Raw genomic sequence first — 72,089 nt, forward strand, 5'->3', positions numbered from 1 at the left:
TCTACTAGTCGATGCAAGGGTACATGTTAATACCACTGGCTAAGTCCAGCTTGCTAGGTAAGGCAACTGGTTAAGGCAAGGGTAGTAGTTATGGGTACTGATAAGGCCAGGGTACTAGTTAAGACTACTAGTTAATGCAAGGGTACTAGTTAAGGGTACTTGTTGAGGCAAGGGTAGCCATTAAGACTATTCCTTAAGGCAAGGCTCCTAGTTAAGGGTACTAGTTAGGACAAGGCTACCAGTTCAGGAGACTAGTTAGGGGCACTGTACTAGTTAAGAGTACTAGTAAAGGCACGTGTGCTAGTTAAGGCTGCTAGTTAAGGCAAGGTAGAAATAAAGGCCACTGCTTAAGGCAGGAGTACTAGTTAAGGCTACTAGTTGATGCAAGATTACAAGTGAATACTACTAGTTAGGGCCAGGGTACTAGTTAAGGCAACTGGTTACGGCAAGGGTAGTAGTTCTGGGTACTGATACGGCCAGGGTACTAGTTCAGACTAAATGCGAGGGTACTAGTTAAGGGTACTAGTTAAGGCTACCAGTGAAGGCCAGGGTCTTAGTTAAGGCTACTGGCGAAGGCCAGGGTACTAGTGAAGGCAAGGCTACTAGTTAAGGGTGCTAGTTTAGAGAAGGCTACTAGTTCAGGATACTAGTTAGGGGCACTGTACTAGTTAAGAGTACTAGCTAAGGCACGAGTACTAGTTCAGGCCACTACTTAAGGCAAGAGTACTAGTTAAGGCTACTAGTTGATGCAAAAATACAAGTGAATACTACTAGTTAAGGCCAGGGTACTAGTTAAGGAAACTGGTTACGGCAAGGGTAGTAGTTCTGGGTACTGATACGGCCAGGGTACTAGTTCAGACTACTAGTGAATGCGAGGGTACTAGTTAAGGGTACTATTTAAGGCTACCAGTGAAGGCCAGGGTCTTAGTTAAGGCTACTGGCGAAGGCCAGGGTACTAGTGAAGGCAAGGCTACTAGTTAAGGGTGCTAGTTTAGAGAAGGCTACTAGTTCAGGATACTAGTTAGAGGCACCGTACTAGTTAAGAGTACTAGCTAAGGCACGAGTACTAGTTCAGGCCACTACTTAAGGCAAGAGTACTAGTTAAGGCTACTATTGGATGCAAGTTTACAAGTTGATACTTCTAGTTAAGGCCGGGGTATTACTTAAGGCAACTGGTTAAGGCAAGGGTACTAGTTACGGCAAGGCTACTAGTTAGGGGTAGTAGTTAAGGCTTGGCTACTAGTTTAGGACACTAGGAAGGCAAGGGCAGACGTTAAGACGATTACTTAAAGCAAGGCTACTAGTTCAGGGTACTAATTCAGACAAGGCTACTAGTTCAGGCTGCTCGTTCTGGCCGCTGTACTAGTTAAGAGTACTAGTTAAGGCATAGGTACTAGTTAAGGATACTAGTTAAGGCAAGGTACAAGTGAAGGCTACTACTTAAGGCAAGGCGACTAGTTTAGGCTACCAGTGGATTCAAGGGTACAAGTGAATACTACTAGTTCAGACCAGGGTACCAGTTAAGGCAGCTGGTTAAGGCCAGGGTAGGACTTATGGGGACTGAGAAGGCCAGGTACTAGTTAAGACTACTAGTTAATGCGAGGGTACTAGTGAAGGGTACTAGTTGAGGCAAGGGTACGAGTGAAGGCCAGGGTACTAGTTAAGGCTACTGGTGAAGGCCAGGGTCCTAGTTAAGGCTGGGCTACTAGTTCAGGGTACTAGTAAGGTAAGGGTAGACATTAAGACTATTACTTAAGGCAAGGCTACTAGTTAAGGGGAGTAGTTCAGACAAGGCTCCTAGTTCAGGATACTAGTTAAGGCAAGGGGAGTAGTTCAGATTCAGAATTTAGGGGACTTGTCAGGGCAAGGGTACTCTTCAAGGCTAGTTGTCTAGCCTACTGATCTATACCACTAGTCTGGCTAGTCCAGCTGTCTTGTCTAGGCTACTACTCTAGACTTCTCTGGTCTACTCTACTCTAGTCTGCTTTCGTCTACCCTAGTCTACCCTATCCAAAACCACCCTACCCTAACCTTTTCGAATCTATTCAGTTGGATTCGATTCAAAGCATTTCAATGTGATGGGACGCGATGATGCTTGAATCGGCTCATTCGGCACCATCAGCTCGATTCAGCTCGATTTGGCTTGAATCGCTTCGATTCAGCTTGTTTCAACTCAATTCGACTTGGTTCAGCCTTATTCGGCTCGATTCGACTCTTTTCTACTCTAGTTTTCTCTATGCAACTCCATTCGACTCGATTCTACTCTATTCTGTTCTACCCTACCCTACTCTAATCTATTCTAATGGATTCGATTGGACGCTATTCGACGCGATTCACCACGTTTTGTTTCCATTGGGCTCGATTCGGCTAGAATTGGCTCTATTCAGCTCTATTCTGCACTATTCCACTCTATTCGACTCTACTCTTCTCTACTTTACTCTGCTCTACCGTACTGTGCTATCTTCTGTTCCTTCTATTATGTACTGTTCTATTCTATTCTGTTCTACCCTCCCAGCCGCTCCCCTCCCCTTCTCTAATCTTTGATTCTGTTCGAGTCATCGCATTTTCACGCCATTCGACCCGATTAGGCTTGAACCAGATCAATTCGCTTCGAGTCGGTCCGATTGGGCTCCATTTCGCTCCATTCAGCTCCAATGGCATCGATTCTGCTGGATTCTGCTCGATTAGGCCTTCTTTGGCCCTATTCGGCCCAACTATGCTCTATTCGACTCTTTTCTACTCTATTCGTCTCTAGTCGGCTCCGTTCTAATCCATTCCACACCATTCTGCACTATTCTCCTCTATTCTCGTCTACCCTTCCCTACCCTAATCTATTCCAATGGATTCGATTGGACCCGATTCGAAGCGATTCAACGCGATTCATCTTGTTTTGTCTCCATTCGCCTCAATTCGGCTATGTTCTGCACTATCTGACTCTTTTCTACTCTATTCTATTCTGCTGGATTCTTTCTCTTCTGTTCTGTTCTCTCCTATTCTGTTGGACTCTGTTCTATCCTACCCTACCCAAGCCTACTGCACCCCACCCAAACCCACCCTACTTGAATCGATTTGATTCAATTCGATTCACTTCGACGCCATTGGACAGGATTCGACGGGATTCGACAAGGTCCGAAGGCATTTGACGGGATTCAAAGAGATTAGACGAGATTCCATACGATTCGACGTGATTCAGCAGAATTCTGGGAGATTGGACGCAATTCGAAGTTATTTGACGTGATGGGACGTGATTCGTCGTGATTCGACGACATTCGATGCAATCCGATGCGATCCGAAGCGATTCGACCCGGTCCGACACAAAACGATGTGATTTGATGCGATTCGACGTGATTCGATGTGATTCGACGCTATTCAGTGACAGTCGGCGTGATTCTGCTTGATTCAGCTCGATTAGGTGCGAATCGGCTCTATATGGCTCCTTTACGTCTCTATTCGGCTCCATTCAGCTCTGTTTTCTCTATTCGTCTCTATTGGGCCTCTTCGTCTCTAATCGACTCTATTCGAGTCTATTCGACCCTACTCTTTTCTACTCTATTCTATTCCTTCTATTCTGTTCTAATCTCTTCTATTCTAGTCTACTCTATTCTATTCCACCCTCCTCTCCGCTTCTCTAATCTATACGTTTGGATTGGATTGGATGCATTGAACGGGACTCGACGTGATTAAGCTTGAATCAGCTCGATTCGATTCCATTTGGCTCTATTCGGTTCGTTTGGCTTGAATTGCTTCGATTCTGCTCAATTCCGCCTCTTTCGGCCCTATTCTGCTCTATTCGACTCTTCTCTACTCTTTTTGTCTCTATTTGACTCCATTCTACTCCATTCTATTTATTCCACACCATTCTACACTATTCTGCTCTACTCTATCCTACACCACTCTAATTTACTCGAATCGATTAGACGTGATTCCTCTCATTTCGACTCCATTCGGCTCTATTCAGCTGTATTCGCGTCTACCCTATTCTACACTAGCCTACTCTATCGTCCTCTAGTCTACTCTTCTCTATTTTCTTTATTCTTCCTATTCTGTTCTGTTCTATTCTACTCCATTCTACTCTATGCTACCCTACCCTATGCTACCCAACTCTAATCTATTCTAATCCAATTGATTGGATTGGATTCAACCCATTTGGACACGATTCGGCTCAGTTTGGCTCTATTTAGCTCTGTTCGAATCTATTCTACTCTACTCTGTTTCCCTCTACGCTACCCTAGCCTACTGTTTTCTGTATTCGTTCTGTATTGTTCTGTTCTCTTCTATTCTCTTCTGTTTTATTCTATGCTACTCTACTCTATTCCACCCTGCCATACCCGAACCTCCCCTACTCTAATCTGTTCAATTCGATTCCATGAATTTGGACACGATTCAGGTCGAATTGGTTCGATTCATGTCCATTCGGCTCCACTTGGCTCGAAGAGTGTCGATTCAGCTGGATTAGGCTCAATTCGGCTCGACTCGGCCCTCTTCGGCCCTCTTCAGCACTATTCGGCTCTTTTCTCCCCTTTTCGACTCCATTCGATTGTGTTGCACAGCATTCTACTCCACTCAACACTGTTTTACTCTACCCTACCCTAATTGACTGGAATTGGTTCGAGGGGATTCAACGCGATTTGCCTTGTTTCTTCTCCATTTGGCTCGATTCGACTCTATTCGACTCTGTTCTACTCTACACTATTCTGCTCTGCTCTAACCTTTTGGACTCGATTCTCTTGTATTCTTTTTATTCTCTTTTACTGTGTTCAATTCTCTTCTACTCTATTTTAACCAACCCTACTCTAATCTATTCCACTGGATTCGATTCCACGCATTTCGATGCGATTCGGCTCCAGTCGGCTCCGTTGTACTCCATTCATCCCTCTTGGGCTCCAATCGGTTCGATTCAGTTCTAATCGGCTCCATTTCGCCCTGGTCAGCTCTATTCAGCTTGAATAGGCTCTATTCAACTCTATATGGCTCTATGAGTCTACTCAACTCTATTATCTCTTTTCAACTCCATTCTACACCATTCTACTCCATCCGACTGTATTCTTCTCTAGTCTATTGTCTTGTACTCTACCCTTCTCTAGTCTATTCTAATCGATTCGATTGGATTGGACTTGAATGGATGGGATTCAATGCAATTCAACGGGATTTGACGAGATCCAGCATGATTCCGCGGGATTCGGCGCCATTCATCTTGATTTCTATCACGTTGGGTCTTTTGGGCTCTATTTTGCTCTAGTCGGCAATATTCAACTCTATTCTTCTAGACTGCACTACTCGACCCTATTCTATTCTTTCAGTTCTCTTCTATCCTGTTCTGTTCTACTGCATTTTGGTCTATCCTACCGTACTCTAACTTAGCCTACTGTAATCTCTTCTATTCTATTCAACAGACTTGAACGGGATTCGACCTGATTCAGGTCATATCGGCTCGAATCAGCTCCTTTTTGTGCGAATTCAACTCGATTCGGTTGGACTTGGCCCTTTTCCTCTCTATTCGGCTCTTTTCGGCAGGATTTGACTCGATTTGACTCTAGTCTACTCTTCTCTATTCTTTCTGGTCTATTCTAATCTATTCTTTTCTACCCTCCCCTCCCCTCATCTTACCTGCCCTACACTAAACTAGTTGATTGGATTCGACACTTTTCAACGCGATTCGACATGATTCTTCTCGATTCACCTCGAATTTGGTGGATTCGGCTGCATTCAGCTCTCTTTGGCTCTATTCAACTCTATTGGACTCTATTCTACTGTACTCGTCTCTACTTCATTCGATTCGATTCTTTCTCTTGTGTTCTGTTCTGTTCTAGTTTAACCCCTCCTACTCTACCCTCCTCTACTCTAATCTATTCCATTCGATTCAATGCCTTTCAAGGCGATTCCATGGGATTAGGCTTGAATTTGGCTTGATTTAGCTCTCTTTGGCTTGAATCGGGTCAATTTGGCTCGATTCTGCTCGATTCAGCATCATTAGGCTCGATCCAAACTTATCCGGCCCTGTTCAGCGCTATTCAACTCTTTTCTACTTTATTCGTCTCTATTTGGCTCCATTCGACTCCATTCCACACCATTCCACTCTGTTCGACTCCATTCTACACTATTCTATTCTCTTCTCCCCCACCCTACTCTAATCTATTCGATTCATTGAGATTTGTCTCATTTCCTCTCCATTCGACTCGATTCAGCTCGAATGGGATCTATTCATCTCTATTCTGCACTACTCGACTCTGACTAGTCTACTCTACTCCACTCTACTCCATTCTACTCTTTGTATTCTCTTCTACTCTACGCTTCTCTAGTCTATTCCTCTGTGCCCTACCCTATTGAATCCCAGCCTAACCTACACTACTCTAAGCTGTTCTATTGAATTCGATTGCATTCGATTCGACCCGATTGGACACAATTGGACGGGATTCGGTGAGATTTCATGAGATCCGATGGGTTTTGGTGGGATTGGATGGACTTCGACGAGATTCGATGCAATAGGATGCGATTAGGTGCGATTTGGCTCGATCTAGCTTGGTCTCTATTTGGCTCATTCCAGCTCCATTCGGCTCCATTCAGCTCGAATCTGGTCGATTGGACTTGATTGGGCTCGATTGGGCTCGATTGGGCTCGACTCAGCCCTAGATGTCCCTATTCGGTGCTATTCCGCTCTATTCAACTCTTTTCTAGTCTATTCATCTCGGTTTGACTGCATTTGACTCCATTCCACACCATTCTACGCTCTTCTATTCTACAGAACCCTATCCCGCCCGAGTCTTTCCTCATCTAGTCTCTTCTTTTCGATTCTGTTGTATTGGATTCTCGTTTTCTCTTTTCTCTATCCCATGCGATGCTACTCTACCATACCCTACACGAAACTAAGATATCCTGACTTATCCTCTTCTATTCTATTGGATTCTGTTTTCTCTGTTCTACCGTCTGCTACCCTACCTTATGACACCCTACTGTACCATACCCTACTCCATAGGGGTACTCAAGAAGGGTACTAGTTTGGAAAAGGGACTACCTCAGGCAAGGGGACTAGTTCAGGCTACTAGTTAGGGCCACTGTACTAGTTAAGAGTACTAGTTCATGGACGGGTACTAGTTAAGGCTACTAGGAAAGCAAGGTACAAGTGAAGGCTACGACTTCAGGCAAGTGTGTTAGTTTAGGCTACTAGTTGATGCAAGGGTACAAGTTCATACTACTAATTAAGGCCAGGGTACTAGTTAAGGCAACTGGTCAAGGCAAGGGTAGTAGTTATGGGTAGCGATAAGGCCAGGGTACTAGTTAAGACTACTAGTTAATGCCAGGGTACTAGTTGAGGCAAGGGTACGAGTGACGGCCAGGGTACTAGTTAAGGCTGGGCTACTAGTCCATGCAAGGCTACTCCTTCAGTGTACTAGTTAAGGTTTTGCTACTAGTTAAGAGGACTAGTAAGGCAAGGGTAGACGTTAAGACTGTTCCTTAAGGCAAGGCGACTAGTTAAGGGTACTAGTTACCACAAGGCTTCTAGTTCAGAATACTAGTTAGGGCCACTGTACTAGTTCAGAGTACTAGTTAAGGCTACTAGGAAGGCAAGGAACGTGTTAAGGCCACTACTTCAGGCAAGAGTCCTAGTTAAGTCTACTAGTCGATGCAAGGGTACATGTTAATACCACTGGCTAAGTCCAGCTTGCTAGGTAAGGCAACTGGTTAAGGCAAGGGTAGTAGTTATGGGTACTGATAAGGCCAGGGTACTAGTTAAGACTACTAGTTAATGCAAGGGTACTAGTTAAGGGTACTTGTTCAGGCAAGGGTAGCCATTAAGACTATTCCTTAAGGCAAGGCTCCTAGTTAAGGGTACTAGTTAGGACAAGGCTACCAGTTCAGGAGACTAGTTAGGGGCACTGTACTAGTTAAGAGTACTAGTAAAGGCACGTGTGCTAGTTAAGGCTGCTAGTTAAGGCAAGGTAGAAATAAAGGCCACTGCTTAAGGCAGGAGTACTAGTTAAGGCTACTAGTTGATGCAAATATACAAGTGAATACTACTAGTTAGGGCCAGGGTACTAGTTAAGGCAACTGGTTACGGCAAGGGTAGTAGTTCTGGGTACTGATACGGCCAGGGTACTAGTTCAGACTAAATGCGAGGGTACTAGTTAAGGGTACTAGTTGAGGCAAGGCTACTAGTGAAGGCCAGGGTCTTAGTTAAGGCTACTGGAGAAGGCCAGGGTACTAGTGAAGGTAAGGCAACTAGTTGAGGGTACTAGTTTAGAGAAGGCTACTAGTTCAGGATACTAGTTAGGGGCACTGTACTAGTTAAGAGTACTAGCTAAGGCACGAGTACTAGTTCAGGCCACTACTTAAGGCAAGAGTACTAGTTAAGGCTACTAGTTGATGCAAAAATACAAGTGAATACTACTAGTTAAGGCCAGGGTACTAGTTAAGGAAACTGGTTACGGCAAGGGTAGTAGTTCTGGGTACTGATACGGCCAGGGTACTAGTTCAGACTACTAGTGAATGCGAGGGTACTAGTTAAGGGTACTATTTAAGGCTACCAGTGAAGGCCAGGGTCTTAGTTAAGGCTACTGGCGAAGGCCAGGGTACTAGTGAAGGCAAGGCTACTAGTTAAGGGTGCTAGTTTAGAGAAGGCTACTAGTTCAGGATACTAGTTAGAGGCACCGTACTAGTTAAGAGTACTAGCTAAGGCACGAGTACTAGTTCAGGCCACTACTTAAGGCAAGAGTACTAGTTAAGGCTACTAGTTGATGCAAAAATACAAGTGAATACTACTAGTTAAGGCCAGGGTACTACTTAAGGAAACTGGTTACGGCAAGGGTAGTAGTTCTGGGTACTGATACGGCCAGGGTACTAGTTCAGACTAAATGCGAGGGTACTAGTTAAGGGTACTAGTTGAGGCAAGGCTACTAGTGAAGGCCAGGGTCTTAGTTAAGGCTACTGGAGAAGGCCAGGGTACTAGTGAAGGTAAGGCAACTAGTTGAGGGTGCTAGTTTAGAGAAGGCTACTAGTTCAGGATACTAGTTAGGGGCACTGTACTAGTTAAGAGTACTAGCTAAGGCACGAGTACTAGTTCAGGCCACTACTTAAGGCAAGGGTACTAGTTAAGGCTACTATTGGATGCAAGTTTACAAGTTGATACTTCTAGTTAAGGCCGGGGTATTACTTAAGGCAACTGGTTAAGGCAAGGGTACTAGTTACGGCAAGGCTACTAGTTAGGGGTAGTAGTTAAGGCTTGGCTACTAGTTTAGGACACTAGGAAGGCAAGGGCAGACGTTAAGACGATTACTTAAAGCAAGGCTACTAGTTCAGGGTACTAATTCAGACAAGGCTACTAGTTCAGGCTGCTCGTTCTGGCCGCTGTACTAGTTAAGAGTACTAGTTAAGGCATAGGTACTAGTTAAGGATACTAGTTAAGGCAAGGTACAAGTGAAGGCTACTACTTAAGGCAAGGCGACTAGTTTAGGCTACCAGTGGATTCAAGGGTACAAGTGAATACTACTAGTTCAGACCAGGGTACCAGTTAAGGCAGCTGGTTAAGGCCAGGGTAGGACTTATGGGGACTGAGAAGGCCAGGTACTAGTTAAGACTACTAGTTAATGCGAGGGTACTAGTGAAGGGTACTAGTTGAGGCAAGGCTACGAGTGAAGGCCAGGGTACTAGTTAAGGCTACTGGTGAAGGCCAGGGTCCTAGTTAAGGCTGGGCTACTAGTTCAGGGTACTAGTAAGGTAAGGGTAGACATTAAGACTATTACTTAAGGCAAGGCTACTAGTTAAGGGGAGTAGTTCAGACAAGGCTCCTAGTTCAGGATACTAGTTAAGGCAAGGGGAGTAGTTCAGATTCAGAATTTAGGGGACTTGTCAGGGCAAGGGTACTCTTCAAGGCTAGTTGTCTAGCCTACTGATCTATACCACTAGTCTGGCTAGTCCAGCTGTCTTGTCTAGGCTACTACTCTAGACTTCTCTGGTCTACTCTACTCTAGTCTGCTTTCGTCTACCCTAGTCTACCCTATCCAAAACCACCCTACCCTAACCTTTTCGAATCTATTCAGTTGGATTCGATTCAAAGCATTTCAATGTGATGGGACGCGATGATGCTTGAATCGGCTCATTCGGCACCATCAGCTCGATTCAGCTCGATTTGGCTTGAATCGCTTCGATTCAGCTTGTTTCAACTCAATTCGACTTGGTTCAGCCTTATTCGGCTCGATTCGACTCTTTTCTACTCTAGTTTTCTCTATGCAACTCCATTCGACTCGATTCTACTCTATTCTGTTCTACCCTACCCTACTCTAATCTATTCTAATGGATTCGATTGGACGCTATTCGACGCGATTCACCACGTTTTGTTTCCATTGGGCTCGATTCGGCTAGAATTGGCTCTATTCAGCTCTATTCTGCACTATTCCACTCTATTCGACTCTACTCTTCTCTACTTTACTCTGCTCTACCGTACTGTGCTATCTTCTGTTCCTTCTATTATGTACTGTTCTATTCTATTCTGTTCTACCCTCCCAGCCGCTCCCCTCCCCTTCTCTAATCTTTGATTCTGTTCGAGTCATCGCATTTTCACGCCATTCGACCCGATTAGGCTTGAATCAGATCAATTCGCTTCGAGTCGGTCCGATTGGGCTCCATTTCGCTCCATTCAGCTCCAATGGCATCGATTCTGCTGGATTCTGCTCGATTAGGCCTTCTTTGGCCCTATTCGGCCCAACTATGCTCTATTCGACTCTTTTCTACTCTATTCGTCTCTAGTCGGCTCCGTTCTAATCCATTCCACACCATTCTGCACTATTCTCCTCTATTCTCGTCTACCCTTCCCTACCCTAATCTATTCCAATGGATTCGATTGGACCCGATTCGAAGCGATTCAACGCGATTCATCTTGTTTTGTCTCCATTCGCCTCAATTCGGCTATGTTCTGCACTATCTGACTCTTTTCTACTCTATTCTATTCTGCTGGATTCTTTCTCTTCTGTTCTGTTCTCTCCTATTCTGTTGGACTCTGTTCTATCCTACCCTACCCAAGCCTACTGCACCCCACCCAAACCCACCCTACTTGAATCGATTTGATTCAATTCGATTCACTTCGACGCCATTGGACAGGATTCGACGGGATTCGACAAGGTCCGAAGGCATTTGACGGGATTCAAAGAGATTAGACGAGATTCCATACGATTCGACGTGATTCAGCAGAATTCTGGGAGATTGGACGCAATTCGAAGTTATTTGACGTGATGGGACGTGATTCGTCGTGATTCGACGACATTCGATGCAATCCGATGCGATCCGAAGCGATTCGACCCGGTCCGACACAAAACGATGTGATTTGATGCGATTCGACGTGATTCGATGTGATTCGACGCTATTCAGTGACAGTCGGCGTGATTCTGCTTGATTCAGCTCGATTAGGTGCGAATCGGCTCTATATGGCTCCTTTACGTCTCTATTCGGCTCCATTCAGCTCTGTTTTCTCTATTCGTCTCTATTGGGCCTCTTCGTCTCTAATCGACTCTATTCGAGTCTATTCGACCCTACTCTTTTCTACTCTATTCTATTCCTTCTATTCTGTTCTAATCTCTTCTATTCTAGTCTACTCTATTCTATTCCACCCTCCTCTCCGCTTCTCTAATCTATACGTTTGGATTGGATTGGATGCATTGAACGGGACTCGACGTGATTAAGCTTGAATCAGCTCGATTCGATTCCATTTGGCTCTATTCGGTTCGTTTGGCTTGAATTGCTTCGATTCTGCTCAATTCCGCCTCTTTCGGCCCTATTCTGCTCTATTCGACTCTTCTCTACTCTTTTTGTCTCTATTTGACTCCATTCTACTCCATTCTATTTATTCCACACCATTCTACACTATTCTGCTCTACTCTATCCTACACCACTCTAATTTACTCGAATCGATTAGACGTGATTCCTCTCATTTCGACTCCATTCGGCTCTATTCAGCTGTATTCGCGTCTACCCTATTCTACACTAGCCTACTCTATCGTCCTCTAGTCTACTCTTCTCTATTTTCTTTATTCTTCCTATTCTGTTCTGTTCTATTCTACTCCATTCTACTCTATGCTACCCTACCCTATGCTACCCAACTCTAATCTATTCTAATCCAATTGATTGGATTGGATTCAACCCATTTGGACACGATTCGGCTCAGTTTGGCTCTATTTAGCTCTGTTCGAATCTATTCTACTCTACTCTGTTTCCCTCTACGCTACCCTAGCCTACTGTTTTCTGTATTCGTTCTGTATTGTTCTGTTCTCTTCTATTCTCTTCTGTTTTATTCTATGCTACTCTACTCTATTCCACCCTGCCATACCCGAACCTCCCCTACTCTAATCTGTTCAATTCGATTCCATGAATTTGGACACGATTCAGGTCGAATTGGTTCGATTCATGTCCATTCGGCTCCACTTGGCTCGAAGAGTGTCGATTCAGCTGGATTAGGCTCAATTCGGCTCGACTCGGCCCTCTTCGGCCCTCTTCAGCACTATTCGGCTCTTTTCTCCCCTTTTCGACTCCATTCGATTGTGTTGCACAGCATTCTACTCCACTCAACACTGTTTTACTCTACCCTACCCTAATTGACTGGAATTGGTTCGAGGGGATTCAACGCGATTTGCCTTGTTTCTTCTCCATTTGGCTCGATTCGACTCTATTCGACTCTGTTCTACTCTACACTATTCTGCTCTGCTCTAACCTTTTGGACTCGATTCTCTTGTATTCTTTTTATTCTCTTTTACTGTGTTCAATTCTCTTCTACTCTATTTTAACCAACCCTACTCTAATCTATTCCACTGGATTCGATTCCACGCATTTCGATGCGATTCGGCTCCAGTCGGCTCCGTTGTACTCCATTCATCCCTCTTGGGCTCCAATCGGTTCGATTCAGTTCTAATCGGCTCCATTTCGCCCTGGTCAGCTCTATTCAGCTTGAATAGGCTCTATTCAACTCTATATGGCTCTATGAGTCTACTCAACTCTATTATCTCTTTTCAACTCCATTCTACACCATTCTACTCCATCCGACTGTATTCTTCTCTAGTCTATTGTCTTGTACTCTACCCTTCTCTAGTCTATTCTAATCGATTCGATTGGATTGGACTTGAATGGATGGGATTCAATGCAATTCAACGGGATTTGACGAGATCCAGCATGATTCCGTGGGATTCGGCGCCATTCATCTTGATTTCTATCACGTTGGGTCTTTTGGGCTCTATTTTGCTCTAGTCGGCAATATTCAACTCTATTCTTCTAGACTGCACTACTCGACCCTATTCTATTCTTTCAGTTCTCTTCTATCCTGTTCTGTTCTACTGCATTTTGGTCTATCCTACCCTACTCTAACTTAGCCTACTGTAATCTCTTCTATTCTATTCAACAGACTTGAACGGGATTCGACCTGATTCAGGTCATATCGGCTCGAATCAGCTCCTTTTTGTGCGAATTCAACTCGATTCGGTTGGACTTGGCCCTTTTCCTCTCTATTCGGCTCTTTTCGGCAGGATTTGACTCGATTTGACTCTAGTCTACTCTTCTCTATTCTTTCTGGTCTATTCTAATCTATTCTTTTCTACCCTCCCCTCCCCTCATCTTACCTGCCCTACACTAAACTAGTTGATTGGATTCGACACTTTTCAACGCGATTCGACATGATTCTTCTCGATTCACCTCGAATTTGGTGGATTCGGCTGCATTCAGCTCTCTTTGGCTCTATTCAACTCTATTGGACTCTATTCTACTGTACTCGTCTCTACTTCATTCGATTCGATTCTTTCTCTTGTGTTCTGTTCTGTTCTAGTTTAACCCCTCCTACTCTACCCTCCTCTACTCTAATCTATTCCATTCGATTCAATGCCTTTCAAGGCGATTCCATGGGATTAGGCTTGAATTTGGCTTGATTTAGCTCTCTTTGGCTTGAATCGGGTCAATTTGGCTCGATTCTGCTCGATTCAGCATCATTAGGCTCGATCCAAACTTATCCGGCCCTGTTCAGCGCTATTCAACTCTTTTCTACTTTATTCGTCTCTATTTGGCTCCATTCGACTCCATTCCACACCATTCCACTCTGTTCGACTCCATTCTACACTATTCTATTCTCTTCTCCCCCACCCTACTCTAATCTATTCGATTCATTGAGATTTGTCTCATTTCCTCTCCATTCGACTCGATTCAGCTCGAATGGGATCTATTCATCTCTATTCTGCACTACTCGACTCTGACTAGTCTACTCTACTCCACTCTACTCCATTCTACTCTTTGTATTCTCTTCTACTCTACGCTTCTCTAGTCTATTCCTCTGTGCCCTACCCTATTGAATCCCAGCCTAACCTACACTACTCTAAGCTGTTCTATTGAATTCGATTGCATTCGATTCGACCCGATTGGACACAATTGGACGGGATTCGGTGAGATTTCATGAGATCCGATGGGTTTTGGTGGGATTGGATGGACTTCGACGAGATTCGATGCAATAGGATGCGATTAGGTGCGATTTGGCTCGATCTAGCTTGGTCTCTATTTGGCTCATTCCAGCTCCATTCGGCTCCATTCAGCTCGAATCTGGTCGATTGGACTTGATTGGGCTCGATTGGGCTCGATTGGGCTCGACTCAGCCCTAGATGTCCCTATTCGGTGCTATTCCGCTCTATTCAACTCTTTTCTAGTCTATTCATCTCGGTTTGACTGCATTTGACTCCATTCCACACCATTCTACGCTCTTCTATTCTACAGAACCCTATCCCGCCCGAGTCTTTCCTCATCTAGTCTCTTCTTTTCGATTCTGTTGTATTGGATTCTCGTTTTCTCTTTTCTCTATCCCATGCGATGCTACTCTACCATACCCTACACGAAACTAAGATATCCTGACTTATCCTCTTCTATTCTATTGGATTCTGTTTTCTCTGTTCTACCGTCTGCTACCCTACCTTATGACACCCTACTGTACCATACCCTACTCCATAGGGGTACTCAAGAAGGGTACTAGTTTGGAAAAGGGACTACCTCAGGCAAGGGGACTAGTTCAGGCTACTAGTTAGGGCCACTGTACTAGTTAAGAGTACTAGTTCATGGACGGGTACTAGTTAAGGCTACTAGGAAAGCAAGGTACAAGTGAAGGCTACGACTTCAGGCAAGTGTGTTAGTTTAGGCTACTAGTTGATGCAAGGGTACAAGTTCATACTACTAATTAAGGCCAGGGTACTAGTTAAGGCAACTGGTCAAGGCAAGGGTAGTAGTTATGGGTAGCGATAAGGCCAGGGTACTAGTTAAGACTACTAGTTAATGCCAGGGTACTAGTTGAGGCAAGGGTACGAGTGACGGCCAGGGTACTAGTTAAGGCTGGGCTACTAGTCCATGCAAGGCTACTCCTTCAGTGTACTAGTTAAGGTTTTGCTACTAGTTAAGAGGACTAGTAAGGCAAGGGTAGACGTTAAGACTGTTCCTTAAGGCAAGGCGACTAGTTAAGGGTACTAGTTACCACAAGGCTTCTAGTTCAGAATACTAGTTAGGGCCACTGTACTAGTTCAGAGTACTAGTTAAGGCTACTAGGAAGGCAAGGAACGTGTTAAGGCCACTACTTCAGGCAAGAGTCCTAGTTAAGTCTACTAGTCGATGCAAGGGTACATGTTAATACTACTGGCTAAGCCCAGGTTGCTAGGTAAGGCAACTGGTTAAGGCAAGGGTAGTAGTTATGGGTACTGATAAGGCCAGGGTACTAGTTAAGACTACTAGTTAATGCAAGGGTACTAGTTAAGGGTACTTGTTGAGGCAAGGGTAGCCATTAAGACTATTCCTTAAGGCAAGGCTCCTAGTTAAGGGTACTAGTTAGGACAAGGCTACCAGTTCAGGAGACTAGTTAGGGGCACTGTACTAGTTAAGAGTACTAGTAAAGGCACGTGTGCTAGTTAAGGCTGCTAGTTAAGGCAAGGTAGAAATAAAGGCCACTGCTTAAGGCAGGAGTACTAGTTAAGGCTACTAGTTGATGCAAAAATACAAGTGAATACTACTAGTTAGGGCCAGGGTACTACTTAAGGCAACTGGTTACGGCAAGGGTAGTAGTTCTGGGTACTGATACGGCCAGGGTACTAGTTCAGACTAAATGCGAGGGTACTAGTTAAGGGTACTAGTTGAGGCAAGGCTACTAGTGAAGGCCAGGGTCTTAGTTAAGGCTACTGGAGAAGGCCAGGGTACTAGTGAAGGTAAGGCAACTAGTTGAGGGTGCTAGTTTAGAGAAGGCTACTAGTTCAGGATACTAGTTAGGGGCACTGTACTAGTTAAGAGTACTAGCTAAGGCACGAGTACTAGTTCAGGCCACTACTTAAGGCAAGGGTACTAGTTAAGGCTACTATTGGATGCAAGTTTACAAGTTGATACTTCTAGTTAAGGCCGGGGTATTACTTAAGGCAACTGGTTAAGGCAAGGGTACTAGTTACGGCAAGGCTACTAGTTAGGGGTAGTAGTTAAGGCTTGGCTACTAGTTTAGGACACTAGGAAGGCAAGGGCAGACGTTAAGACGATTACTTAAAGCAAGGCTACTAGTTCAGGGTACTAATTCAGACAAGGCTACTAGTTCAGGCTGCTCGTTCTGGCCGCTGTACTAGTTAAGAGTACTAGTTAAGGCATAGGTACTAGTTAAGGATACTAGTTAAGGCAAGGTACAAGTGAAGGCTACTACTTAAGGCAAGGCGACTAGTTTAGGCTACCAGTGGATTCAAGGGTACAAGTGAATACTACTAGTTCAGACCAGGGTACCAGTTAAGGCAGCTGGTTAAGGCCAGGGTAGGACTTATGGGGACTGAGAAGGCCAGGTACTAGTTAAGACTACTAGTTAATGCGAGGGTACTAGTGAAGGGTACTAGTTGAGGCAAGGCTACGAGTGAAGGCCAGGGTACTAGTTAAGGCTACTGGTGAAGGCCAGGGTCCTAGTTAAGGCTGGGCTACTAGTTCAGGGTACTAGTAAGGCAAGGGTAGACATTAAGACTATTACTTAAGGCAAGGCTACTAGTTAAGGGGAGTAGTTCAGACAAGGCTCCTAGTTCAGGATACTAGTTAAGGCAAGGGGAGTAGTTCAGATTCAGAATTTAGGGGACTTGTCAGGGCAAGGGTACTCTTCAAGGCTAGTTGTCTAGCCTACTGATCTATACCACTAGTCTGGCTAGTCCAGCTGTCTGGTCTAGGCTACTACTCTAGACTTCTCTGGTCTACTCTACTCTAGTCTGCTTTCGTCTACCCTAGTCTACCCTATCCAAAACCACCCTACCCTAACCTTTTCGAATCTATTCAGTTGGATTCGATTCAAAGCATTTCAATGGGATTGGACGCGATGATGCTTGAATCGGCTCATTCGGCACCATCAGCTCGATTCAGCTCGATTTGGCTTGAATCGCTTCGATTCAGCTTGTTTCAACTCAATTCGACTTGGTTCAGCCTTATTCGGCTCGATTCGACTCTTTTCTACTCTAGTTTTCTCTATGCAACTCCATTCGACTCGATTCTACTCTATTCTGTTCTACCCTACCCTACTCTAATCTATTCTAATGGATTCGATTGGACGCTATTCGACGCGATTCACCACGTTTTGTTTCCATTGGGCTCGATTCGGCTAGAATTGGCTCTATTCAGCTCTATTCTGCACTATTCCACTCTATTCGACTCTACTCTTCTCTACTTTACTCTGCTCTACTGTACTGTGCTATCTTCTGTTCCTTCTATTATGTACTGTTCTATTCTATTCTGTTCTACCCTCCCAGCCGCTCCCCTCCCCTTCTCTAATCTTTGATTCTGTTCGAGTCATCGCATTTTCACGCCATTCGACCCGATTAGGCTTGAATCAGATCAATTCGCTTCGAGTCGGTCCGATTGGGCTCCATTTCGCTCCATTCAGCTCCAATGGCATCGATTCTGCTGGATTCTGCTCGATTAGGCCTTCTTTGGCCCTATTCGGCCCAACTATGCTCTATTCGACTCTTTTCTACTCTATTCGTCTCTAGTCGGCTCCGTTCTAATCCATTCCACACCATTCTGCACTATTCTCCTCTATTCTCGTCTACCCTTCCCTACCCTAATCTATTCCAATGGATTCGATTGGACCCGATTCGAAGCGATTCAACGCGATTCATCTTGTTTTGTCTCCATTCGCCTCAATTCGGCTATGTTCTGCACTATCTGACTCTTTTCTACTCTATTCTATTCTGCTGGATTCTTTCTCTTCTGTTCTGTTCTCTCCTATTCTGTTGGACTCTGTTCTATCCTACCCTACCCAAGCCTACTGCACCCCACCCAAACCCACCCTACTTGAATCGATTTGATTCAATTCGATTCACTTCGACGCCATTGGACAGGATTCGACGGGATTCGACAAGGTCCGAAGGCATTTGACGGGATTCAAAGAGATTAGACGAGATTCCATACGATTCGACGTGATTCAGCAGAATTCTGGGAGATTGGACGCAATTCGAAGTTATTTGACGTGATGGGACGTGATTCGTCGTGATTCGACGACATTCGATGCAATCCGATGCGATCCGAAGCGATTCGACCCGGTCCGACACAAAACGATGTGATTTGATGCGATTCGACGTGATTCGATGTGATTCGACGCTATTCAGTGACAGTCGGCGTGATTCTGCTTGATTCAGCTCGATTAGGTGCGAATCGGCTCTATATGGCTCCTTTACGTCTCTATTCGGCTCCATTCAGCTCTGTTTTCTCTATTCGTCTCTATTGGGCCTCTTCGTCTCTAATCGACTCTATTCGAGTCTATTCGACCCTACTCTTTTCTACTCTATTCTATTCCTTCTATTCTGTTCTAATCTCTTCTATTCTAGTCTACTCTATTCTATTCCACCCTCCTCTCCGCTTCTCTAATCTATACGTTTGGATTGGATTGGATGCATTGAACGGGACTCGACGTGATTAAGCTTGAATCAGCTCGATTCGATTCCATTTGGCTCTATTCGGTTCGTTTGGCTTGAATTGCTTCGATTCTGCTCAATTCCGCCTCTTTCGGCCCTATTCTGCTCTATTCGACTCTTCTCTACTCTTTTTGTCTCTATTTGACTCCATTCTACTCCATTCTATTTATTCCACACCATTCTACACTATTCTGCTCTACTCTATCCTACACCACTCTAATTTACTCGAATCGATTAGACGTGATTCCTCTCATTTCGACTCCATTCGGCTCTATTCAGCTGTATTCGCGTCTACCCTATTCTACACTAGCCTACTCTATCGTCCTCTAGTCTACTCTTCTCTATTTTCTTTATTCTTCCTATTCTGTTCTGTTCTATTCTACTCCATTCTACTCTATGCTACCCTACCCTATGCTACCCAACTCTAATCTATTCTAATCCAATTGATTGGATTGGATTCAACCCATTTGGACACGATTCGGCTCAGTTTGGCTCTATTTAGCTCTGTTCGAATCTATTCTACTCTACTCTGTTTCCCTCTACGCTACCCTAGCCTACTGTTTTCTGTATTCGTTCTGTATTGTTCTGTTCTCTTCTATTCTCTTCTGTTTTATTCTATGCTACTCTACTCTATTCCACCCTGCCATACCCGAACCTCCCCTACTCTAATCTGTTCAATTCGATTCCATGAATTTGGACACGATTCAGGTCGAATTGGTTCGATTCATGTCCATTCGGCTCCACTTGGCTCGAAGAGTGTCGATTCAGCTGGATTAGGCTCAATTCGGCTCGACTCGGCCCTCTTCGGCCCTCTTCAGCACTATTCGGCTCTATTCGGCTCTTTTCTCCCCTTTTCGACTCCATTCGATTGTGTTGCACAGCATTCTACTCCACTCAACACTGTTTTACTCTACCCTACCCTAATTGACTGGAATTGGTTCGAGGGGATTCAACGCGATTTGCCTTGTTTCTTCTCCATTTGGCTCGATTCGACTCTATTCGACTCTGTTCTACTCTACACTATTCTGCTCTGCTCTAACCTTTTGGACTCGATTCTCTTGTATTCTTTTTATTCTCTTTTACTGTGTTCAATTCTCTTCTACTCTATTTTAACCAACCCTACTCTAATCTATTCCACTGGATTCGATTCCACGCATTTCGATGCGATTCGGCTCCAGTCGGCTCCGTTGTACTCCATTCATCCCTCTTGGGCTCCAATCGGTTCGATTCAGTTCTAATCGGCTCCATTTCGCCCTGGTCAGCTCTATTCAGCTTGAATAGGCTCTATTCAACTCTATATGGCTCTATGAGTCTACTCAACTCTATTATCTCTTTTCAACTCCATTCTACACCATTCTACTCCATCCGACTGTATTCTTCTCTAGTCTATTGTCTTGTACTCTACCCTTCTCTAGTCTATTCTAATCGATTCGATTGGATTGGACTTGAATGGATGGGATTCAATGCAATTCAACGGGATTCGACGAGATCCAGCATGATTCCGCGGGATTCGGCGCCATTCATCTTGATTTCTATCACGTTGGGTCTTTTGGGCTCTATTTTGCTCTAGTCGGCAATATTCAACTCTATTCTTCTAGACTGCACTACTCGACCCTATTCTATTCTTTCAGTTCTCTTCTATCCTGTTCTGTTCTACTGCATTTTGGTCTATCCTACCCTACTCTAACTTAGCCTACTGTAATCTCTTCTATTCTATTCAACAGACTTGAACGGGATTCGACCTGATTCAGGTCCTATCGGCTCGAATCAGCTCCTTTTTGTGCGAATTCAACTCGATTCGGTTGGACTTGGCCCTTTTCCTCTCTATTCGGCTCTTTTCGGCAGGATTTGACTCGATTTGACTCTAGTCTACTCTTCTCTATTCTTTCTGGTCTATTCTAATCTATTCTTTTCTACCCTCCCCTCCCCTCATCTTACCTGCCCTACACTAAACTAGTTGATTGGATTCGACACTTTTCAACGCGATTCGACATGATTCTTCTCGATTCACCTCGAATTTGGTGGATTCGGCTGCATTCAGCTCTCTTTGGCTCTATTCAACTCTATTGGACTCTATTCTACTGTACTCGTCTCTACTTCATTCGATTCGATTCTTTCTCTTGTGTTCTGTTCTGTTCTAGTTTAACCCCTCCTACTCTACCCTCCTCTACTCTAATCTATTCCATTCGATTCAATGCCTTTCAAGGCGATTCCATGGGATTAGGCTTGAATTTGGCTTGATTTAGCTCTCTTTGGCTTGAATCGGGTCAATTTGGCTCGATTCTGCTCGATTCAGCATCATTAGGCTCGATCCAAACTTATCCGGCCCTGTTCAGCGCTATTCAACTCTTTTCTACTTTATTCGTCTCTATTTGGCTCCATTCGACTCCATTCCACACCATTCCACTCTGTTCGACTCCATTCTACACTATTCTATTCTCTTCTCCCCCACCCTACTCTAATCTATTCGATTCATTGAGATTTGTCTCATTTCCTCTCCATTCGACTCGATTCAGCTCGAATGGGATCTATTCATCTCTATTCTGCACTACTCGACTCTGACTAGTCTACTCTACTCCACTCTACTCCATTCTACTCTTTGTATTCTCTTCTACTCTACGCTTCTCTAGTCTATTCCTCTGTGCCCTACCCTATTGAATCCCAGCCTAACCTACACTACTCTAAGCTGTTCTATTGAATTCGATTGCATTCGATTCGACCCGATTGGACACAATTGGACGGGATTCGGTGAGATTTCATGAGATCCGATGGGTTTTGGTGGGATTGGATGGACTTCGACGAGATTCGATGCAATAGGATGCGATTAGGTGCGATTTGGCTCGATCTAGCTTGGTCTCTATTTGGCTCATTCCAGCTCCATTCGGCTCCATTCAGCTCGAATCTGGTCGATTGGACTTGATTGGGCTCGATTGGGCTCGATTGGGCTCGACTCAGCCCTAGATGTCCCTATTCGGTGCTATTCCACTCTATTCAACTCTTTTCTAGTCTATTCATCTCGGTTTGACTGCATTTGACTCCATTCCACACCATTCTACGCTCTTCTATTCTACAGAACCCTATCCCGCCCGAGTCTTTCCTCATCTAGTCTCTTCTTTTCGATTCTGTTGTATTGGATTCTCGTTTTCTCTTTTCTCTATCCCATGCGATGCTACTCTACCATACCCTACACGAAACTAAGATATCCTGACTTATCCTCTTCTATTCTATTGGATTCTGTTTTCTCTGTTCTACCGTCTGCTACCCTACCTTATGACACCCTACTGTACCATACCCTACTCCATAGGGGTACTCAAGAAGGGTACTAGTTTGGAAAAGGGACTACCTCAGGCAAGGGGACTAGTTCAGGCTACTAGTTAGGGCCACTGTACTAGTTAAGAGTACTAGTTCATGGACGGGTACTAGTTAAGGCTACTAGGAAAGCAAGGTACAAGTGAAGGCTACGACTTCAGGCAAGTGTGTTAGTTTAGGCTACTAGTTGATGCAAGGGTACAAGTTCATACTACTAATTAAGGCCAGGGTACTAGTTAAGGCAACTGGTCAAGGCAAGGGTAGTAGTTATGGGTAGCGATAAGGCCAGGGTACTAGTTAAGACTACTAGTTAATGCCAGGGTACTAGTTGAGGCAAGGGTACGAGTGACGGCCAGGGTACTAGTTAAGGCTGGGCTACTAGTCCATGCAAGGCTACTCCTTCAGTGTACTAGTTAAGGTTTTGCTACTAGTTAAGAGGACTAGTAAGGCAAGGGTAGACGTTAAGACTGTTCCTTAAGGCAAGGCGACTAGTTAAGGGTACTAGTTACCACAAGGCTTCTAGTTCAGAATACTAGTTAGGGCCACTGTACTAGTTCAGAGTACTAGTTAAGGCTACTAGGAAGGCAAGGAACGTGTTAAGGCCACTACTTCAGGCAAGAGTCCTAGTTAAGTCTACTAGTCGATGCAAGGGTACATGTTAATACTACTGGCTAAGCCCAGGTTGCTAGGTAAGGCAACTGGTTAAGGCAAGGGTAGTAGTTATGGGTACTGATAAGGCCAGGGTACTAGTTAAGACTACTAGTTAATGCAAGGGTACTAGTTAAGGGTACTTGTTGAGGCAAGGGTAGCCATTAAGACTATTCCTTAAGGCAAGGCTCCTAGTTAAGGGTACTAGTTAGGACAAGGCTACCAGTTCAGGAGACTAGTTAGGGGCACTGTACTAGTTAAGAGTACTAGTAAAGGCACGTGTGCTAGTTAAGGCTGCTAGTTAAGGCAAGGTAGAAATAAAGGCCACTGCTTAAGGCAGGAGTACTAGTTAAGGCTACTAGTTGATGCAAAAATACAAGTGAATACTACTAGTTAAGGCCAGGGTACTACTTAAGGCAACTGGTTACGGCAAGGGTAGTAGTTCTGGGTACTGATACGGCCAGGGTACTAGTTCAGACTAAATGCGAGGGTACTAGTTAAGGGTACTAGTTGAGGCAAGGCTACTAGTGAAGGCCAGGGTCTTAGTTAAGGCTACTGGAGAAGGCCAGGGTACTAGTGAAGGTAAGGCAACTAGTTGAGGGTGCTAGTTTAGAGAAGGCTACTAGTTCAGGATACTAGTTAGGGGCACTGTACTAGTTAAGAGTACTAGCTAAGGCACGAGTACTAGTTCAGGCCACTACTTAAGGCAAGGGTACTAGTTAAGGCTACTATTGGATGCAAGTTTACAAGTTGATACTTCTAGTTAAGGCCGGGGTATTACTTAAGGCAACTGGTTAAGGCAAGGGTACTAGTTACGGCAAGGCTACTAGTTAGGGGTAGTAGTTAAGGCTTGGCTACTAGTTTAGGACACTAGGAAGGCAAGGGCAGACGTTAAGACGATTACTTAAAGCAAGGCTACTAGTTCAGGGTACTAATTCAGACAAGGCTACTAGTTCAGGCTGCTCGTTCTGGCCGCTGTACTAGTTAAGAGTACTAGTTAAGGCATAGGTACTAGTTAAGGATACTAGTTAAGGCAAGGTACAAGTGAAGGCTACTACTTAAGGCAAGGCGACTAGTTTAGGCTACCAGTGGATTCAAGGGTACAAGTGAATACTACTAGTTCAGACCAGGGTACCAGTTAAGGCAGCTGGTTAAGGCCAGGGTAGGACTTATGGGGACTGAGAAGGCCAGGTACTAGTTAAGACTACTAGTTAATGCGAGGGTACTAGTGAAGGGTACTAGTTGAGGCAAGGCTACGAGTGAAGGCCAGGGTACTAGTTAAGGCTACTGGTGAAGGCCAGGGTCCTAGTTAAGGCTGGGCTACTAGTTCAGGGTACTAGTAAGGCAAGGGTAGACATTAAGACTATTACTTAAGGCAAGGCTACTAGTTAAGGGGAGTAGTTCAGACAAGGCTCCTAGTTCAGGATACTAGTTAAGGCAAGGGGAGTAGTTCAGATTCAGAATTTAGGGGACTTGTCAGGGCAAGGGTACTCTTCAAGGCTAGTTGTCTAGCCTACTGATCTATACCACTAGTCTGGCTAGTCCAGCTGTCTGGTCTAGGCTACTACTCTAGACTTCTCTGGTCTACTCTACTCTAGTCTGCTTTCGTCTACCCTAGTCTACCCTATCCAAAACCACCCTACCCTAACCTTTTCGAATCTATTCAATTGGATTCGATTCAAAGCATTTCAATGGGATTGGACGCGATGATGCTTGAATCGGCTCATTCGGCACCATCAGCTCGATTCAGCTCGATTTGGCTTGAATCGCTTCGATTCAGCTTGTTTCAACTCAATTCGACTTGGTTCAGCCTTATTCGGCTCGATTCGACTCTTTTCTACTCTAGTTTTCTCTATGCAACTCCATTCGACTCGATTCTACTCTATTCTGTTCTACCCTACCCTACTCTAATCTATTCTAATGGATTCGATTGGACGCTATTCGACGCGATTCACCACGTTTTGTTTCCATTGGGCTCGATTCGGCTAGAATTGGCTCTATTCAGCTCTATTCTGCACTATTCCACTCTATTCGACTCTACTCTTCTCTACTTTACTCTGCTCTACTGTACTGTGCTATCTTCTGTTCCTTCTATTATGTACTGTTCTATTCTATTCTGTTCTACCCTCCCAGCCGCTCCCCTCCCCTTCTCTAATCTTTGATTCTGTTCGAGTCATCGCATTTTCACGCCATTCGACCCGATTAGGCTTGAATCAGATCAATTCGCTTCGAGTCGGTCCGATTGGGCTCCATTTCGCTCCATTCAGCTCCAATGGCATCGATTCTGCTGGATTCTGCTCGATTAGGCCTTCTTTGGCCCTATTCGGCCCAACTATGCTCTATTCGACTCTTTTCTACTCTATTCGTCTCTAGTCGGCTCCGTTCTAATCCATTCCACACCATTCTGCACTATTCTCCTCTATTCTCGTCTACCCTTCCCTACCCTAATCTATTCCAATGGATTCGATTGGACCCGATTCGAAGCGATTCAACGCGATTCATCTTGTTTTGTCTCCATTCGCCTCAATTCGGCTATGTTCTGCACTATCTGACTCTTTTCTACTCTATTCTATTCTGCTGGATTCTTTCTCTTCTGTTCTGTTCTCTCCTATTCTGTTGGACTCTGTTCTATCCTACCCTACCCAAGCCTACTGCACCCCACCCAAACCCACCCTACTTGAATCGATTTGATTCAATTCGATTCACTTCGACGCCATTGGACAGGATTCGACGGGATTCGACAAGGTCCGAAGGCATTTGACGGGATTCAAAGAGATTAGACGAGATTCCATACGATTCGACGTGATTCAGCAGAATTCTGGGAGATTGGACGCAATTCGAAGTTATTTGACGTGATGGGACGTGATTCGTCGTGATTCGACGACATTCGATGCAATCCGATGCGATCCGAAGCGATTCGACCCGGTCCGACACAAAACGATGTGATTTGATGCGATTCGACGTGATTCGATGTGATTCGACGCTATTCAGTGACAGTCGGCGTGATTCTGCTTGATTCAGCTCGATTAGGTGCGAATCGGCTCTATATGGCTCCTTTACGTCTCTATTCGGCTCCATTCAGCTCTGTTTTCTCTATTCGTCTCTATTGGGCCTCTTCGTCTCTAATCGACTCTATTCGAGTCTATTCGACCCTACTCTTTTCTACTCTATTCTATTCCTTCTATTCTGTTCTAATCTCTTCTATTCTAGTCTACTCTATTCTATTCCACCCTCCTCTCCGCTTCTCTAATCTATACGTTTGGATTGGATTGGATGCATTGAACGGGACTCGACGTGATTAAGCTTGAATCAGCTCGATTCGATTCCATTTGGCTCTATTCGGTTCGTTTGGCTTGAATTGCTTCGATTCTGCTCAATTCCGCCTCTTTCGGCCCTATTCTGCTCTATTCGACTCTTCTCTACTCTTTTTGTCTCTATTTGACTCCATTCTACTCCATTCTATTTATTCCACACCATTCTACACTATTCTGCTCTACTCTATCCTACACCACTCTAATTTACTCGAATCGATTAGACGTGATTCCTCTCATTTCGACTCCATTCGGCTCTATTCAGCTGTATTCGCGTCTACCCTATTCTACACTAGCCTACTCTATCGTCCTCTAGTCTACTCTTCTCTATTTTCTTTATTCTTCCTATTCTGTTCTGTTCTATTCTACTCCATTCTACTCTATGCTACCCTACCCTATGCTACCCAACTCTAATCTATTCTAATCCAATTGATTGGATTGGATTCAACCCATTTGGACACGATTCGGCTCAGTTTGGCTCTATTTAGCTCTGTTCGAATCTATTCTACTCTACTCTGTTTCCCTCTACGCTACCCTAGCCTACTGTTTTCTGTATTCGTTCTGTATTGTTCTGTTCTCTTCTATTCTCTTCTGTTTTATTCTATGCTACTCTACTCTATTCCACCCTGCCATACCCGAACCTCCCCTACTCTAATCTGTTCAATTCGATTCCATGAATTTGGACACGATTCAGGTCGAATTGGTTCGATTCATGTCCATTCGGCTCCACTTGGCTCGAAGAGTGTCGATTCAGCTGGATTAGGCTCAATTCGGCTCGACTCGGCCCTCTTCGGCCCTCTTCAGCACTATTCGGCTCTTTTCTCCCCTTTTCGACTCCATTCGATTGTGTTGCACAGCATTCTACTCCACTCAACACTGTTTTACTCTACCCTACCCTAATTGACTGGAATTGGTTCGAGGGGATTCAACGCGATTTGCCTTGTTTCTTCTCCATTTGGCTCGATTCGACTCTATTCGACTCTGTTCTACTCTACACTATTCTGCTCTGCTCTAACCTTTGGACTCGATTCTCTTGTATTCTTTTTATTCTCTTTTACTGTGTTCAATTCTCTTCTACTCTATTTTAACCAACCCTACTCTAATCTATTCCACTGGATTCGATTCCACGCATTTCGATGCGATTCGGCTCCAGTCGGCTCCGTTGTACTCCATTCATCCCTCTTGGGCTCCAATCGGTTCGATTCAGTTCTAATCGGCTCCATTTCGCCCTGGTCAGCTCTATTCAGCTTGAATAGGCTCTATTCAACTCTATATGGCTCTATGAGTCTACTCAACTCTATTATCTCTTTTCAACTCCATTCTACACCATTCTACTCCATCCGACTGTATTCTTCTCTAGTCTATTGTCTTGTACTCTACCCTTCTCTAGTCTATTCTAATCGATTCGATTGGATTGGACTTGAATGGATGGGATTCAATGCAATTCAACGGGATTCGACGAGATCCAGCATGATTCCGCGGGATTCGGCGCCATTCATCTTGATTTCTATCACGTTGGGTCTTTTGGGCTCTATTTTGCTCTAGTCGGCAATATTCAACTCTATTCTTCTAGACTGCACTACTCGACCCTATTCTATTCTTTCAGTTCTCTTCTATCCTGTTCTGTTCTACTGCATTTTGGTCTATCCTACCCTACTCTAACTTAGCCTACTGTAATCTCTTCTATTCTATTCAACAGACTTGAACGGGATTCGACCTGATTCAGGTCATATCGGCTCGAATCAGCTCCTTTTTGTGCGAATTCAACTCGATTCGGTTGGACTTGGCCCTTTTCCTCTCTATTCGGCTCTTTTCGGCAGGATTTGACTCGATTTGACTCTAGTCTACTCTTCTCTATTCTTTCTGGTCTATTCTAATCTATTCTTTTCTACCCTCCCCTCCCCTCATCTTACCTGCCCTACACTAAACTAGTTGATTGGATTCGACACTTTTCAACGCGATTCGACATGATTCTTCTCGATTCACCTCGAATTTGGTGGATTCGGCTGCATTCAGCTCTCTTTGGCTCTATTCAACTCTATTGGACTCTATTCTACTGTACTCGTCTCTACTTCATTCGATTCGATTCTTTCTCTTGTGTTCTGTTCTGTTCTAGTTTAACCCCTCCTACTCTACCCTCCTCTACTCTAATCTATTCCATTCGATTCAATGCCTTTCAAGGCGATTCCATGGGATTAGGCTTGAATTTGGCTTGATTTAGCTCTCTTTGGCTTGAATCGGGTCAATTTGGCTCGATTCTGCTCGATTCAGCATCATTAGGCTCGATCCAAACTTATCCGGCCCTGTTCAGCGCTATTCAACTCTTTTCTACTTTATTCGTCTCTATTTGGCTCCATTCGACTCCATTCCACACCATTCCACTCTGTTCGACTCCATTCTACACTATTCTATTCTCTTCTCCCCCACCCTACTCTAATCTATTCGATTCATTGAGATTTGTCTCATTTCCTCTCCATTCGACTCGATTCAGCTCGAATGGGATCTATTCATCTCTATTCTGCACTACTCGACTCTGACTAGTCTACTCTACTCCACTCTACTCCATTCTACTCTTTGTATTCTCTTCTACTCTACGCTTCTCTAGTCTATTCCTCTGTGCCCTACCCTATTGAATCCCAGCCTAACCTACACTACTCTAAGCTGTTCTATTGAATTCGATTGCATTCGATTCGACCCGATTGGACACAATTGGACGGGATTCGGTGAGATTTCATGAGATCCGATGGGTTTTGGTGGGATTGGATGGACTTCGACGAGATTCGATGCAATAGGATGCGATTAGGTGCGATTTGGCTCGATCTAGCTTGGTCTCTATTTGGCTCATTCCAGCTCCATTCGGCTCCATTCAGCTCGAATCTGGTCGATTGGACTTGATTGGGCTCGATTGGGCTCGATTGGGCTCGACTCAGCCCTAGATGTCCCTATTCGGTGCTATTCCGCTCTATTCAACTCTTTTCTAGTCTATTCATCTCGGTTTGACTGCATTTGACTCCATTCCACACCATTCTACGCTCTTCTATTCGACAGAACCCTATCCCGCCCGAGTCTTTCCTCATCTAGTCTCTTCTTTTCGATTCTGTTGTATTGGATTCTCGTTTTCTCTTTTCTCTATCCCATGCGATGCTACTCTACCATACCCTACACGAAACTAAGATATCCTGACTTATCCTCTTCTATTCTATTGGATTCTGTTTTCTCTGTTCTACCGTCTGCTACCCTACCTTATGACACCCTACTGTACCATACCCTACTCCATAGGGGTACTCAAGAAGGGTACTAGTTTGGAAAAGGGACTACCTCAGGCAAGGGGACTAGTTCAGGCTACTAGTTAGGGCCACTGTACTAGTTAAGAGTACTAGTTCATGGACGGGTACTAGTTAAGGCTACTAGGAAAGCAAGGTACAAGTGAAGGCTACGACTTCAGGCAAGTGTGTTAGTTTAGGCTACTAGTTGATGCAAGGGTACAAGTTCATACTACTAATTAAGGCCAGGGTACTAGTTAAGGCAACTGGTCAAGGCAAGGGTAGTAGTTATGGGTAGCGATAAGGCCAGGGTACTAGTTAAGACTACTAGTTAATGCCAGGGTACTAGTTGAGGCAAGGGTACGAGTGACGGCCAGGGTACTAGTTAAGGCTGGGCTACTAGTCCATGCAAGGCTACTCCTTCAGTGTACTAGTTAAGGTTTTGCTACTAGTTAAGAGGACTAGTAAGGCAAGGGTAGACGTTAAGACTGTTCCTTAAGGCAAGGCGACTAGTTAAGGGTACTAGTTACCACAAGGCTTCTAGTTCAGAATACTAGTTAGGGCCACTGTACTAGTTCAGAGTACTAGTTAAGGCTACTAGGAAGGCAAGGAACGTGTTAAGGCCACTACTTCAGGCAAGAGTCCTAGTTAAGTCTACTAGTCGATGCAAGGGTACATGTTAATACTACTGGCTAAGCCCAGGTTGCTAGGTAAGGCAACTGGTTAAGGCAAGGGTAGTAGTTATGGGTACTGATAAGGCCAGGGTACTAGTTAAGACTACTAGTTAATGCAAGGGTACTAGTTAAGGGTACTTGTTCAGGCAAGGGTAGCCATTAAGACTATTCCTTAAGGCAAGGCTCCTAGTTAAGGGTACTAGTTAGGACAAGGCTACCAGTTCAGGAGACTAGTTAGGGGCACTGTACTAGTTAAGAGTACTAGTAAAGGCACGTGTGCTAGTTAAGGCTGCTAGTTAAGGCAAGGTAGAAATAAAGGCCACTGCTTAAGGCAGGAGTACTAGTTAAGGCTACTAGTTGATGCAAAAATACAAGTGAATACTACTAGTTAAGGCCAGGGTACTACTTAAGGCAACTGGTTACGGCAAGGGTAGTAGTTCTGGGTACTGATACGGCCAGGGTACTAGTTCAGACTAAATGCGAGGGTACTAGTTAAGGGTACTAGTTGAGGCAAGGCTACTAGTGAAGGCCAGGGTCTTAGTTAAGGCTACTGGAGAAGGCCAGGGTACTAGTGAAGGTAAGGCAACTAGTTGAGGGTGCTAGTTTAGAGAAGGCTACTAGTTCAGGATACTAGTTAGGGGCACTGTACTAGTTAAGAGTACTAGCTAAGGCACGAGTACTAGTTCAGGCCACTACTTAAGGCAAGGGTACTAGTTAAGGCTACTATTGGATGCAAGTTTACAAGTTGATACTTCTAGTTAAGGCCGGGGTATTACTTAAGGCAACTGGTTAAGGCAAGGGTACTAGTTACGGCAAGGCTACTAGTTAGGGGTAGTAGTTAAGGCTTGGCTACTAGTTTAGGACACTAGGAAGGCAAGGGCAGACGTTAAGACGATTACTTAAAGCAAGGCTACTAGTTCAGGGTACTAATTCAGACAAGGCTACTAGTTCAGGCTGCTCGTTCTGGCCGCTGTACTAGTTAAGAGTACTAGTTAAGGCATAGGTACTAGTTAAGGATACTAGTTAAGGCAAGGTACAAGTGAAGGCTACTACTTAAGGCAAGGCGACTAGTTTAGGCTACCAGTGGATTCAAGGGTACAAGTGAATACTACTAGTTCAGACCAGGGTACCAGTTAAGGCAGCTGGTTAAGGCCAGGGTAGGACTTATGGGGACTGAGAAGGCCAGGTACTAGTTAAGACTACTAGTTAATGCGAGGGTACTAGTGAAGGGTACTAGTTGAGGCAAGGCTACGAGTGAAGGCCAGGGTACTAGTTAAGGCTACTGGTGAAGGCCAGGGTCCTAGTTAAGGCTGGGCTACTAGTTCAGGGTACTAGTAAGGCAAGGGTAGACATTAAGACTATTACTTAAGGCAAGGCTACTAGTTAAGGGGAGTAGTTCAGACAAGGCTCCTAGTTCAGGATACTAGTTAAGGCAAGGGGAGTAGTTCAGATTCAGAATTTAGGAGACTTGTCAGGGCAAGGGTACTCTTCAAGGCTAGTTGTCTAGCCTACTGATCTATACCACTAGTCTGGCTAGTCCAGCTGTCTGGTCTAGGCTACTACTCTAGACTTCTCTGGTCTACTCTACTCTAGTCTGCTTTCGTCTACCCTAGTCTACCCTATCCAAAACCACCCTACCCTAACCTTTTCGAATCTATTCAATTGGATTCGATTCAAAGCATTTCAATGGGATTGGACGCGATGATGCTTGAATCGGCTCATTCGGCACCATCAGCTCGATTCAGCTCGATTTGGCTTGAATCGCTTCGATTCAGCTTGTTTCAACTCAATTCGACTTGGTTCAGCCTTATTCGGCTCGATTCGACTCTTTTCTACTCTAGTTTTCTCTATGCAACTCCATTCGACTCGATTCTACTCTATTCTGTTCTACCCTACCCTACTCTAATCTATTCTAATGGATTCGATTGGACGCTATTCGACGCGATTCACCACGTTTTGTTTCCATTGGGCTCGATTCGGCTAGAATTGGCTCTATTCAGCTCTATTCTGCACTATTCCACTCTATTCGACTCTACTCTTCTCTACTTTACTCTGCTCTACTGTACTGTGCTATCTTCTGTTCCTTCTATTATGTACTGTTCTATTCTATTCTGTTCTACCCTCCCAGCCGCTCCCCTCCCCTTCTCTAATCTTTGATTCTGTTCGAGTCATCGCATTTTCACGCCATTCGACCCGATTAGGCTTGAATCAGATCAATTCGCTTCGAGTCGGTCCGATTGGGCTCCATTTCGCTCCATTCAGCTCCAATGGCATCGATTCTGCTGGATTCTGCTCGATTAGGCCTTCTTTGGCCCTATTCGGCCCAACTATGCTCTATTCGACTCTTTTCTACTCTATTCGTCTCTAGTCGGCTCCGTTCTAATCCATTCCACACCATTCTGCACTATTCTCCTCTATTCTCGTCTACCCTTCCCTACCCTAATCTATTCCAATGGATTCGATTGGACCCGATTCGAAGCGATTCAACGCGATTCATCTTGTTTTGTCTCCATTCGCCTCAATTCGGCTATGTTCTGCACTATCTGACTCTTTTCTACTCTATTCTATTCTGCTGGATTCTTTCTCTTCTGTTCTGTTCTCTCCTATTCTGTTGGACTCTGTTCTATCCTACCCTACCCAAGCCTACTGCACCCCACCCAAACCCACCCTACTTGAATCGATTTGATTCAATTCGATTCACTTCGACGCCATTGGACAGGATTCGACGGGATTCGACAAGGTCCGAAGGCATTTGACGGGATTCAAAGAGATTAGACGAGATTCCATACGATTCGACGTGATTCAGCAGAATTCTGGGAGATTGGACGCAATTCGAAGTTATTTGACGTGATGGGACGTGATTCGTCGTGATTCGACGACATTCGATGCAATCCGATGCGATCCGAAGCGATTCGACCCGGTCCGACACAAAACGATGTGATTTGATGCGATTCGACGTGATTCGATGTGATTCGACGCTATTCAGTGACAGTCGGCGTGATTCTGCTTGATTCAGCTCGATTAGGTGCGAATCGGCTCTATATGGCTCCTTTACGTCTCTATTCGGCTCCATTCAGCTCTGTTTTCTCTATTCGTCTCTATTGGGCCTCTTCGTCTCTAATCGACTCTATTCGAGTCTATTCGACCCTACTCTTTTCTACTCTATTCTATTCCTTCTATTCTGTTCTAATCTCTTCTATTCTAGTCTACTCTATTCTATTCCACCCTCCTCTCCGCTTCTCTAATCTATACGTTTGGATTGGATTGGATGCATTGAACGGGACTCGACGTGATTAAGCTTGAATCAGCTCGATTCGATTCCATTTGGCTCTATTCGGTTCGTTTGGCTTGAATTGCTTCGATTCTGCTCAATTCCGCCTCTTTCGGCCCTATTCTGCTCTATTCGACTCTTCTCTACTCTTTTTGTCTCTATTTGACTCCATTCTACTCCATTCTATTTATTCCACACCATTCTACACTATTCTGCTCTACTCTATCCTACACCACTCTAATTTACTCGAATCGATTAGACGTGATTCCTCTCATTTCGACTCCATTCGGCTCTATTCAGCTGTATTCGCGTCTACCCTATTCTACACTAGCCTACTCTATCGTCCTCTAGTCTACTCTTCTCTATTTTCTTTATTCTTCCTATTCTGTTCTGTTCTATTCTACTCCATTCTACTCTATGCTACCCTACCCTATGCTACCCAACTCTAATCTATTCTAATCCAATTGATTGGATTGGATTCAACCCATTTGGACACGATTCGGCTCAGTTTGGCTCTATTTAGCTCTGTTCGAATCTATTCTACTCTACTCTGTTTCCCTCTACGCTACCCTAGCCTACTGTTTTCTGTATTCGTTCTGTATTGTTCTGTTCTCTTCTATTCTCTTCTGTTTTATTCTATGCTACTCTACTCTATTCCACCCTGCCATACCCGAACCTCCCCTACTCTAATCTGTTCAATTCGATTCCATGAATTTGGACACGATTCAGGTCGAATTGGTTCGATTCATGTCCATTCGGCTCCACTTGGCTCGAAGAGTGTCGATTCAGCTGGATTAGGCTCAATTCGGCTCGACTCGGCCCTCTTCGGCCCTCTTCAGCACTATTCGGCTCTTTTCTCCCCTTTTCGACTCCATTCGATTGTGTTGCACAGCATTCTACTCCACTCAACACTGTTTTACTCTACCCTACCCTAATTGACTGGAATTGGTTCGAGGGGATTCAACGCGATTTGCCTTGTTTCTTCTCCATTTGGCTCGATTCGACTCTATTCGACTCTGTTCTACTCTACACTATTCTGCTCTGCTCTAACCTTTTGGACTCGATTCTCTTGTATTCTTTTTATTCTCTTTTACTGTGTTCAATTCTCTTCTACTCTATTTTAACCAACCCTACTCTAATCTATTCCACTGGATTCGATTCCACGCATTTCGATGCGATTCGGCTCCAGTCGGCTCCGTTGTACTCCATTCATCCCTCTTGGGCTCCAATCGGTTCGATTCAGTTCTAATCGGCTCCATTTCGCCCTGGTCAGCTCTATTCAGCTTGAATAGGCTCTATTCAACTCTATATGGCTCTATGAGTCTACTCAACTCTATTATCTCTTTTCAACTCCATTCTACACCATTCTACTCCATCCGACTGTATTCTTCTCTAGTCTATTGTCTTGTACTCTACCCTTCTCTAGTCTATTCTAATCGATTCGATTGGATTGGACTTGAATGGATGGGATTCAATGCAATTCAACGGGATTCGACGAGATCCAGCATGATTCCGCGGGATTCGGCGCCATTCATCTTGATTTCTATCACGTTGGGTCTTTTGGGCTCTATTTTGCTCTAGTCGGCAATATTCAACTCTATTCTTCTAGACTGCACTACTCGACCCTATTCTATTCTTTCAGTTCTCTTCTATCCTGTTCTGTTCTACTGCATTTTGGTCTATCCTACCCTACTCTAACTTAGCCTACTGTAATCTCTTCTATTCTATTCAACAGACTTGAACGGGATTCGACCTGATTCAGGTCATATCGGCTCGAATCAGCTCCTTTTTGTGCGAATTCAACTCGATTCGGTTGGACTTGGCCCTTTTCCTCTCTATTCGGCTCTTTTCGGCAGGATTTGACTCGATTTGACTCTAGTCTACTCTTCTCTATTCTTTCTGGTCTATTCTAATCTATTCTTTTCTACCCTCCCCTCCCCTCATCTTACCTGCCCTACACTAAACTAGTTGATTGGATTCGACACTTTTCAACGCGATTCGACATGATTCTTCTCGATTCACCTCGAATTTGGTGGATTCGGCTGCATTCAGCTCTCTTTGGCTCTATTCAACTCTATTGGACTCTATTCTACTGTACTCGTCTCTACTTCATTCGATTCGATTCTTTCTCTTGTGTTCTGTTCTGTTCTAGTTTAACCCCTCCTACTCTACCCTCCTCTACTCTAATCTATTCCATTCGATTCAATGCCTTTCAAGGCGATTCCATGGGATTAGGCTTGAATTTGGCTTGATTTAGCTCTCTTTGGCTTGAATCGGGTCAATTTGGCTCGATTCTGCTCGATTCAGCATCATTAGGCTCGATCCAAACTTATCCGGCCCTGTTCAGCGCTATTCAACTCTTTTCTACTTTATTCATCTCTATTTGGCTCCATTCGACTCCATTCCACACCATTCCACTCTGTTCGACTCCATTCTACACTATTCTATTCTCTTCTCCCCCACCCTACTCTAATCTATTCGATTCATTGAGATTTGTCTCATTTCCTCTCCATTCGACTCGATTCAGCTCGAATGGGATCTATTCATCTCTATTCTGCACTACTCGACTCTGACTAGTCTACTCTACTCCACTCTACTCCATTCTACTCTTTGTATTCTCTTCTACTCTACGCTTCTCTAGTCTATTCCTCTGTGCCCTACCCTATTGAATCCCAGCCTAACCTACACTACTCTAAGCTGTTCTATTGAATTCGATTGCATTCGATTCGACCCGATTGGACACAATTGGACGGGATTCGGTGAGATTTCATGAGATCCGATGGGTTTTGGTGGGATTGGATGGACTTCGACGAGATTCGATGCAATAGGATGCGATTAGGTGCGATTTGGCTCGATCTAGCTTGGTCTCTATTTGGCTCATTCCAGCTCCATTCGGCTCCATTCAGCTCGAATCTGGTCGATTGGACTTGATTGGGCTCGATTGGGCTCGATTGGGCTCGACTCAGCCCTAGATGTCCCTATTCGGTGCTATTCCGCTCTATTCAACTCTTTTCTAGTCTATTCATCTCGGTTTGACTGCATTTGACTCCATTCCACACCATTCTACGCTCTTCTATTCTACAGAACCCTATCCCGCCCGAGTCTTTCCTCATCTAGTCTCTTCTTTTCGATTCTGTTGTATTGGATTCTCGTTTTCTCTTTTCTCTATCCCATGCGATGCTACTCTACCATACCCTACACGAAACTAAGATATCCTGACTTATCCTCTTCTATTCTATTGGATTCTGTTTTCTCTGTTCTACCGTGTGCTACCCTACCTTATGACACCCTACTGTACCATACCCTACTCCATAGGGGTACTCAAGAAGGGTACTAGTTTGGAAAAGGGACTACCTCAGGCAAGGGGACTAGTTCAGGCTACTAGTTAGGGCCACTGTACTAGTTAAGAGTACTAGTTCATGGACGGGTACTAGTTAAGGCTACTAGGAAAGCAAGGTACAAGTGAAGGCTACGACTTCAGGCAAGTGTGTTAGTTTAGGCTACTAGTTGATGCAAGGGTACAAGTTCATACTACTAATTAAGGCCAGGGTACTAGTTAAGGCAACTGGTCAAGGCAAGGGTAGTAGTTATGGGTAGCGATAAGGCCAGGGTACTAGTTAAGACTACTAGTTAATGCCAGGGTACTAGTTGAGGCAAGGGTACGAGTGACGGCCAGGGTACTAGTTAAGGCTGGGCTACTAGTCCATGCAAGGCTACTCCTTCAGTGTACTAGTTAAGGTTTTGCTACTAGTTAAGAGGACTAGTAAGGCAAGGGTAGACGTTAAGACTGTTCCTTAAGGCAAGGCGACTAGTTAAGGGTACTAGTTACCACAAGGCTTCTAGTTCAGAATACTAGTTAGGGCCACTGTACTAGTTCAGAGTACTAGTTAAGGCTACTAGGAAGGCAAGGAACGTGTTAAGGCCACTACTTCAGGCAAGAGTCCTAGTTAAGTCTACTAGTCGATGCAAGGGTACATGTTAATACTACTGGCTAAGCCCAGGTTGCTAGGTAAGGCAACTGGTTAAGGCAAGGGTAGTAGTTATGGGTACTGATAAGGCCAGGGTACTAGTTAAGACTACTAGTTAATGCAAGGGTACTAGTTAAGGGTACTTGTTCAGGCAAGGGTAGCCATTAAGACTATTCCTTAAGGCAAGGCTCCTAGTTAAGGGTACTAGTTAGGACAAGGCTACCAGTTCAGGAGACTAGTTAGGGGCACTGTACTAGTTAAGAGTACTAGTAAAGGCACGTGTGCTAGTTAAGGCTGCTAGTTAAGGCAAGGTAGAAATAAAGGCCACTGCTTAAGGCAGGAGTACTAGTTAAGGCTACTAGTTGATGCAAAAATACAAGTGAATACTACTAGTTAAGGCCAGGGTACTACTTAAGGAAACTGGTTACGGCAAGGGTAGTAGTTCTGGGTACTGATACGGCCAGGGTACTAGTTCAGACTAAATGCGAGGGTACTAGTTAAGGGTACTAGTTGAGGCAAGGCTACTAGTGAAGGCCAGGGTCTTAGTTAAGGCTACTGGAGAAGGCCAGGGTACTAGTGAAGGTAAGGCAACTAGTTGAGGGTGCTAGTTTAGAGAAGGCTACTAGTTCAGGATACTAGTTAGGGGCACTGTACTAGTTAAGAGTACTAGCTAAGGCACGAGTACTAGTTCAGGCCACTACTTAAGGCAAGGGTACTAGTTAAGGCTACTATTGGATGCAAGTTTACAAGTTGATACTTCTAGTTAAGGCCGGGGTATTACTTAAGGCAACTGGTTAAGGCAAGGGTACTAGTTACGGCAAGGCTACTAGTTAGGGGTAGTAGTTAAGGCTTGGCTACTAGTTTAGGACACTAGGAAGGCAAGGGCAGACGTTAAGACGATTACTTAAAGCAAGGCTACTAGTTCAGGGTACTAATTCAGACAAGGCTACTAGTTCAGGCTGCTCGTTCTGGCCGCTGTACTAGTTAAGAGTACTAGTTAAGGCATAGGTACTAGTTAAGGATACTAGTTAAGGCAAGGTACAAGTGAAGGCTACTACTTAAGGCAAGGCGACTAGTTTAGGCTACCAGTGGATTCAAGGGTACAAGTGAATACTACTAGTTCAGACCAGGGTACCAGTTAAGGCAGCTGGTTAAGGCCAGGGTAGGACTTATGGGGACTGAGAAGGCCAGGTACTAGTTAAGACTACTAGTTAATGCGAGGGTACTAGTGAAGGGTACTAGTTGAGGCAAGGCTACGAGTGAAGGCCAGGGTACTAGTTAAGGCTACTGGTGAAGGCCAGGGTCCTAGTTAAGGCTGGGCTACTAGTTCAGGGTACTAGTAAGGCAAGGGTAGACATTAAGACTATTACTTAAGGCAAGGCTACTAGTTAAGGGGAGTAGTTCAGACAAGGCTCCTAGTTCAGGATACTAGTTAAGGCAAGGGGAGTAGTTCAGATTCAGAATTTAGGGGACTTGTCAGGGCAAGGGTACTCTTCAAGGCTAGTTGTCTAGCCTACTGATCTATACCACTAGTCTGGCTAGTCCAGCTGTCTGGTCTAGGCTACTACTCTAGACTTCTCTGGTCTACTCTACTCTAGTCTGCTTTCGTCTACCCTAGTCTACCCTATCCAAAACCACCCTACCCTAACCTTTTCGAATCTATTCAATTGGATTCGATTCAAAGCATTTCAATGGGATTGGACGCGATGATGCTTGAATCGGCTCATTCGGCACCATCAGCTTGATTCAGCTCGATTTGGCTTGAATCGCTTCGATTCAGCTTGTTTCAACTCAATTCGACTTGGTTCAGCCTTATTCGGCTCGATTCGACTCTTTTCTACTCTAGTTTTCTCTATGCAACTCCATTCGACTCGATTCTACTCTATTCTGTTCTACCCTACCCTACTCTAATCTATTCTAATGGATTCGATTGGACGCTATTCGACGCGATTCACCACGTTTTGTTTCCATTGGGCTCGATTCGGCTAGAATTGGCTCTATTCAGCTCTATTCTGCACTATTCCACTCTATTCGACTCTACTCTTCTCTACTTTACTCTGCTCTACCGTACTGTGCTATCTTCTGTTCCTTCTATTATGTACTGTTCTATTCTATTCTGTTCTACCCTCCCAGCCGCTCCCCTCCCCTTCTCTAATCTTTGATTCTGTTCGAGTCATCGCATTTTCACGCCATTCGACCCGATTAGGCTTGAATCAGATCAATTCGCTTCGAGTCGGTCCGATTGGGCTCCATTTCGCTCCATTCAGCTCCAATGGCATCGATTCTGCTGGATTCTGCTCGATTAGGCCTTCTTTGGCCCTATTCGGCCCAACTATGCTCTATTCGACTCTTTTCTACTCTATTCGTCTCTAGTCGGCTCCGTTCTAATCCATTCCACACCATTCTGCACTATTCTCCTCTATTCTCGTCTACCCTTCCCTACCCTAATCTATTCCAATGGATTCGATTGGACCCGATTCGAAGCGATTCAACGCGATTCATCTTGTTTTGTCTCCATTCGCCTCAATTCGGCTATGTTCTGCACTATCTGACTCTTTTCTACTCTATTCTATTCTGCTGGATTCTTTCTCTTCTGTTCTGTTCTCTCCTATTCTGTTGGACTCTGTTCTATCCTACCCTACCCAAGCCTACTGCACCCCACCCAAACCCACCCTACTTGAATCGATTTGATTCAATTCGATTCACTTCGACGCCATTGGACAGGATTCGACGGGATTCGACAAGGTCCGAAGGCATTTGACGGGATTCAAAGAGATTAGACGAGATTCCATACGATTCGACGTGATTCAGCAGAATTCTGGGAGATTGGACGCAATTCGAAGTTATTTGACGTGATGGGACGTGATTCGTCGTGATTCGACGACATTCGATGCAATCCGATGCGATCCGAAGCGATTCGACCCGGTCCGACACAAAACGATGTGATTTGATGCGATTCGACGTGATTCGATGTGATTCGACGCTATTCAGTGACAGTCGGCGTGATTCTGCTTGATTCAGCTCGATTAGGTGCGAATCGGCTCTATATGGCTCCTTTACGTCTCTATTCGGCTCCATTCAGCTCTGTTTTCTCTATTCGTCTCTATTGGGCCTCTTCGTCTCTAATCGACTCTATTCGAGTCTATTCGACCCTACTCTTTTCTACTCTATTCTATTCCTTCTATTCTGTTCTAATCTCTTCTATTCTAGTCTACTCTATTCTATTCCACCCTCCTCTCCGCTTCTCTAATCTATACGTTTGGATTGGATTGGATGCATTGAACGGGACTCGACGTGATTAAGCTTGAATCAGCTCGATTCGATTCCATTTGGCTCTATTCGGTTCGTTTGGCTTGAATTGCTTCGATTCTGCTCAATTCCGCCTCTTTCGGCCCTATTCTGCTCTATTCGACTCTTCTCTACTCTTTTTGTCTCTATTTGACTCCATTCTACTCCATTCTATTTATTCCACACCATTCTACACTATTCTGCTCTACTCTATCCTACACCACTCTAATTTACTCGAATCGATTAGACGTGATTCCTCTCATTTCGACTCCATTCGGCTCTATTCAGCTGTATTCGCGTCTACCCTATTCTACACTAGCCTACTCTATCGTCCTCTAGTCTACTCTTCTCTATTTTCTTTATTCTTCCTATTCTGTTCTGTTCTATTCTACTCCATTCTACTCTATGCTACCCTACCCTATGCTACCCAACTCTAATCTATTCTAATCCAATTGATTGGATTGGATTCAACCCATTTGGACACGATTCGGCTCAGTTTGGCTCTATTTAGCTCTGTTCGAATCTATTCTACTCTACTCTGTTTCCCTCTACGCTACCCTAGCCTACTGTTTTCTGTATTCGTTCTGTATTGTTCTGTTCTCTTCTATTCTCTTCTGTTTTATTCTATGCTACTCTACTCTATTCCACCCTGCCATACCCGAACCTCCCCTACTCTAATCTGTTCAATTCGATTCCATGAATTTGGACACGATTCAGGTCGAATTGGTTCGATTCATGTCCATTCGGCTCCACTTGGCTCGAAGAGTGTCGATTCAGCTGGATTAGGCTCAATTCGGCTCGACTCGGCCCTCTTCGGCCCTCTTCAGCACTATTCGGCTCTTTTCTCCCCTTTTCGACTCCATTCGATTGTGTTGCACAGCATTCTACTCCACTCAACACTGTTTTACTCTACCCTACCCTAATTGACTGGAATTGGTTCGAGGGGATTCAACGCGATTTGCCTTGTTTCTTCTCCATTTGGCTCGATTCGACTCTATTCGACTCTGTTCTACTCTACACTATTCTGCTCTGCTCTAACCTTTTGGACTCGATTCTCTTGTATTCTTTTTATTCTCTTTTACTGTGTTCAATTCTCTTCTACTCTATTTTAACCAACCCTACTCTAATCTATTCCACTGGATTCGATTCCACGCATTTCGATGCGATTCGGCTCCAGTCGGCTCCGTTGTACTCCATTCATCCCTCTTGGGCTCCAATCGGTTCGATTCAGTTCTAATCGGCTCCATTTCGCCCTGGTCAGCTCTATTCAGCTTGAATAGGCTCTATTCAACTCTATATGGCTCTATGAGTCTACTCAACTCTATTATCTCTTTTCAACTCCATTCTACACCATTCTACTCCATCCGACTGTATTCTTCTCTAGTCTATTGTCTTGTACTCTACCCTTCTCTAGTCTATTCTAATCGATTCGATTGGATTGGACTTGAATGGATGGGATTCAATGCAATTCAACGGGATTTGACGAGATCCAGCATGATTCCGCGGGATTCGGCGCCATTCATCTTGATTTCTATCACGTTGGGTCTTTTGGGCTCTATTTTGCTCTAGTCGGCAATATTCAACTCTATTCTTCTAGACTGCACTACTCGACCCTATTCTATTCTTTCAGTTCTCTTCTATCCTGTTCTGTTCTACTGCATTTTGGTCTATCCTACCCTACTCTAACTTAGCCTACTGTAATCTCTTCTATTCTATTCAACAGACTTGAACGGGATTCGACCTGATTCAGGTCATATCGGCTCGAATCAGCTCCTTTTTGTGCGAATTCAACTCGATTCGGTTGGACTTGGCCCTTTTCCTCTCTATTCGGCTCTTTTCGGCAGGATTTGACTCGATTTGACTCTAGTCTACTCTTCTCTATTCTTTCTGGTCTATTCTAATCTATTCTTTTCTACCCTCCCCTCCCCTCATCTTACCTGCCCTACACTAAACTAGTTGATTGGATTCGACACTTTTCAACGCGATTCGACATGATTCTTCTCGATTCACCTCGAATTTGGTGGATTCGGCTGCATTCAGCTCTCTTTGGCTCTATTCAACTCTATTGGACTCTATTCTACTGTACTCGTCTCTACTTCATTCGATTCGATTCTTTCTCTTGTGTTCTGTTCTGTTCTAGTTTAACCCCTCCTACTCTACCCTCCTCTACTCTAATCTATTCCATTCGATTCAATGCCTTTCAAGGCGATTCCATGGGATTAGGCTTGAATTTGGCTTGATTTAGCTCTCTTTGGCTTGAATCGGGTCAATTTGGCTCGATTCTGCTCGATTCAGCATCATTAGGCTCGATCCAAACTTATCCGGCCCTGTTCAGCGCTATTCAACTCTTTTCTACTTTATTCGTCTCTATTTGGCTCCATTCGACTCCATTCCACACCATTCCACTCTGTTCGACTCCATTCTACACTATTCTATTCTCTTCTCCCCCACCCTACTCTAATCTATTCGATTCATTGAGATTTGTCTCATTTCCTCTCCATTCGACTCGATTCAGCTCGAATGGGATCTATTCATCTCTATTCTGCACTACTCGACTCTGACTAGTCTACTCTACTCCACTCTACTCCATTCTACTCTTTGTATTCTCTTCTACTCTACGCTTCTCTAGTCTATTCCTCTGTGCCCTACCCTATTGAATCCCAGCCTAACCTACACTACTCTAAGCTGTTCTATTGAATTCGATTGCATTCGATTCGACCCGATTGGACACAATTGGACGGGATTCGGTGAGATTTCATGAGATCCGATGGGTTTTGGTGGGATTGGATGGACTTCGACGAGATTCGATGCAATAGGATGCGATTAGGTGCGATTTGGCTCGATCTAGCTTGGTCTCTATTTGGCTCATTCCAGCTCCATTCGGCTCCATTCAGCTCGAATCTGGTCGATTGGACTTGATTGGGCTCGATTGGGCTCGATTGGGCTCGACTCAGCCCTAGATGTCCCTATTCGGTGCTATTCCGCTCTATTCAACTCTTTTCTAGTCTATTCATCTCGGTTTGACTGCATTTGACTCCATTCCACACCATTCTACGCTCTTCTATTCTACAGAACCCTATCCCGCCCGAGTCTTTCCTCATCTAGTCTCTTCTTTTCGATTCTGTTGTATTGGATTCTCGTTTTCTCTTTTCTCTATCCCATGCGATGCTACTCTACCATACCCTACACGAAACTAAGATATCCTGACTTATCCTCTTCTATTCTATTGGATTCTGTTTTCTCTGTTCTACCGTGTGCTACCCTACCTTATGACACCCTACTGTACCATACCCTACTCCATAGGGGTACTCAAGAAGGGTACTAGTTTGGAAAAGGGACTACCTCAGGCAAGGGGACTAGTTCAGGCTACTAGTTAGGGCCACTGTACTAGTTAAGAGTACTAGTTCATGGACGGGTACTAGTTAAGGCTACTAGGAAAGCAAGGTACAAGTGAAGGCTACGACTTCAGGCAAGTGTGTTAGTTTAGGCTACTAGTTGATGCAAGGGTACAAGTTCATACTACTAATTAAGGCCAGGGTACTAGTTAAGGCAACTGGTCAAGGCAAGGGTAGTAGTTATGGGTAGCGATAAGGCCAGGGTACTAGTTAAGACTACTAGTTAATGCCAGGGTACTAGTTGAGGCAAGGGTACGAGTGACGGCCAGGGTACTAGTTAAGGCTGGGCTACTAGTCCATGCAAGGCTACTCCTTCAGTGTACTAGTTAAGGTTTTGCTACTAGTTAAGAGGACTAGTAAGGCAAGGGTAGACGTTAAGACTGTTCCTTAAGGCAAGGCGACTAGTTAAGGGTACTAGTTACCACAAGGCTTCTAGTTCAGAATACTAGTTAGGGCCACTGTACTAGTTCAGAGTACTAGTTAAGGCTACTAGGAAGGCAAGGAACGTGTTAAGGCCACTACTTCAGGCAAGAGTCCTAGTTAAGTCTACTAGTCGATGCAAGGGTACATGTTAATACTACTGGCTAAGCCCAGGTTGCTAGGTAAGGCAACTGGTTAAGGCAAGGGTAGTAGTTATGGGTACTGATAAGGCCAGGGTACTAGTTAAGACTACTAGTTAATGCAAGGGTACTAGTTAAGGGTACTTGTTGAGGCAAGGGTAGCCATTAAGACTATTCCTTAAGGCAAGGCTCCTAGTTAAGGGTACTAGTTAGGACAAGGCTACCAGTTCAGGAGACTAGTTAGGGGCACTGTACTAGTTAAGAGTACTAGTAAAGGCACGTGTGCTAGTTAAGGCTGCTAGTTAAGGCAAGGTAGAAATAAAGGCCACTGCTTAAGGCAGGAGTACTAGTTAAGGCTACTAGTTGATGCAAAAATACAAGTGAATACTACTAGTTAAGGCCAGGGTACTACTTAAGGCAACTGGTTACGGCAAGGGTAGTAGTTCTGGGTACTGATACGGCCAGGGTACTAGTTCAGACTAAATGCGAGGGTACTAGTTAAGGGTACTAGTTGAGGCAAGGCTACTAGTGAAGGCCAGGGTCTTAGTTAAGGCTACTGGAGAAGGCCAGGGTACTAGTGAAGGTAAGGCAACTAGTTGAGGGTGCTAGTTTAGAGAAGGCTACTAGTTCAGGATACTAGTTAGGGGCACTGTACTAGTTAAGAGTACTAGCTAAGGCACGAGTACTAGTTCAGGCCACTACTTAAGGCAAGGGTACTAGTTAAGGCTACTATTGGATGCAAGTTTACAAGTTGATACTTCTAGTTAAGGCCGGGGTATTACTTAAGGCAACTGGTTAAGGCAAGGGTACTAGTTACGGCAAGGCTACTAGTTAGGGGTAGTAGTTAAGGCTTGGCTACTAGTTTAGGACACTAGGAAGGCAAGGGCAGACGTTAAGACGATTACTTAAAGCAAGGCTACTAGTTCAGGGTACTAATTCAGACAAGGCTACTAGTTCAGGCTGCTCGTTCTGGCCGCTGTACTAGTTAAGAGTACTAGTTAAGGCATAGGTACTAGTTAAGGATACTAGTTAAGGCAAGGTACAAGTGAAGGCTACTACTTAAGGCAAGGCGACTAGTTTAGGCTACCAGTGGATTCAAGGGTACAAGTGAATACTACTAGTTCAGACCAGGGTACCAGTTAAGGCAGCTGGTTAAGGCCAGGGTAGGACTTATGGGGACTGAGAAGGCCAGGTACTAGTTAAGACTACTAGTTAATGCGAGGGTACTAGTGAAGGGTACTAGTTGAGGCAAGGCTACGAGTGAAGGCCAGGGTACTAGTTAAGGCTACTGGTGAAGGCCAGGGTCCTAGTTAAGGCTGGGCTACTAGTTCAGGGTACTAGTAAGGCAAGGGTAGACATTAAGACTATTACTTAAGGCAAGGCTACTAGTTAAGGGGAGTAGTTCAGACAAGGCTCCTAGTTCAGGATACTAGTTAAGGCAAGGGGAGTAGTTCAGATTCAGAATTTAGGGGACTTGTCAGGGCAAGGGTACTCTTCAAGGCTAGTTGTCTAGCCTACTGATCTATACCACTAGTCTGGCTAGTCCAGCTGTCTGGTCTAGGCTACTACTCTAGACTTCTCTGGTCTACTCTACTCTAGTCTGCTTTCGTCTACCCTAGTCTACCCTATCCAAAACCACCCTACCCTAACCTTTTCGAATCTATTCAATTGGATTCGATTCAAAGCATTTCAATGGGATTGGACGCGATGATGCTTGAATCGGCTCATTCGGCACCATCAGCTCGATTCAGCTCGATTTGGCTTGAATCGCTTCGATTCAGCTTGTTTCAACTCAATTCGACTTGGTTCAGCCTTATTCGGCTCGATTCGACTCTTTTCTACTCTAGTTTTCTCTATGCAACTCCATTCGACTCGATTCTACTCTATTCTGTTCTACCCTACCCTACTCTAATCTATTCTAATGGATTCGATTGGACGCTATTCGACGCGATTCACCACGTTTTGTTTCCATTGGGCTCGATTCGGCTAGAATTGGCTCTATTCAGCTCTATTCTGCACTATTCCACTCTATTCGACTCTACTCTTCTCTACTTTACTCTGCTCTACCGTACTGTGCTATCTTCTGTTCCTTCTATTATGTACTGTTCTATTCTATTCTGTTCTACCCTCCCAGCCGCTCCCCTCCCCTTCTCTAATCTTTGATTCTGTTCGAGTCATCGCATTTTCACGCCATTCGACCCGATTAGGCTTGAATCAGATCAATTCGCTTCGAGTCGGTCCGATTGGGCTCCATTTCGCTCCATTCAGCTCCAATGGCATCGATTCTGCTGGATTCTGCTCGATTAGGCCTTCTTTGGCCCTATTCGGCCCAACTATGCTCTATTCGACTCTTTTCTACTCTATTCGTCTCTAGTCGGCTCCGTTCTAATCCATTCCACACCATTCTGCACTATTCTCCTCTATTCTCGTCTACCCTTCCCTACCCTAATCTATTCCAATGGATTCGATTGGACCCGATTCGAAGCGATTCAACGCGATTCATCTTGTTTTGTCTCCATTCGCCTCAATTCGGCTATGTTCTGCACTATCTGACTCTTTTCTACTCTATTCTATTCTGCTGGATTCTTTCTCTTCTGTTCTGTTCTCTCCTATTCTGTTGGACTCTGTTCTATCCTACCCTACCCAAGCCTACTGCACCCCACCCAAACCCACCCTACTTGAATCGATTTGATTCAATTCGATTCACTTCGACGCCATTGGACAGGATTCGACGGGATTCGACAAGGTCCGAAGGCATTTGACGGGATTCAAAGAGATTAGACGAGATTCCATACGATTCGACGTGATTCAGCAGAATTCTGGGAGATTGGACGCAATTCGAAGTTATTTGACGTGATGGGACGTGATTCGTCGTGATTCGACGACATTCGATGCAATCCGATGCGATCCGAAGCGATTCGACCCGGTCCGACACAAAACGATGTGATTTGATGCGATTCGACGTGATTCGATGTGATTCGACGCTATTCAGTGACAGTCGGCGTGATTCTGCTTGATTCAGCTCGATTAGGTGCGAATCGGCTCTATATGGCTCCTTTACGTCTCTATTCGGCTCCATTCAGCTCTGTTTTCTCTATTCGTCTCTATTGGGCCTCTTCGTCTCTAATCGACTCTATTCGAGTCTATTCGACCCTACTCTTTTCTACTCTATTCTATTCCTTCTATTCTGTTCTAATCTCTTCTATTCTAGTCTACTCTATTCTATTCCACCCTCCTCTCCGCTTCTCTAATCTATACGTTTGGATTGGATTGGATGCATTGAACGGGACTCGACGTGATTAAGCTTGAATCAGCTCGATTCGATTCCATTTGGCTCTATTCGGTTCGTTTGGCTTGAATTGCTTCGATTCTGCTCAATTCCGCCTCTTTCGGCCCTATTCTGCTCTATTCGACTCTTCTCTACTCTTTTTGTCTCTATTTGACTCCATTCTACTCCATTCTATTTATTCCACACCATTCTACACTATTCTGCTCTACTCTATCCTACACCACTCTAATTTACTCGAATCGATTAGACGTGATTCCTCTCATTTCGACTCCATTCGGCTCTATTCAGCTGTATTCGCGTCTACCCTATTCTACACTAGCCTACTCTATCGTCCTCTAGTCTACTCTTCTCTATTTTCTTTATTCTTCCTATTCTGTTCTGTTCTATTCTACTCCATTCTACTCTATGCTACCCTACCCTATGCTACCCAACTCTAATCTATTCTAATCCAATTGATTGGATTGGATTCAACCCATTTGGACACGATTCGGCTCAGTTTGGCTCTATTTAGCTCTGTTCGAATCTATTCTACTCTACTCTGTTTCCCTCTACGCTACCCTAGCCTACTGTTTTCTGTATTCGTTCTGTATTGTTCTGTTCTCTTCTATTCTCTTCTGTTTTATTCTATGCTACTCTACTCTATTCCACCCTGCCATACCCGAACCTCCCCTACTCTAATCTGTTCAATTCGATTCCATGAATTTGGACACGATTCAGGTCGAATTGGTTCGATTCATGTCCATTCGGCTCCACTTGGCTCGAAGAGTGTCGATTCAGCTGGATTAGGCTCAATTCGGCTCGACTCGGCCCTCTTCGGCCCTCTTCAGCACTATTCGGCTCTTTTCTCCCCTTTTCGACTCCATTCGATTGTGTTGCACAGCATTCTACTCCACTCAACACTGTTTTACTCTACCCTACCCTAATTGACTGGAATTGGTTCGAGGGGATTCAACGCGATTTGCCTTGTTTCTTCTCCATTTGGCTCGATTCGACTCTATTCGACTCTGTTCTACTCTACACTATTCTGCTCTGCTCTAACCTTTTGGACTCGATTCTCTTGTATTCTTTTTATTCTCTTTTACTGTGTTCAATTCTCTTCTACTCTATTTTAACCAACCCTACTCTAATCTATTCCACTGGATTCGATTCCACGCATTTCGATGCGATTCGGCTCCAGTCGGCTCCGTTGTACTCCATTCATCCCTCTTGGGCTCCAATCGGTTCGATTCAGTTCTAATCGGCTCCATTTCGCCCTGGTCAGCTCTATTCAGCTTGAATAGGCTCTACTCAACTCTATATGGCTCTATGAGTCTACTCAACTCTATTATCTCTTTTCAACTCCATTCTACACCATTCTACTCCATCCGACTGTATTCTTCTCTAGTCTATTGTCTTGTACTCTACCCTTCTCTAGTCTATTCTAATCGATTCGATTGGATTGGACTTGAATGGATGGGATTCAATGCAATTCAACGGGATTCGACGAGATCCAGCATGATTCCGCGGGATTCGGCGCCATTCATCTTGATTTCTATCACGTTGGGTCTTTTGGGCTCTATTTTGCTCTAGTCGGCAATATTCAACTCTATTCTTCTAGACTGCACTACTCGACCCTATTCTATTCTTTCAGTTCTCTTCTATCCTGTTCTGTTCTACTGCATTTTGGTCTATCCTACCGTACTCTAACTTAGCCTACTGTAATCTCTTCTATTCTATTCAACAGACTTGAACGGGATTCGACCTGATTCAGGTCATATCGGCTCGAATCAGCTCCTTTTTGTGCGAATTCAACTCGATTCGGTTGGACTTGGCCCTTTTCCTCTCTATTCGGCTCTTTTCGGCAGGATTTGACTCGATTTGACTCTAGTCTACTCTTCTCTATTCTTTCTGGTCTATTCTAATCTATTCTTTTCTACCCTCCCCTCCCCTCATCTTACCTGCCCTACACTAAACTAGTTGATTGGATTCGACACTTTTCAACGCGATTCGACATGATTCTTCTCGATTCACCTCGAATTTGGTGGATTCGGCTGCATTCAGCTCTCTTTGGCTCTATTCAACTCTATTGGACTCTATTCTACTGTACTCGTCTCTACTTCATTCGATTCGATTCTTTCTCTTGTGTTCTGTTCTGTTCTAGTTTAACCCCTCCTACTCTACCCTCCTCTACTCTAATCTATTCCATTCGATTCAATGCCTTTCAAGGCGATTCCATGGGATTAGGCTTGAATTTGGCTTGATTTAGCTCTCTTTGGCTTGAATCGGGTCAATTTGGCTCGATTCTGCTCGATTCAGCATCATTAGGCTCGATCCAAACTTATCCGGCCCTGTTCAGCGCTATTCAACTCTTTTCTACTTTATTCGTCTCTATTTGGCTCCATTCGACTCCATTCCACACCATTCCACTCTGTTCGACTCCATTCTACACTATTCTATTCTCTTCTCCCCCACCCTACTCTAATCTATTCGATTCATTGAGATTTGTCTCATTTCCTCTCCATTCGACTCGATTCAGCTCGAATGGGATCTATTCATCTCTATTCTGCACTACTCGACTCTGACTAGTCTACTCTACTCCACTCTACTCCATTCTACTCTTTGTATTCTCTTCTACTCTACGCTTCTCTAGTCTATTCCTCTGTGCCCTACCCTATTGAATCCCAGCCTAACCTACACTACTCTAAGCTGTTCTATTGAATTCGATTGCATTCGATTCGACCCGATTGGACACAATTGGACGGGATTCGGTGAGATTTCATGAGATCCGATGGGTTTTGGTGGGATTGGATGGACTTCGACGAGATTCGATGCAATAGGATGCGATTAGGTGCGATTTGGCTCGATCTAGCTTGGTCTCTATTTGGCTCATTCCAGCTCCATTCGGCTCCATTCAGCTCGAATCTGGTCGATTGGACTTGATTGGGCTCGATTGGGCTCGATTGGGCTCGACTCAGCCCTAGATGTCCCTATTCGGTGCTATTCCGCTCTATTCAACTCTTTTCTAGTCTATTCATCTCGGTTTGACTGCATTTGACTCCATTCCACACCATTCTACGCTCTTCTATTCTACAGAACCCTATCCCGCCCGAGTCTTTCCTCATCTAGTCTCTTCTTTTCGATTCTGTTGTATTGGATTCTCGTTTTCTCTTTTCTCTATCCCATGCGATGCTACTCTACCATACCCTACACGAAACTAAGATATCCTGACTTATCCTCTTCTATTCTATTGGATTCTGTTTTCTCTGTTCTACCGTGTGCTACCCTACCTTATGACACCCTACTGTACCATACCCTACTCCATAGGGGTACTCAAGAAGGGTACTAGTTTGGAAAAGGGACTACCTCAGGCAAGGGGACTAGTTCAGGCTACTAGTTAGGGCCACTGTACTAGTTAAGAGTACTAGTTCATGGACGGGTACTAGTTAAGGCTACTAGGAAAGCAAGGTACAAGTGAAGGCTACGACTTCAGGCAAGTGTGTTAGTTTAGGCTACTAGTTGATGCAAGGGTACAAGTTCATACTACTAATTAAGGCCAGGGTACTAGTTAAGGCAACTGGTCAAGGCAAGGGTAGTAGTTATGGGTAGCGATAAGGCCAGGGTACTAGTTAAGACTACTAGTTAATGCCAGGGTACTAGTTGAGGCAAGGGTACGAGTGACGGCCAGGGTACTAGTTAAGGCTGGGCTACTAGTCCATGCAAGGCTACTCCTTCAGTGTACTAGTTAAGGTTTTGCTACTAGTTAAGAGGACTAGTAAGGCAAGGGTAGACGTTAAGACTGTTCCTTAAGGCAAGGCGACTAGTTAAGGGTACTAGTTACCACAAGGCTTCTAGTTCAGAATACTAGTTAGGGCCACTGTACTAGTTCAGAGTACTAGTTAAGGCTACTAGGAAGGCAAGGAACGTGTTAAGGCCACTACTTCAGGCAAGAGTCCTAGTTAAGTCTACTAGTCGATGCAAGGGTACATGTTAATACTACTGGCTAAGCCCAGGTTGCTAGGTAAGGCAACTGGTTAAGGCAAGGGTAGTAGTTATGGGTACTGATAAGGCCAGGGTACTAGTTAAGACTACTAGTTAATGCAAGGGTACTAGTTAAGGGTACTTGTTGAGGCAAGGGTAGCCATTAAGACTATTCCTTAAGGCAAGGCTCCTAGTTAAGGGTACTAGTTAGGACAAGGCTACCAGTTCAGGAGACTAGTTAGGGGCACTGTACTAGTTAAGAGTACTAGTAAAGGCACGTGTGCTAGTTAAGGCTGCTAGTTAAGGCAAGGTAGAAATAAAGGCCACTGCTTAAGGCAGGAGTACTAGTTAAGGCTACTAGTTGATGCAAAAATACAAGTGAATACTACTAGTTAAGGCCAGGGTACTACTTAAGGAAACTGGTTACGGCAAGGGTAGTAGTTCTGGGTACTGATACGGCCAGGGTACTAGTTCAGACTAAATGCGAGGGTACTAGTTAAGGGTACTAGTTGAGGCAAGGCTACTAGTGAAGGCCAGGGTCTTAGTTAAGGCTACTGGAGAAGGCCAGGGTACTAGTGAAGGTAAGGCAACTAGTTGAGGGTGCTAGTTTAGAGAAGGCTACTAGTTCAGGATACTAGTTAGGGGCACTGTACTAGTTAAGAGTACTAGCTAAGGCACGAGTACTAGTTCAGGCCACTACTTAAGGCAAGGGTACTAGTTAAGGCTACTATTGGATGCAAGTTTACAAGTTGATACTTCTAGTTAAGGCCGGGGTATTACTTAAGGCAACTGGTTAAGGCAAGGGTACTAGTTACGGCAAGGCTACTAGTTAGGGGTAGTAGTTAAGGCTTGGCTACTAGTTTAGGACACTAGGAAGGCAAGGGCAGACGTTAAGACGATTACTTAAAGCAAGGCTACTAGTTCAGGGTACTAATTCAGACAAGGCTACTAGTTCAGGCTGCTCGTTCTGGCCGCTGTACTAGTTAAGAGTACTAGTTAAGGCATAGGTACTAGTTAAGGATACTAGTTAAGGCAAGGTACAAGTGAAGGCTACTACTTAAGGCAAGGCGACTAGTTTAGGCTACCAGTGGATTCAAGGGTACAAGTGAATACTACTAGTTCAGACCAGGGTACCAGTTAAGGCAGCTGGTTAAGGCCAGGGTAGGACTTATGGGGACTGAGAAGGCCAGGTACTAGTTAAGACTACTAGTTAATGCGAGGGTACTAGTGAAGGGTACTAGTTGAGGCAAGGCTACGAGTGAAGGCCAGGGTACTAGTTAAGGCTACTGGTGAAGGCCAGGGTCCTAGTTAAGGCTGGGCTACTAGTTCAGGGTACTAGTAAGGCAAGGGTAGACATTAAGACTATTACTTAAGGCAAGGCTACTAGTTAAGGGGAGTAGTTCAGACAAGGCTCCTAGTTCAGGATACTAGTTAAGGCAAGGGGAGTAGTTCAGATTCAGAATTTAGGGGACTTGTCAGGGCAAGGGTACTCTTCAAGGCTAGTTGTCTAGCCTACTGATCTATACCACTAGTCTGGCTAGTCCAGCTGTCTGGTCTAGGCTACTACTCTAGACTTCTCTGGTCTACTCTACTCTAGTCTGCTTTCGTCTACCCTAGTCTACCCTATCCAAAACCACCCTACCCTAACCTTTTCGAATCTATTCAATTGGATTCGATTCAAAGCATTTCAATGGGATTGGACGCGATGATGCTTGAATCGGCTCATTCGGCACCATCAGCTTGATTCAGCTCGATTTGGCTTGAATCGCTTCGATTCAGCTTGTTTCAACTCAATTCGACTTGGTTCAGCCTTATTCGGCTCGATTCGACTCTTTTCTACTCTAGTTTTCTCTATGCAACTCCATTCGACTCGATTCTACTCTATTCTGTTCTACCCTACCCTACTCTAATCTATTCTAATGGATTCGATTGGACGCTATTCGACGCGATTCACCACGTTTTGTTTCCATTGGGCTCGATTCGGCTAGAATTGGCTCTATTCAGCTCTATTCTGCACTATTCCACTCTATTCGACTCTACTCTTCTCTACTTTACTCTGCTCTACCGTACTGTGCTATCTTCTGTTCCTTCTATTATGTACTGTTCTATTCTATTCTGTTCTACCCTCCCAGCCGCTCCCCTCCCCTTCTCTAATCTTTGATTCTGTTCAAGTCATCGCATTTTCACGCCATTCGACCCGATTAGGCTTGAATCAGATCAATTCGCTTCGAGTCGGTCCGATTGGGCTCCATTTCGCTCCATTCAGCTCCAATGGCATCGATTCTGCTGGATTCTGCTCGATTAGGCCTTCTTTGGCCCTATTCGGCCCAACTATGCTCTATTCGACTCTTTTCTACTCTATTCGTCTCTAGTCGGCTCCGTTCTAATCCATTCCACACCATTCTGCACTATTCTCCTCTATTCTCGTCTACCCTTCCCTACCCTAATCTATTCCAATGGATTCGATTGGACCCGATTCGAAGCGATTCAACGCGATTCATCTTGTTTTGTCTCCATTCGCCTCAATTCGGCTATGTTCTGCACTATCTGACTCTTTTCTACTCTATTCTATTCTGCTGGATTCTTTCTCTTCTGTTCTGTTCTCTCCTATTCTGTTGGACTCTGTTCTATCCTACCCTACCCAAGCCTACTGCACCCCACCCAAACCCACCCTACTTGAATCGATTTGATTCAATTCGATTCACTTCGACGCCATTGGACAGGATTCGACGGGATTCGACAAGGTCCGAAGGCATTTGACGGGATTCAAAGAGATTAGACGAGATTCCATACGATTCGACGTGATTCAGCAGAATTCTGGGAGATTGGACGCAATTCGAAGTTATTTGACGTGATGGGACGTGATTCGTCGTGATTCGACGACATTCGATGCAATCCGATGCGATCCGAAGCGATTCGACCCGGTCCGACACAAAACGATGTGATTTGATGCGATTCGACGTGATTCGATGTGATTCGACGCTATTCAGTGACAGTCGGCGTGATTCTGCTTGATTCAGCTCGATTAGGTGCGAATCGGCTCTATATGGCTCCTTTACGTCTCTATTCGGCTCCATTCAGCTCTGTTTTCTCTATTCGTCTCTATTGGGCCTCTTCGTCTCTAATCGACTCTATTCGAGTCTATTCGACCCTACTCTTTTCTACTCTATTCTATTCCTTCTATTCTGTTCTAATCTCTTCTATTCTAGTCTACTCTATTCTATTCCACCCTCCTCTCCGCTTCTCTAATCTATACGTTTGGATTGGATTGGATGCATTGAACGGGACTCGACGTGATTAAGCTTGAATCAGCTCGATTCGATTCCATTTGGCTCTATTCGGTTCGTTTGGCTTGAATTGCTTCGATTCTGCTCAATTCCGCCTCTTTCGGCCCTATTCTGCTCTATTCGACTCTTCTCTACTCTTTTTGTCTCTATTTGACTCCATTCTACTCCATTCTATTTATTCCACACCATTCTACACTATTCTGCTCTACTCTATCCTACACCACTCTAATTTACTCGAATCGATTAGACGTGATTCCTCTCATTTCGACTCCATTCGGCTCTATTCAGCTGTATTCGCGTCTACCCTATTCTACACTAGCCTACTCTATCGTCCTCTAGTCTACTCTTCTCTATTTTCTTTATTCTTCCTATTCTGTTCTGTTCTATTCTACTCCATTCTACTCTATGCTACCCTACCCTATGCTACCCAACTCTAATCTATTCTAATCCAATTGATTGGATTGGATTCAACCCATTTGGACACGATTCGGCTCAGTTTGGCTCTATTTAGCTCTGTTCGAATCTATTCTACTCTACTCTGTTTCCCTCTACGCTACCCTAGCCTACTGTTTTCTGTATTCGTTCTGTATTGTTCTGTTCTCTTCTATTCTCTTCTGTTTTATTCTATGCTACTCTACTCTATTCCACCCTGCCATACCCGAACCTCCCCTACTCTAATCTGTTCAATTCGATTCCATGAATTTGGACACGATTCAGGTCGAATTGGTTCGATTCATGTCCATTCGGCTCCACTTGGCTCGAAGAGTGTCGATTCAGCTGGATTAGGCTCAATTCGGCTCGACTCGGCCCTCTTCGGCCCTCTTCAGCACTATTCGGCTCTTTTCTCCCCTTTTCGACTCCATTCGATTGTGTTGCACAGCATTCTACTCCACTCAACACTGTTTTACTCTACCCTACCCTAATTGACTGGAATTGGTTCGAGGGGATTCAACGCGATTTGCCTTGTTTCTTCTCCATTTGGCTCGATTCGACTCTATTCGACTCTGTTCTACTCTACACTATTCTGCTCTGCTCTAACCTTTTGGACTCGATTCTCTTGTATTCTTTTTATTCTCTTTTACTGTGTTCAATTCTCTTCTACTCTATTTTAACCAACCCTACTCTAATCTATTCCACTGGATTCGATTCCACGCATTTCGATGCGATTCGGCTCCAGTCGGCTCCGTTGTACTCCATTCATCCCTCTTGGGCTCCAATCGGTTCGATTCAGTTCTAATCGGCTCCATTTCGCCCTGGTCAGCTCTATTCAGCTTGAATAGGCTCTATTCAACTCTATATGGCTCTATGAGTCTACTCAACTCTATTATCTCTTTTCAACTCCATTCTACACCATTCTACTCCATCCGACTGTATTCTTCTCTAGTCTATTGTCTTGTACTCTACCCTTCTCTAGTCTATTCTAATCGATTCGATTGGATTGGACTTGAATGGATGGGATTCAATGCAATTCAACGGGATTTGACGAGATCCAGCATGATTCCGCGGGATTCGGCGCCATTCATCTTGATTTCTATCACGTTGGGTCTTTTGGGCTCTATTTTGCTCTAGTCGGCAATATTCAACTCTATTCTTCTAGACTGCACTACTCGACCCTATTCTATTCTTTCAGTTCTCTTCTATCCTGTTCTGTTCTACTGCATTTTGGTCTATCCTACCCTACTCTAACTTAGCCTACTGTAATCTCTTCTATTCTATTCAACAGACTTGAACGGGATTCGACCTGATTCAGGTCATATCGGCTCGAATCAGCTCCTTTTTGTGCGAATTCAACTCGATTCGGTTGGACTTGGCCCTTTTCCTCTCTATTCGGCTCTTTTCGGCAGGATTTGACTCGATTTGACTCTAGTCTACTCTTCTCTATTCTTTCTGGTCTATTCTAATCTATTCTTTTCTACCCTCCCCTCCCCTCATCTTACCTGCCCTACACTAAACTAGTTGATTGGATTCGACACTTTTCAACGCGATTCGACATGATTCTTCTCGATTCACCTCGAATTTGGTGGATTCGGCTGCATTCAGCTCTCTTTGGCTCTATTCAACTCTATTGGACTCTATTCTACTGTACTCGTCTCTACTTCATTCGATTCGATTCTTTCTCTTGTGTTCTGTTCTGTTCTAGTTTAACCCCTCCTACTCTACCCTCCTCTACTCTAATCTATTCCATTCGATTCAATGCCTTTCAAGGCGATTCCATGGGATTAGGCTTGAATTTGGCTTGATTTAGCTCTCTTTGGCTTGAATCGGGTCAATTTGGCTCGATTCTGCTCGATTCAGCATCATTAGGCTCGATCCAAACTTATCCGGCCCTGTTCAGCGCTATTCAACTCTTTTCTACTTTATTCGTCTCTATTTGGCTCCATTCGACTCCATTCCACACCATTCCACTCTGTTCGACTCCATTCTACACTATTCTATTCTCTTCTCCCCCACCCTACTCTAATCTATTCGATTCATTGAGATTTGTCTCATTTCCTCTCCATTCGACTCGATTCAGCTCGAATGGGATCTATTCATCTCTATTCTGCACTACTCGACTCTGACTAGTCTACTCTACTCCACTCTACTCCATTCTACTCTTTGTATTCTCTTCTACTCTACGCTTCTCTAGTCTATTCCTCTGTGCCCTACCCTATTGAATCCCAGCCTAACCTACACTACTCTAAGCTGTTCTATTGAATTCGATTGCATTCGATTCGACCCGATTGGACACAATTGGACGGGATTCGGTGAGATTTCATGAGATCCGATGGGTTTTGGTGGGATTGGATGGACTTCGACGAGATTCGATGCAATAGGATGCGATTAGGTGCGATTTGGCTCGATCTAGCTTGGTCTCTATTTGGCTCATTCCAGCTCCATTCGGCTCCATTCAGCTCGAATCTGGTCGATTGGACTTGATTGGGCTCGATTGGGCTCGATTGGGCTCGACTCAGCCCTAGATGTCCCTATTCGGTGCTATTCCGCTCTATTCAACTCTTTTCTAGTCTATTCATCTCGGTTTGACTGCATTTGACTCCATTCCACACCATTCTACGCTCTTCTATTCTACAGAACCCTATCCCGCCCGAGTCTTTCCTCATCTAGTCTCTTCTTTTCGATTCTGTTGTATTGGATTCTCGTTTTCTCTTTTCTCTATCCCATGCGATGCTACTCTACCATACCCTACACGAAACTAAGATATCCTGACTTATCCTCTTCTATTCTATTGGATTCTGTTTTCTCTGTTCTACCGTCTGCTACCCTACCTTATGACACCCTACTGTACCATACCCTACTCCATAGGGGTACTCAAGAAGGGTACTAGTTTGGAAAAGGGACTACCTCAGGCAAGGGGACTAGTTCAGGCTACTAGTTAGGGCCACTGTACTAGTTAAGAGTACTAGTTCATGGACGGGTACTAGTTAAGGCTACTAGGAAAGCAAGGTACAAGTGAAGGCTACGACTTCAGGCAAGTGTGTTAGTTTAGGCTACTAGTTGATGCAAGGGTACAAGTTCATACTACTAATTAAGGCCAGGGTACTAGTTAAGGCAACTGGTCAAGGCAAGGGTAGTAGTTATGGGTAGCGATAAGGCCAGGGTACTAGTTAAGACTACTAGTTAATGCCAGGGTACTAGTTGAGGCAAGGGTACGAGTGACGGCCAGGGTACTAGTTAAGGCTGGGCTACTAGTCCATGCAAGGCTACTCCTTCAGTGTACTAGTTAAGGTTTTGCTACTAGTTAAGAGAACTAGTAAGGCAAGGGTAGACGTTAAGACTGTTCCTTAAGGCAAGGCGACTAGTTAAGGGTACTAGTTACCACAAGGCTTCTAGTTCAGAATACTAGTTAGGGCCACTGTACTAGTTCAGAGTACTAGTTAAGGCTACTAGGAAGGCAAGGAACGTGTTAAGGCCACTACTTCAGGCAAGAGTCCTAGTTAAGTCTACTAGTCGATGCAAGGGTACATGTTAATACCACTGGCTAAGTCCAGCTTGCTAGGTAAGGCAACTGGTTAAGGCAAGGGTAGTAGTTATGGGTACTGATAAGGCCAGGGTACTAGTTAAGACTACTAGTTAATGCAAGGGTACTAGTTAAGGGTACTTGTTGAGGCAAGGGTAGCCATTAAGACTATTCCTTAAGGCAAGGCTCCTAGTTAAGGGTACTAGTTAGGACAAGGCTACCAGTTCAGGAGACTAGTTAGGGGCACTGTACTAGTTAAGAGTACTAGTAAAGGCACGTGTGCTAGTTAAGGCTGCTAGTTAAGGCAAGGTAGAAATAAAGGCCACTGCTTAAGGCAGGAGTACTAGTTAAGGCTACTAGTTGATGCAAGATTACAAGTGAATACTACTAGTTAGGGCCAGGGTACTAGTTAAGGCAACTGGTTACGGCAAGGGTAGTAGTTCTGGGTACTGATACGGCCAGGGTACTAGTTCAGACTACTAGTTAATGCCAGGGTACTAGTTAAGGGTACTAGTTGAGGCAAGGCTACTAGTGAAGGCCAGGGTCTTAGTTAAGGCTACTGGAGAAGGCCAGGGTACTAGTGAAGGTAAGGCAACTAGTTGAGGGTACTAGTTTAGAGAAGGCTACTAGTTCAGGATACTAGTTAGGGGCACTGTACTAGTTAAGAGTACTAGCTAAGGCACGAGTACTAGTTCAGGCCACTACTTAAGGCAAGAGTACTAGTTAAGGCTACTAGTTGATGCAAAAATACAAGTGAATACTACTAGTTAAGGCCAGGGTACTAGTTAAGGAAACTGGTTACGGCAAGGGTAGTAGTTCTGGGTACTGATACGGCCAGGGTACTAGTTCAGACTACTAGTGAATGCGAGGGTACTAGTTAAGGGTACTATTTAAGGCTACCAGTGAAGGCCAGGGTCTTAGTTAAGGCTACTGGCAAAGGCCAGGGTACTAGTGAAGGCAAGGCTACTAGTTAAGGGTGCTAGTTTAGAGAAGGCTACTAGTTCAGGATACTAGTTAGAGGCACCGTACTAGTTAAGAGTACTAGCTAAGGCACGAGTACTAGTTCAGGCCACTACTTAAGGCAAGAGTACTAGTTAAGGCTACTATTGGATGCAAGTTTACAAGTTGATACTTCTAGTTAAGGCCGGGGTATTACTTAAGGCAACTGGTTAAGGCAAGGGTACTAGTTACGGCAAGGCTACTAGTTAGGGGTAGTAGTTAAGGCTTGGCTACTAGTTTAGGACACTAGGAAGGCAAGGGCAGACGTTAAGACGATTACTTAAAGCAAGGCTACTAGTTCAGGGTACTAATTCAGACAAGGCTACTAGTTCAGGCTGCTCGTTCTGGCCGCTGTACTAGTTAAGAGTACTAGTTAAGGCATAGGTACTAGTTAAGGATACTAGTTAAGGCAAGGTACAAGTGAAGGCTACTACTTAAGGCAAGGCGACTAGTTTAGGCTACCAGTGGATTCAAGGGTACAAGTGAATACTACTAGTTCAGACCAGGGTACCAGTTAAGGCAGCTGGTTAAGGACAGGGTAGGACTTATGGGGACTGAGAAGGCCAGGTACTAGTTAAGACTACTAGTTAATGCGAGGGTACTAGTGAAGGGTACTAGTTGAGGCAAGGGTACGAGTGAAGGCCAGGGTACTAGTTAAGGCTACTGGTGAAGGCCAGGGTCCTAGTTAAGGCTGGGCTACTAGTTCAGGGTACTAGTAAGGCAAGGGTAGACATTAAGACTATTACTTAAGGCAAGGCTACTAGTTAAGGGGAGTAGTTCAGACAAGGCTCCTAGTTCAGGATACTAGTTAAGGCAAGGGGAGTAGTTCAGATTCAGAATTTAGGGGACTTGTCAGGGCAAGGGTACTCTTCAAGGCTAGTTGTCTAGCCTACTGATCTATACCACTAGTCTGGCTAGTCCAGCTGTCTGGTCTAGGCTACTACTCTAGACTTCTCTGGTCTACTCTACTCTAGTCTGCTTTCGTCTACCCTAGTCTACCCTATCCAAAACCACCCTACCCTAACCTTTTCGAATCTATTCAATTGGATTCGATTCAAAGCATTTCAATGGGATTGGACGCGATGATGCTTGAATCGGCTCATTCGGCACCATCAGCTCGATTCAGCTCGATTTGGCTTGAATCGCTTCGATTCAGCTTGTTTCAACTCAATTCGACTTGGTTCAGCCTTATTCGGCTCGATTCGACTCTTTTCTACTCTAGTTTTCTCTATGCAACTCCATTCGACTCGATTCTACTCTATTCTGTTCTACCCTACCCTACTCTAATCTATTCTAATGGATTCGATTGGACGCTATTCGACGCGATTCACCACGTTTTGTTTCCATTGGGCTCGATTCGGCTAGAATTGGCTCTATTCAGCTCTATTCTGCACTATTCCACTCTATTCGACTCTACTCTTCTCTACTTTACTCTGCTCTACCGTACTGTGCTATCTTCTGTTCCTTCTATTATGTACTGTTCTATTCTATTCTGTTCTACCCTCCCAGCCGCTCCCCTCCCCTTCTCTAATCTTTGATTCTGTTCGAGTCATCGCATTTTCACGCCATTCGACCCGATTAGGCTTGAATCAGATCAATTCGCTTCGAGTCGGTCCGATTGGGCTCCATTTCGCTCCATTCAGCTCCAATGGCATCGATTCTGCTGGATTCTGCTCGATTAGGCCTTCTTTGGCCCTATTCGGCCCAACTATGCTCTATTCGACTCTTTTCTACTCTATTCGTCTCTAGTCGGCTCCGTTCTAATCCATTCCACACCATTCTGCACTATTCTCCTCTATTCTCGTCTACCCTTCCCTACCCTAATCTATTCCAATGGATTCGATTGGACCCGATTCGAAGCGATTCAACGCGATTCATCTTGTTTTGTCTCCATTCGCCTCAATTCGGCTATGTTCTGCACTATCTGACTCTTTTCTACTCTATTCTATTCTGCTGGATTCTTTCTCTTCTGTTCTGTTCTCTCCTATTCTGTTGGACTCTGTTCTATCCTACCCTACCCAAGCCTACTGCACCCCACCCAAACCCACCCTACTTGAATCGATTTGATTCAATTCGATTCACTTCGACGCCATTGGACAGGATTCGACGGGATTCGACAAGGTCCGAAGGCATTTGACGGGATTCAAAGAGATTAGACGAGATTCCATACGATTCGACGTGATTCAGCAGAATTCTGGGAGATTGGACGCAATTCGAAGTTATTTGACGTGATGGGACGTGATTCGTCGTGATTCGACGACATTCGATGCAATCCGATGCGATCCGAAGCGATTCGACCCGGTCCGACACAAAACGATGTGATTTGATGCGATTCGACGTGATTCGATGTGATTCGACGCTATTCAGTGACAGTCGGCGTGATTCTGCTTGATTCAGCTCGATTAGGTGCGAATCGGCTCTATATGGCTCCTTTACGTCTCTATTCGGCTCCATTCAGCTCTGTTTTCTCTATTCGTCTCTATTGGGCCTCTTCGTCTCTAATCGACTCTATTCGAGTCTATTCGACCCTACTCTTTTCTACTCTATTCTATTCCTTCTATTCTGTTCTAATCTCTTCTATTCTAGTCTACTCTATTCTATTCCACCCTCCTCTCCGCTTCTCTAATCTATACGTTTGGATTGGATTGGATGCATTGAACGGGACTCGACGTGATTAAGCTTGAATCAGCTCGATTCGATTCCATTTGGCTCTATTCGGTTCGTTTGGCTTGAATTGCTTCGATTCTGCTCAATTCCGCCTCTTTCGGCCCTATTCTGCTCTATTCGACTCTTCTCTACTCTTTTTGTCTCTATTTGACTCCATTCTACTCCATTCTATTTATTCCACACCATTCTACACTATTCTGCTCTACTCTATCCTACACCACTCTAATTTACTCGAATCGATTAGACGTGATTCCTCTCATTTCGACTCCATTCGGCTCTATTCAGCTGTATTCGCGTCTACCCTATTCTACACTAGCCTACTCTATCGTCCTCTAGTCTACTCTTCTCTATTTTCTTTATTCTTCCTATTCTGTTCTGTTCTATTCTACTCCATTCTACTCTATGCTACCCTACCCTATGCTACCCAACTCTAATCTATTCTAATCCAATTGATTGGATTGGATTCAACCCATTTGGACACGATTCGGCTCAGTTTGGCTCTATTTAGCTCTGTTCGAATCTATTCTACTCTACTCTGTTTCCCTCTACGCTACCCTAGCCTACTGTTTTCTGTATTCGTTCTGTATTGTTCTGTTCTCTTCTATTCTCTTCTGTTTTATTCTATGCTACTCTACTCTATTCCACCCTGCCATACCCGAACCTCCCCTACTCTAATCTGTTCAATTCGATTCCATGAATTTGGACACGATTCAGGTCGAATTGGTTCGATTCATGTCCATTCGGCTCCACTTGGCTCGAAGAGTGTCGATTCAGCTGGATTAGGCTCAATTCGGCTCGACTCGGCCCTCTTCGGCCCTCTTCAGCACTATTCGGCTCTATTCGGCTCTTTTCTCCCCTTTTCGACTCCATTCGATTGTGTTGCACAGCATTCTACTCCACTCAACACTGTTTTACTCTACCCTACCCTAATTGACTGGAATTGGTTCGAGGGGATTCAACGCGATTTGCCTTGTTTCTTCTCCATTTGGCTCGATTCGACTCTATTCGACTCTGTTCTACTCTACACTATTCTGCTCTGCTCTAACCTTTTGGACTCGATTCTCTTGTATTCTTTTTATTCTCTTTTACTGTGTTCAATTCTCTTCTACTCTATTTTAACCAACCCTACTCTAATCTATTCCACTGGATTCGATTCCACGCATTTCGATGCGATTCGGCTCCAGTCGGCTCCGTTGTACTCCATTCATCCCTCTTGGGCTCCAATCGGTTCGATTCAGTTCTAATCGGCTCCATTTCGCCCTGGTCAGCTCTATTCAGCTTGAATAGGCTCTATTCAACTCTATATGGCTCTATGAGTCTACTCAACTCTATTATCTCTTTTCAACTCCATTCTACACCATTCTACTCCATCCGACTGTATTCTTCTCTAGTCTATTGTCTTGTACTCTACCCTTCTCTAGTCTATTCTAATCGATTCGATTGGATTGGACTTGAATGGATGGGATTCAATGCAATTCAACGGGATTTGACGAGATCCAGCATGATTCCGCGGGATTCGGCGCCATTCATCTTGATTTCTATCACGTTGGGTCTTTTGGGCTCTATTTTGCTCTAGTCGGCAATATTCAACTCTATTCTTCTAGACTGCACTACTCGACCCTATTCTATTCTTTCAGTTCTCTTCTATCCTGTTCTGTTCTACTGCATTTTGGTCTATCCTACCCTACTCTAACTTAGCCTACTGTAATCTCTTCTATTCTATTCAACAGACTTGAACGGGATTCGACCTGATTCAGGTCCTATCGGCTCGAATCAGCTCCTTTTTGTGCGAATTCAACTCGATTCGGTTGGACTTGGCCCTTTTCCTCTCTATTCGGCTCTTTTCGGCAGGATTTGACTCGATTTGACTCTAGTCTACTCTTCTCTATTCTTTCTGGTCTATTCTAATCTATTCTTTTCTACCCTCCCCTCCCCTCATCTTACCTGCCCTACACTAAACTAGTTGATTGGATTCGACACTTTTCAACGCGATTCGACATGATTCTTCTCGATTCACCTCGAATTTGGTGGATTCGGCTGCATTCAGCTCTCTTTGGCTCTATTCAACTCTATTGGACTCTATTCTACTGTACTCGTCTCTACTTCATTCGATTCGATTCTTTCTCTTGTGTTCTGTTCTGTTCTAGTCTAACCCCTCCTACTCTACCCTCCTCTACTCTAATCTATTCCATTCGATTCAATGCCTTTCAAGGCGATTCCATGGGATTAGGCTTGAATTTGGCTTGATTTAGCTCTCTTTGGCTTGAATCGGGTCAATTTGGCTCGATTCTGCTCGATTCAGCATCATTAGGCTCGATCCAAACTTATCCGGCCCTGTTCAGCGCTATTCAACTCTTTTCTACTTTATTCGTCTCTATTTGGCTCCATTCGACTCCATTCCACACCATTCCACTCTGTTCGACTCCATTCTACACTATTCTATTCTCTTCTCCCCCACCCTACTCTAATCTATTCGATTCATTGAGATTTGTCTCATTTCCTCTCCATTCGACTCGATTCAGCTCGAATGGGATCTATTCATCTCTATTCTGCACTACTCGACTCTGACTAGTCTACTCTACTCCACTCTACTCCATTCTACTCTTTGTATTCTCTTCTACTCTACGCTTCTCTAGTCTATTCCTCTGTGCCCTACCCTATTGAATCCCAGCCTAACCTACACTACTCTAAGCTGTTCTATTGAATTCGATTGCATTCGATTCGACCCGATTGAACACAATTGGACGGGATTCGGTGAGATTTCATGAGATCCGATGGGTTTTGGTGGGATTGGATGGACTTCGACGAGATTCGATGCAATAGGATGCGATTAGGTGCGATTTGGCTCGATCTAGCTTGGTCTCTATTTGGCTCATTCCAGCTCCATTCGGCTCCATTCAGCTCGAATCTGGTCGATTGGACTTGATTGGGCTCGATTGGGCTCGATTGGGCTCGACTCAGCCCTAGATGTCCCTATTCGGTGCTATTCCGCTCTATTCAACTCTTTTCTAGTCTATTCATCTCGGTTTGACTGCATTTGACTCCATTCCACACCATTCTACGCTCTTCTATTCTACAGAACCCTATCCCGCCCGAGTCTTTCCTCATCTAGTCTCTTCTTTTCGATTCTGTTGTATTGGATTCTCGTTTTCTCTTTTCTCTATCCCATGCGATGCTACTCTACCATACCCTACACGAAACTAAGATATCCTGACTTATCCTCTTCTATTCTATTGGATTCTGTTTTCTCTGTTCTACCGTCTGCTACCCTACCTTATGACACCCTACTGTACCATACCCTACTCCATAGGGGTACTCAAGAAGGGTACTAGTTTGGAAAAGGGACTACCTCAGGCAAGGGGACTAGTTCAGGCTACTAGTTAGGGCCACTGTACTAGTTAAGAGTACTAGTTCATGGACGGGTACTAGTTAAGGCTACTAGGAAAGCAAGGTACAAGTGAAGGCTACGACTTCAGGCAAGTGTGTTAGTTTAGGCTACTAGTTGATGCAAGGGTACAAGTTCATACTACTAATTAAGGCCAGGGTACTAGTTAAGGCAACTGGTCAAGGCAAGGGTAGTAGTTATGGGTAGCGATAAGGCCAGGGTACTAGTTAAGACTACTAGTTAATGCCAGGGTACTAGTTGAGGCAAGGGTACGAGTGACGGCCAGGGTACTAGTTAAGGCTGGGCTACTAGTCCATGCAAGGCTACTCCTTCAGTGTACTAGTTAAGGTTTTGCTACTAGTTAAGAGGACTAGTAAGGCAAGGGTAGACGTTAAGACTGTTCCTTAAGGCAAGGCGACTAGTTAAGGGTACTAGTTACCACAAGGCTTCTAGTTCAGAATACTAGTTAGGGCCACTGTACTAGTTCAGAGTACTAGTTAAGGCTACTAGGAAGGCAAGGAACGTGTTAAGGCCACTACTTCAGGCAAGAGTCCTAGTTAAGTCTACTAGTCGATGCAAGGGTACATGTTAATACCACTGGCTAAGTCCAGCTTGCTAGGTAAGGCAACTGGTTAAGGCAAGGGTAGTAGTTATGGGTACTGATAAGGCCAGGGTACTAGTTAAGACTACTAGTTAATGCAAGGGTACTAGTTAAGGGTACTTGTTGAGGCAAGGGTAGCCATTAAGACTATTCCTTAAGGCAAGGCTCCTAGTTAAGGGTACTAGTTAGGACAAGGCTACCAGTTCAGGAGACTAGTTAGGGGCACTGTACTAGTTAAGAGTACTAGTAAAGGCACGTGTGCTAGTTAAGGCTGCTAGTTAAGGCAAGGTAGAAATAAAGGCCACTGCTTAAGGCAGGAGTACTAGTTAAGGCTACTAGTTGATGCAAATATACAAGTGAATACTACTAGTTAGGGCCAGGGTACTAGTTAAGGCAACTGGTTACGGCAAGGGTAGTAGTTCTGGGTACTGATACGGCCAGGGTACTAGTTCAGACTACTAGTTAATGCCAGGGTACTAGTTAAGGGTACTAGTTGAGGCAAGGCTACTAGTGAAGGCCAGGGTCTTAGTTAAGGCTACTGGAGAAGGCCAGGGTACTAGTGAAGGTAAGGCAACTAGTTGAGGGTACTAGTTTAGAGAAGGCTACTAGTTCAGGATACTAGTTAGGGGCACTGTACTAGTTAAGAGTACTAGCTAAGGCACGAGTACTAGTTCAGGCCACTACTTAAGGCAAGAGTACTAGTTAAGGCTACTAGTTGATGCAAAAATACAAGTGAATACTACTAGTTAAGGCCAGGGTACTAGTTAAGGAAACTGGTTACGGCAAGGGTAGTAGTTCTGGGTACTGATACGGCCAGGGTACTAGTTCAGACTACTAGTGAATGCGAGGGTACTAGTTAAGGGTACTATTTAAGGCTACCAGTGAAGGCCAGGGTCTTAGTTAAGGCTACTGGCGAAGGCCAGGGTACTAGTGAAGGCAAGGCTACTAGTTAAGGGTGCTAGTTTAGAGAAGGCTACTAGTTCAGGATACTAGTTAGAGGCACCGTACTAGTTAAGAGTACTAGCTAAGGCACGAGTACTAGTTCAGGCCACTACTTAAGGCAAGAGTACTAGTTAAGGCTACTATTGGATGCAAGTTTACAAGTTGATACTTCTAGTTAAGGCCGGGGTATTACTTAAGGCAACTGGTTAAGGCAAGGGTACTAGTTACGGCAAGGCTACTAGTTAGGGGTAGTAGTTAAGGCTTGGCTACTAGTTTAGGACACTAGGAAGGCAAGGGCAGACGTTAAGACGATTACTTAAAGCAAGGCTACTAGTTCAGGGTACTAATTCAGACAAGGCTACTAGTTCAGGCTGCTCGTTCTGGCCGCTGTACTAGTTAAGAGTACTAGTTAAGGCATAGGTACTAGTTAAGGATACTAGTTAAGGCAAGGTACAAGTGAAGGCTACTACTTAAGGCAAGGCGACTAGTTTAGGCTACCAGTGGATTCAAGGGTACAAGTGAATACTACTAGTTCAGACCAGGGTACCAGTTAAGGCAGCTGGTTAAGGCCAGGGTAGGACTTATGGGGACTGAGAAGGCCAGGTACTAGTTAAGACTACTAGTTAATGCGAGGGTACTAGTGAAGGGTACTAGTTGAGGCAAGGGTACGAGTGAAGGCCAGGGTACTAGTTAAGGCTACTGGTGAAGGCCAGGGTCCTAGTTAAGGCTGGGCTACTAGTTCAGGGTACTAGTAAGGCAAGGGTAGACATTAAGACTATTACTTAAGGCAAGGCTACTAGTTAAGGGGAGTAGTTCAGACAAGGCTCCTAGTTCAGGATACTAGTTAAGGCAAGGGGAGTAGTTCAGATTCAGAATTTAGGGGACTTGTCAGGGCAAGGGTACTCTTCAAGGCTAGTTGTCTAGCCTACTGATCTATACCACTAGTCTGGCTAGTCCAGCTGTCTGGTCTAGGCTACTACTCTAGACTTCTCTGGTCTACTCTACTCTAGTCTGCTTTCGTCTACCCTAGTCTACCCTATCCAAAACCACCCTACCCTAACCTTTTCGAATCTATTCAATTGGATTCGATTCAAAGCATTTCAATGGGATTGGACGCGATGATGCTTGAATCGGCTCATTCGGCACCATCAGCTCGATTCAGCTCGATTTGGCTTGAATCGCTTCGATTCAGCTTGTTTCAACTCAATTCGACTTGGTTCAGCCTTATTCGGCTCGATTCGACTCTTTTCTACTCTAGTTTTCTCTATGCAACTCCATTCGACTCGATTCTACTCTATTCTGTTCTACCCTACCCTACTCTAATCTATTCTAATGGATTCGATTGGACGCTATTCGACGCGATTCACCACGTTTTGTTTCCATTGGGCTCGATTCGGCTAGAATTGGCTCTATTCAGCTCTATTCTGCACTATTCCACTCTATTCGACTCTACTCTTCTCTACTTTACTCTGCTCTACCGTACTGTGCTATCTTCTGTTCCTTCTATTATGTACTGTTCTATTCTATTCTGTTCTACCCTCCCAGCCGCTCCCCTCCCCTTCTCTAATCTTTGATTCTGTTCGAGTCATCGCATTTTCACGCCATTCGACCCGATTAGGCTTGAATCAGATCAATTCGCTTCGAGTCGGTCCGATTGGGCTCCATTTCGCTCCATTCAGCTCCAATGGCATCGATTCTGCTGGATTCTGCTCGATTAGGCCTTCTTTGGCCCTATTCGGCCCAACTATGCTCTATTCGACTCTTTTCTACTCTATTCGTCTCTAGTCGGCTCCGTTCTAATCCATTCCACACCATTCTGCACTATTCTCCTCTATTCTCGTCTACCCTTCCCTACCCTAATCTATTCCAATGGATTCGATTGGACCCGATTCGAAGCAATTCAACGCGATTCATCTTGTTTTGTCTCCATTCGCCTCAATTCGGCTATGTTCTGCACTATCTGACTCTTTTCTACTCTATTCTATTCTGCTGGATTCTTTCTCTTCTGTTCTGTTCTCTCCTATTCTGTTGGACTCTGTTCTATCCTACCCTACCCAAGCCTACTGCACCCCACCCAAACCCACCCTACTTGAATCGATTTGATTCAATTCGATTCACTTCGACGCCATTGGACAGGATTCGACGGGATTCGACAAGGTCCGAAGGCATTTGACGGGATTCAAAGAGATTAGACGAGATTCCATACGATTCGACGTGATTCAGCAGAATTCTGGGAGATTGGACGCAATTCGAAGTTATTTGACGTGATGGGACGTGATTCGTCGTGATTCGACGACATTCGATGCAATCCGATGCGATCCGAAGCGATTCGACCCGGTCCGACACAAAACGATGTGATTTGATGCGATTCGACGTGATTCGATGTGATTCGACGCTATTCAGTGACAGTCGGCGTGATTCTGCTTGATTCAGCTCGATTAGGTGCGAATCGGCTCTATATGGCTCCTTTACGTCTCTATTCGGCTCCATTCAGCTCTGTTTTCTCTATTCGTCTCTATTGGGCCTCTTCGTCTCTAATCGACTCTATTCGAGTCTATTCGACCCTACTCTTTTCTACTCTATTCTATTCCTTCTATTCTGTTCTAATCTCTTCTATTCTAGTCTACTCTATTCTATTCCACCCTCCTCTCCGCTTCTCTAATCTATACGTTTGGATTGGATTGGATGCATTGAACGGGACTCGACGTGATTAAGCTTGAATCAGCTCGATTCGATTCCATTTGGCTCTATTCGGTTCGTTTGGCTTGAATTGCTTCGATTCTGCTCAATTCCGCCTCTTTCGGCCCTATTCTGCTCTATTCGACTCTTCTCTACTCTTTTTGTCTCTATTTGACTCCATTCTACTCCATTCTATTTATTCCACACCATTCTACACTATTCTGCTCTACTCTATCCTACACCACTCTAATTTACTCGAATCGATTAGACGTGATTCCTCTCATTTCGACTCCATTCGGCTCTATTCAGCTGTATTCGCGTCTACCCTATTCTACACTAGCCTACTCTATCGTCCTCTAGTCTACTCTTCTCTATTTTCTTTATTCTTCCTATTCTGTTCTGTTCTATTCTACTCCATTCTACTCTATGCTACCCTACCCTATGCTACCCAACTCTAATCTATTCTAATCCAATTGATTGGATTGGATTCAACCCATTTGGACACGATTCGGCTCAGTTTGGCTCTATTTAGCTCTGTTCGAATCTATTCTACTCTACTCTGTTTCCCTCTACGCTACCCTAGCCTACTGTTTTCTGTATTCGTTCTGTATTGTTCTGTTCTCTTCTATTCTCTTCTGTTTTATTCTATGCTACTCTACTCTATTCCACCCTGCCATACCCGAACCTCCCCTACTCTAATCTGTTCAATTCGATTCCATGAATTTGGACACGATTCAGGTCGAATTGGTTCGATTCATGTCCATTCGGCTCCATTTGGCTCGAAGAGTGTCGATTCAGCTGGATTCGGCTCCATTCGGCTCCATTAGGCTCGATTTGCTGGATTTGGCTCAATTCTGCTCGATTCGGCCCTCTTCGGCCCTCTTCAGCACTATTCGGCTCTTTTCTCCCCTTTTCGACTCCATTCGATTGTGTTGCACAGCATTCTACTCCACTCAACACTGTTTTACTCTACCCTACCCTAATTGACTGGAATTGGTTCGAGGGGATTCAACGCGATTTGCCTTGTTTCTTCTCCATTTGGCTCGATTCGACTCTATTCGACTCTGTTCTACTCTACACTATTCTGCTCTGCTCTAACCTTTTGGACTCGATTCTCTTGTATTCTTTTTATTCTCTTTTACTGTGTTCAATTCTCTTCTACTCTATTTTAACCAACCCTACTCTAATCTATTCCACTGGATTCGATTCCACGCATTTCGATGCGATTCGGCTCCAGTCGGCTCCGTTGTACTCCATTCATCCCTCTTGGGCTCCAATCGGTTCGATTCAGTTCTAATCGGCTCCATTTCGCCCTGGTCAGCTCTATTCAGCTTGAATAGGCTCTATTCAACTCTATATGGCTCTATGAGTCTACTCAACTCTATTATCTCTTTTCAACTCCATTCTACACCATTCTACTCCATCCGACTGTATTCTTCTCTAGTCTATTGTCTTGTACTCTACCCTTCTCTAGTCTATTCTAATCGATTCGATTGGATTGGACTTGAATGGATGGGATTCAATGCAATTCAACGGGATTTGACGAGATCCAGCATGATTCCGCGGGATTCGGCGCCATTCATCTTGATTTCTATCACGTTGGGTCTTTTGGGCTCTATTTTGCTCTAGTCGGCAATATTCAACTCTATTCTTCTAGACTGCACTACTCGACCCTATTCTATTCTTTCAGTTCTCTTCTATCCTGTTCTGTTCTACTGCATTTTGGTCTA

Source organism: Elephas maximus, chromosome 10 (genome assembly GCF_024166365.1).
Source record: "Elephas maximus indicus isolate mEleMax1 chromosome 10, mEleMax1 primary haplotype, whole genome shotgun sequence".
NCBI lineage: Eukaryota > Metazoa > Chordata > Mammalia > Proboscidea > Elephantidae > Elephas > Elephas maximus.